The 65,228-nt window shown below is 52.3% G+C and overlaps 3 protein-coding genes across 3 annotated transcripts in view; 2 read left to right on the top strand and 1 right to left on the bottom strand.

Annotated features, from left to right (window-relative positions):
- The first annotated feature begins 4,942 nt into the window (after positions 1–4,942).
- Positions 4,943–33,446, top strand: MAN2B2 (mannosidase alpha class 2B member 2). Its single transcript, XM_057704656.1, has 20 exons — positions 4,943–4,949; positions 5,567–5,730; positions 6,969–7,115; positions 9,290–9,395; positions 12,782–12,954; positions 14,659–14,747; positions 15,381–15,558; positions 16,849–17,047; positions 17,940–18,127; positions 19,450–19,588; positions 20,786–20,919; positions 22,570–22,844; positions 23,541–23,732; positions 24,254–24,506; positions 25,664–25,774; positions 25,851–26,043; positions 28,556–28,693; positions 30,188–30,300; positions 31,854–31,974; positions 33,304–33,446. The coding sequence occupies exons 1-20, from the start codon at positions 4,943–4,945 to the stop codon at positions 33,444–33,446; spliced, it is 3,063 nt and encodes a 1,020-aa protein (XP_057560639.1).
- Positions 33,447–53,951: 20,505 nt separating this feature from the next.
- Positions 53,952–61,779, bottom strand: CLRN2 (clarin 2). Its single transcript, XM_057704379.1, has 3 exons — positions 61,527–61,779; positions 56,432–56,611; positions 53,952–54,217 (listed from the first exon to the last, which is right to left on the bottom strand). Exons 1-3 carry the CDS (start codon positions 61,777–61,779, stop codon positions 53,952–53,954), a joined length of 699 nt encoding a protein of 232 aa, XP_057560362.1.
- Positions 61,780–64,724: 2,945 nt separating this feature from the next.
- Positions 64,725–65,228, top strand: part of QDPR (quinoid dihydropteridine reductase) — an 18,256-nt gene continuing 17,752 nt past the window's right edge. Inside the window, exon 1 of the mRNA XM_057706411.1 lies at positions 64,725–64,867. Coding sequence (XP_057562394.1) covers positions 64,769–64,867 — 99 coding nt within the window. The 5' untranslated portion in view covers positions 64,725–64,768. The remainder of the gene's footprint in view (positions 64,868–65,228) is intronic.

The raw sequence follows: 65,228 nt of genomic DNA, 5'->3' as shown, positions 1-65,228 counted from the left end.
ATTTGAATTATAGGATGCGCAGCTGGGGTTGCAGAGGATTGCTTGACATGTGGAAAATCCACATATCTGGTGCCAGAAGCGAAGCAAAGTGTTGTGAGTGTGAGTAGTAGTGCAAGGGGAAAGGAGAAACACAGTGGTGAGTTCTTCTTTATGGTTTAGTGTGATATAATCATATTCTATATAATGAAGCATCCAGTAATTAGTAAATGACTTAATAAAACTGAAAACTAGGCAAAAGCTGCACTTTAGGCAACTAGCAAATTATACCACTGATGTAACCTTTTATTTTCTTGATCAGTTCTTTAGTTTTAAAACAATTAAAAAAGAATACATTTTAAAGGTACCATTCAGATTAAATATTTAGTGTACATGCTAAAATTTGCACTTACCAAACACAAATATTTCACTTTTTTTTTCTATGTTTTAAAGTATAAACATAAATAAAAAGTCCCTTTGGCTGTGTACAATGACATTTACAGGTTTAGGGGATTAGGACTTGGACATCTTTGGGGCTGGTGTTCAGCCCACTTTACATATATTCTCAACAGTAATTGTAGCAATTGTATTTTGAGGAAGAAGTACTTTGTTACTGATAATGTGTAGAATTGCCTATGTCTGGTGATAACAAAAAGCCAACAGACTTAATTGGTTGTATTGTAGTTTTTAAATTCCCTACAGACATAGCACTTTATTTTATGCCTCTCAATGCCCTGCCCTGGGTCCACCACTACCACCCCCCACCGCCACCCACCCCTGGTGCCCCAAGGAGAGTCTATAACATTTTCCTTTTTTCTCCATCCAAAGTAGCAAATTTCAAAACTACCGTTTTGCAAACCAGTTTTGCCCATCTTGGGCAGCCCCAGGGCTTCATCAACATAAAACCAGGCAGTTTCAGCCAGGTAAACGATGCGGGGACTTGTTTTTCCCCAGGTTGGAAACTGGAGAACAGTTTGTCCTGGACCAAGTGAGGCTAGGCAGGGCGGGCCGTGTGGGCGTTAAGACTGGAGCTCCGTGTCCTATGGCTTGGGTCTCAAACCTGCAGAAGAGCGGGAAAAGGGATTTTTCGTGTGTGTGTCTCTTGATGCCCTCCGTGGGGGGTGATACGGAGGGCCCAGTGGGAAAGGGCTGGGACCCCAAACAGCCTTTAATGAGTCCCAGAGAGAGCACAGCCCCTGGACACCACGCGTCCACTGCGGAGAGGACTGCGGCTGTGGTCCTGGGAGAGTGTACCGTGTGCTGGCCTCGAGTGAGGTTTCCTGTGCCGCCTCTGGATGTCACAGAAGCTGGGAAATGTTGTCTCTGGTGGTGGAGCCCCTTCTCAGCTGAAACTAGTTTATGCCATGGAGGGGGAAGAATGGATTTTGGTAGAGAGCTAACCATCTCTGCCACTACCAAAGCATTCCCATCTTGTTTAAGCCAGTTGGTGTTAGGCCTGTGGAGTCTGGGTTGTGTCAAAAAAGCTGTTAGAGGTAAGGTGTGGATTTGCACCTGTTTTTTTTTTTTCACTTTGACATTTATATTTTTCACGTATTTGTACTTTTTTAACATTTTAAATGTTTTCTGTGACAATAACATTATATGTATAAATGTATTATATATGTCATGTATATTATATGTTTATATAGGGAATATATATTACATATATTACATACATATTATGTTACATCATATATATTTGCATATTTACAGTGGTATGTAGTTTTAAAAGACACGCACATATAACCATCAAGTAGGTCAGGAAATGAAGTCATGCCAACAGTCCCAGAAAATCTGGGGTGTCGCTTCTTAATCCAGCCCTCCCACTCCACATTAGAGGTAACCCTTCTTGTGATTTTTGGTTAGCTATTTCTTCGCTTTTCTTTATTGTTTTATCAGCTATAAATGCCATCATAGTATGGTATAGTTTTTTCCCCCTGTTTTTGAACTTTATGTAAGTGGAATCATAATTATTTCTTTGTATCTTGTTTCTTTTACTCAGAGTTTTACTCAGGTGAGTGTGAGACTCACCTGTGTTGATGTGGGTAGATAGAGCTCACTCATTTTGAGAGTTTTCTGGCAGTGGTTCTCAAACTGGAGCGTGCGTCAGAATAACCTGCAAACTTGTTAAAACACATATTGCTGGGACTTCCCTGGTGGTGCAGTGGTTAAGAACCCACCTGCCAATGCAGGAGACAGGGTTTCCATCCCTGCTCTGGGAAGATCCCACATGCCACAGAGCAACGAAGCCCGTGCACAAAAACTATTGAGCCTGAGCTCTAGAGCCCGTGAGCCACAACTATTGAGCCCACATTCCGCAACTACTGAAGCCCGCGCGCCTAGAGCCTGCGCTCCGCAAGAAGAGAAGCCACTGCAATGAGAAGCCCGCGCACCATATTTCTGGTGACCTTGGGCGGTACTGACCCTCTCTGGGCCTCAGTTTCCCCTTCTCCATAAACGGGTGGCAAGCATGCATCCCTACAGGTCAGCAGCTCCACGCCCAGGTGGGTGGCCACCCACAGAGGCTGCCCGCAAGGCCTCCTGCTGCCCCTCTGTCTTTAAAATGAGCTACTCAGTCAATAATGTCATGTGTAAAGTATTATGTCCATGTTTGCCCAGGAGTTTTGTTCATTTCTTTGTGTATTTCCTTCCTCCTTCCAAAAAGGAGTCTTAGACGGCCTGGGTAATAATTTATAGTTGACTGCTCCTGAAACTTAAGGACATCAGCCTTTCCCTCTTTTTCTCTGCCCTTGTTCCTTCCTTCATTCAACAAATATTCCCGTCCACTGTGTCTGTGGACACATTCTCACCCCTGCCACCCAGCCCGTCCATAGCAGAGGCAGAACTGGAGCCGAGGCTGACCCTCCCCCATGGTGCCGACCAGGAAATGCACTCCCACTGGAATCCATCAGGAAGAAGGAAGCTGCAGCTTCCAGAGGTGTGCAGGGATCACTCCGGGCACCTACCTGAACAGTGTGGAGCCGTGTGGCTGCGAGGCACCACGAAGACCCTGATTTGGGGTGTGGATAGGGCCCCTGGGGGCCCCAGCAGCACCAGCGGCATGAAGAGAGGCAGCCAGCTGAGTGGCTCCATCCCAGCGGCCAGCAGGCAGGGGCTGGAGGACTGCAGTCTGCCGACAGGGCCAGGCCTCCTGCGAGCTCACTGGGTCACCACCCCTTGGGGGAGGGACTGGGAAGGAAAAAGGAGGGGTGATGCCCACATAGATGCTGTCACCTGAGCAGGGCAGGCTGGTGGCACTTGCTCACTCCCCGTCAGACCTCCACCCCCATCTGCCGTGTCCTGGCAATCCCTGTCCACCTTCAGGCCAAATTCCAAATACCACCTCCTCGGGGAAGCCTACAGGATTTCACGGCTGCCAGGAATGCCACTTCTCACTCCAGTGCTCATGTTCCTCCTTTGTGCCTCTCCGTGGTTTTCCTCCTGGGCTTCCCAGCCCATCCCCACCTGCAACTCTCTGAAATGGCTCCTTGACAGAGAGGCTGCCCTGAAAAACTCAACACTCACTGCTGGGTTGCCACCATCAGGAAGCCTGCCCTGATAATCTCTCCCTCCCGTGAAATCCCCAGTCTGGGCCTTGCGGTAGGGATTGGTCTCTCCCTTTCAAGGAGGAAAGCTGGCTTTCACAAATTGTCCCTGACATACCCGAGGTCGCACAGCTAGTGGAGGAGCAAGACTGCCTGCAACTTTCACAATGAGATCTGGGTCACCGAGAGTGACCTGGGCAAGATGTGCAACCGCTCTGGGTCTCAGCAGCCCATCTGTAAAATGGGGTGGCCACAGAGGAGCCGGGGGTCACTGAGAGAATGCACATGAGGTGACGACCTCAGGGTCCTCTCCCTGGAGGATGGCTGGTCACAGTGGTGCCGCCTGGAGGGGCCACAGTGCTGCCTGGAGTTGTCTCTCTGCCCCCTGACCCAGGAGCTGGGCATCTGGGGTGTGGGCAGTTCTGCCTGAGATCCAAAAGCCTGACTGCACTTTCTATCGTGTCCAGAGCTGCGACTCACTCTCCCACCAGCAGCCACATCACGGGACCTTCAAGCAGCCTGTAGAGGGAGGCCACGTAGAGAGCAGCTGGGGTGTCCTGTCCACAGCCTGCACTAATCGCCAGCCACATGCAGGCACCTGGCCTCTCCTTTCTGCATCTTATTACTTCCAGGACCCCCAAGGAGCACCTCCTGTAATGGCACGGCTCCCACCAGCCCCAGCCTACAGGGGCAGCCCGGTTCTGAGCTTGTTGGGGATGCCGGTGCTTGATTTCTGGAGGGACCCCTGGGCCTCCTGACCTCACCTACCACCTTCTCTCCAGCCCCTTCCTCCTTCTCTGCATCTTCACTCCCTTCCTCCTCCATCTGCCATGGTAGGGCTGGCGTCTCTTCTTCACTCAGTGTGGACCAACACTGTCCAACTTCAGAGCATCTCTGCAGTCTGTTAGTCTGTCTCCTGCTGTTACATCCTTTGTGACTGGCGTTTAGTCCACCTGAGCTGCTGTAGCAGGGCACCAGGGAGGGGGCTTAAGCAGCAGACATGTATTTTCCCATAGTTCTGGAGGCTGCAAGGCGCCAGGGAGGGTCCAGGGGTCGGGGCAGCTTCTGTGACAGCCTCAGGGGCTCACTGTCCTCCACTAGGGGGATGTCATTTCACATCCTGGGCAGCTTACAGCACAGGAGCAGTCTTTCTAGAACAGGCTCTGTCACGCCCAGCCTGAGAGGCTACTTGAGGGTCTGTGTTCCGTGACCTTGGTTCCTGGCAGCAGATTGTAGTCAAGCAAAAGGGCCAGGGCCACATGTGTTTTGGCCGCTCCAGTGAGAGGCACCTTGACTCCACATGGAATCTGAGCACCGTGAGGAGAACACAGGGTGCTGGTGGCGCCACTGCAGCAATGCCACCTTGTTCCCAATGTCACAAGTGGGCACCCGGCCTGTGACCTCTTCTTGATCCAGGCATGATGGCACGTGAGAGTGTGAAGCATGGCCTGTTCTGGGTGTTCTAGGGAAAGAAGAGCCTGACCCCACTTTGTGGTGTGTGGGAGTGTGTAAGATGGACACACTGGCACCATTTCCAGTCAATCCTTGTGACATCTGTGTTCCCTGTCCTCTAGGGCAAGTGACCGGCCTGGGGGCTCAGGCTTGTCTTGATGGGCAGACTTCCTGGAGCTTCACCCAGTGCCAGTGACCTCCCCACAGCAACGTGGACCCCCGCGTCCTCTTGCTTCCATCCTTCCTCAGTCCCCAGTGTCTGTCCTCCGGGAACCTGACCCTCAGCTCAGTGGGAAACACTGGGAGAGACTCAATGGAGGGGCTTGGGCATTGGGTGAGGAGAGCCAAGCCTAGAAGGAGGGAATCTGGCAGACCCCACGGGGAGATGGCATTTGGAATTTGACTTAAATTTGGAAAGGGAGGGTAAGTGCTGGGAGGTGTGGGCGGAGTGCTGAAAGGCAGCCAGCCAGTGCCAGCAGCATCACCTCAGCCCAGGCCTCCCACTCCCTTCCCAGTCCCTCCCCCAAGGGGCGGAGAGCTGGTGCTGGCTAGGGTGGCCCCTCCTCCACTGGAAGTCCCTGAAGTTGCCAGAGCCAGCCCGTTCCTGCAGGCCTCTGGGATGGGGCCTCTGCACTGGCTGCCCCTGCTCACGCAGCTGCTGTTACTGTGGCTTCTGGGAGCCCTGCCTGAGGTCCCCATCAGGGTCTTCGTGGTGCCCCACAGCCACATGGACGTGGGCTGGCTCCACACAGTCCAGGTAGGTGCCTGGAGCCGCTCCCCACCCCACCCCTGACTGCAGCATCCTCTGCATCCCGGATCCCACGGGGTCGGCCAGGAGCATCTGGAGTCAGCCAGGATGGAAGTCCTGATCTGCTAGGGGCTGGCTGAGTGGCCACCTTGGCCTGGTCACTTCCTTCGCTTCTTGAAGATTTGTAGAAGGAAGGAAGGAAGGAAGGAATGAACCAACAGGGGCAGAAAGCAAAGGAGAGGAAGTTTCTGATTTCCTTAGCTTTCTGGGGCAGGTGACTGCATGGTGTTACCTAGGCCTCCTCGATGTCAGTTTTGGAAGGAGGAAGGAAATACATGAATAAATGGACAAAATCCTTCGGGATGTTGGTTATAATACTTTACATGCGATGTTAATAACCGAGTAGCTCATTGTAAAGACAGAGGGGCAGCAGGAGGCCTTGACGCAGCCTCTGCGGGTGGCCACCCACCTGGCTGTGGAGCTGCTGACCTGTGGGGATGCGTGCCTGCCACCCCAGTTTACAGAAGGGGAAACTGAGGCCCAGAGAGGGTGGGTGCTGCCCAAGGTCACCAGAAACAGCTGCCTTGCCTGCTGACTCCCTGCCTAGAGCTCTTTGCATTCCTTTAACGAGCATCTCTTGGCCCCACGGTGTGCCAGCCTGACTCAGGTGGGAAGCCACCATGGCTCCATCTCTGGGGGCTCCCAGCCTGGGGGGAGGCAGGTACATCCGCAGGGGTGACCCAGGGGTCGGCTCCTCTCCGCTTCAGCTCTCAACACCCGCTTCCCCATCCTTTCATCCCAAGCAGGCCCTTCAGGGTCCCTGGACCTCACCCCCTGGGGCCCCTGGGCTTGAGTGTGCTGTCCCCCCGTGGCAGCCTCAGGGCTGCCAGCATGCCCTCTGGGAAGCTGTCCCCAACCCTGGGCTGGGCTGGCCTGTCCCTCTGTCTCACAGAGTGCCCCGTCTGCGTCCTCATGTTTCTCCTCAGGAGGCCACGTTTTGTCAAAGGGGGTCCACCCGTGTCCTCTCTCAGTGCAGCACTCACCGTGCGTCTGGCACAGACTGGGCCCCGGGGCTCCCTTGTCGGAAGAGGAGGGGGGAGAAGAGGGCAGGGTCCGGGGCAGGTTTGGTGTAAGTGCCAGTGGCTCCCAGATCCTGTGTCTCCTTGTCTTTTCTTCCTTGTACCCTGGGACCAAGCCCTGCGCGATCCCCCGTGGGGCTGGAGTGATGGTGGCACCCCTGTCCCTAGGAGAGCATGCGGGCTTATGTCACCAATGTCTACACCTCGGTGGTGGAGGAGCTGACCCGTGAGAAGAGGCGCACGTTCATCGCCGTGGAGCAGGAGTTTTTCCGGCTGTGGTGGGATGGCATTGCCTCGGACAAGCAGAAACGCCAGGTGAAGATGCCCCCCACGGTGGTCCTCGCAGGGGAGCCAGGACAGGAGTGATCTGGGTGTCCTGGTGATGACCCTTCAGGAAACACCTGGGGCAGGGCTCTTTGTGGCCAGGGCTGGCCTGCTTAGCCCAGGAGGCCCAAACCTGGCTGGGCTGTCCCCAGGGCATGGTTAGATCAGGGATGCGGTCAGGCCCATGCCCAGGAGACAGGTTTGTGTTAATCCTGCCTTTCTGGCTGTTCACGCACAACTGCAGCTCTGGCACCCAGCCGGGCTCTCAGCTGGTGTGAGTGGGGTCACCTCCGACACTGGGCACCCCGGGTGGCCCTGGGCCCACACACTCTCCCTTCATTTCTGCGTCTGCCTGGACCCCGTAGGCATGGGAGCTGGTGACCCAGCCGGGGGTGCAACCCTCCCTGTGGTTTCAAGGCTGGGGGCAGATTAGCTTCACACATCACAGGGAGGCAGAGGCCCCGCTCCACGGAGGGGCAGCCTGGGACTACGTCCTGCTCCCACCGCCCCATGTGCTCACAGGTGGCGACGGGACTCTGTCAGCTGCCCGTCCCACACCTGTAAGCGGGCGTGACCTCTCTCCTCAGACAGGCCGCGCCCAGAAAGTGCATATGATGTAAGCACCTAGGAGGCCTCTCTGTACCTTGGTCCCCTGCAGGCATCGCCTCCTTCAGAACAGTCACTGACCATGAAGCGCGCAGGCCCAGCGACCTGCTCAAGGTCGCAAAGCTCAGAAGGTGAAGCAGGACTTCCACCAGGTGCCCCCGGAAGGGGGTGTGACCCTGCAGGCTGTGGAGCCGCGAGGATCAGCCTCCCATCTGATGGGCTCTGCCACGTGCCAGGCACTGGGCTAGGACTTTGTACACATTACTTCATTGACTGCTCCCAACAGCCAGTAAGGTGGAGATATTTACCCCACTGTGCAGAGCTGGTCCAGGTTCAGAGAGGGCAGGCCGCTGCCTCATGGGCACACAGCTTATACTCGACAGTTGGGATTCTGGGTCAGCCTTCCGACCATAAGTGGGACTCTCCAAGGTCGCCAGTGGTTGGACCTCACTTTTTACACAGACACCCCCAAACCCAATTGTCTGTCTCTTACCCTGCATGAGAGCTGTGGCCTGGCTCTAACCTGGGCTGACAACTCAGTAGCACCGGCCTGGAAGCGAGGGTTTCTCCCTGCTTAGTTCTGGCTGACTTTCCAGTGTGTGGACAGTGCCCAGTATGCAGCAGGTGCTCATTCAAAACAATACACAGCAGGCGTCATTCACAATTCCCCGAGTGAGTGAACCACAATTCCTGCGCCTTCAGAAGTCAAATCCAAACCACAGTCTGTACAGGGCAGGTGCCCTCACTGCCATGGCCCTCAATGCATGTATCTACGATACGTGTCGTCCAGTCACGTGACAAATGCAAACTGAAGAACTCTCTACAAAATTACTAGCCTGTAATCTTCAAAATGTTAACCCCATGGGAGGAAAAGAGAGGCTCAGGAAGGGTTGTGAATTAAAGGATTACAAACAGAAATGACAGTAAATGCAAGTCAAGATCCTAGACTGAATCCTGTACAAGAAAGACGACATTCCTGGAACAAGTGGCAAAATTTGAGTACCGTGCGTGAATTCAGTAGTAGCGTTCTTCATGTTAAATGTCCTGATTTTGATAATTATATAAAACTTGTAATGATCTGTTCTTGTCAAACACACGCTGAGGTATTAGGATAAAGACAAGACATTGCTAACTTGTATGTTCAAGTGGTTTAGAATAAACACACTACGTATACAAAGAGATGGTGGAGAATTAACCAGTATTAAACACCAAAAATGTGTTAGCGTTTTTTAAAGAGATACCCTGTGAAAGGATTTATGGGAGCTCTTTGTACAATTCTTGCACATTTCCCAAAAGTGTGAGATTTTTTCAAAAGCAAAACTTGTAAATGTATATACTTATATATACGCCTGATGAAGCAGCAGCTGTGGGCCAGGTGCTGTTCTAGGCGCTGGACGCTGTGCTGACCAGGCCAGACCGTGTCCTGCTTTTGCAGAGTCAATGAGGGTGAGGGGTTTGAAGGAAGGACCGTGAGATGCTGTAGGCATGTGCCCAGCAAACACCACCAGCTCAGCTCGGGGGTTGTAACCTGGCTTTTTCTCTCTGCCCACAATGCCAAGGTCCGCCAGCTGCTGGCTGAAGGACGCCTGGAGTTTGTCCTCGGAGGTCAGGTCATGCACGACGAGGCTGTGACCCACGTTGATGACCAGATCCTGCAGCTCACAGGTTCGATTACCCTTCCCCAGACCCAGGGTCCCTTGGGCCTCCTGCTGGGCTAGGACTGGGTGTCTGAGCCTCGGTCCTGGGCTCCATCGTCTCCTCTCAGCAGGAGACTGTGACCAGGAAAATCTGTGATTGGTTGGTGATTTTTTCACGGCTCTGCCCTTGAGTTCGTGGCTTAAGAGTGTGGATTCGTGTCCAGATGGCCAGGCTGTGTCCTGGCTCCGCTCATTCCTGATCCACTGACCCCGGGCAAGCGATTCAACGTTATGAAGCCTGAGTTTCCTCCTCCATGAAAGTGTTTGATGATGAGGTGAATCCTACCTCAAAGGGCTGTTATCTAGAGTAAATTGGGTTAATGCAAATAGAGCACATTTAGTTCCATGTGTGCGTCCCTAGCAAATGCTCAGTAAAGTCAGATGCCATCCTGCTCATCACCTCAACCAGCAACTGCTCCACCAACACCACCACCTCCAGTGCCAATATGAGCACCATCACAGGCGCCACTACAACCATCACCATCGCCATCTTCATCAGCTCCAACACCACCACCTCCAACACCACCATGTCCAACACCAACTCCGTTTCCACCACTAACACCTTTACCACCACCTACTCCATCCCATACATCCTCCACCGTCACCACATGCTCCACCACTGCCACCACTGCCACCACCATCACCGTCTTCATCACCTTCAACAGCACCACCTCTTTTGACACCAGAGCAAACTCCACCACCACCACTTCAAGCATTATCTTCACATCATCATACTAACAGCACCCCTACTACCATCTAAACCATATCACCTCCACCATCACAACCACCACCACCAAGAACAACAACAACACTTACCCCACTATCATCACCACCTCTGGCACCATCATCACTACCTCCACCACCACAAGGACCACAAGAAACACCACCAATATCACCTCTACCATTACCTCCTACAGCCCAACCACCTCTGACACCATCACTGCCGCTGCCACTACTTCAAGAATGAACTTTAGTAACACACAAACAACAGCACCTAAAAGAAAGCCTCCATCACCACCACCACCACCACCACCAACTCCAATGCCAACTCTACCACCGCCCGAACCACCAACATCAATGCCAACACCATCACTGGCAGCTTAAAAACTTCACCACCACCTGTACCAACGTCATCACCACCACCATCACCTCCACCACCACTATCCCCTCCATCACCACACACACGGGCACGAAGGGCACATTCCTCTCCACTTAACAAGCTTTGTCACAGTCAGCACTTCACACAACCCTAAAGGCAGGGTGGGGAAGGCCATCATGGTCTCAGGCTCCTCTTGCAGAAGAGACACTAAGACTGAGGCTGAAAGAAGAGAAGGCGTCAGCGGATGAGTCAGGACTGGCTGCAGCGTGAGACTGAAGCTCTGGCTTGTCGTCACTCCCCTAAAGAGTGGCCCCAGTTCCGCCCTGTGTAGAAAACCAAGATGGCATTGGATTTTTTTCTGGGGAAATTCTTTACACTGTCTCTTCTTTTACCTCCTTAATCTGTGGTTCCTTCCTTCGGAGATGCTACTGCCTTATTTCTAGATGTAAATGGGAAAGTGGTGGGGATTTTTAAGTTTTATTACGTAAACTCCAGTGTCTCCAAAATGCAGCTGCAGGCATCACCTGCTGGGAGCCACCTCCTCCTGCCTCCGGCTACTGTTGGCCCGTTCCAATGACAGTGCTGCTGGTGCTTTCGGGCACAAGGTTTCCTGTCATTCCTACCCAAACAGCTCATCTTCTACTCAGCTGAGTCTCACGGGCCAGGAACCTGCACTGGGGTCAGAGTATCTTATCACCGTGACCTACAGGTCGCCTCTGGCAGTGACCAGCATCTCACTCTTCTCTGGGCCCCAGGGTTCAGCCTAGGGTCTGGCCAGACAAGGGCTTGTGGGCACAGAGGGAGGGGATCTCCTCGAGGGTGCCCACCGTGACACAGCTGTCACCTCCGGGCTCAACCCACCATGCCCACTGCCCAGACCACCCCAGAGCTGACCCTGCAGCCCTGACCTAGAGCACAGCAGCTAGGGTCCCAACCAGAGCAGGTTCCCATCACTCTGGGCCAGGAAGTGCAGCGGTTCCCTGTGGCGTGCTTCCTCCCCGGGCAGTTCTCTGACACCGCATTTCTGAGACCAGCCAAGCTCCCGGGACGCACAGAAGATAAAGATTGATTTCCTCTCACAACAACCTCCTGTTCTAAATAAAAGATGTACCCTTATTTCCGTCAGTCCCAGGGCAGTGCTGGAGATGGGTAGGCTTACAAAACCCCACTCACAGACACTGAATTTGAGGCTCAAGGGCTGCCGAGACTTACCCGAGTGACGGTGCCAGCAGGTGAGGGTCGCAGATGTGACCTGAGCCTGGCCCAGTCAGGCAGGTACCTCTTAGCTCAGACCCTCTCCCTGGTGGCTGAACCAGGTGCTTTCCCATCTACTCTCTCCTGGTGGCCCAGATCAGCCTGGTGGCAGGTGGTGTTCTTCAAGCCCCATGTTCCAGACGAGGAAACTGAGGCTCAGAGAGCTACATGGATTTGCGTGCAGCCAGTAGCAGAGCTGGACTCCAACCAAGTCTGTCCTGCTCCTGCTCTGCCTCTAACGTGTGGCCCCAAGTGTGGGGAGGTGTGTGTAACAGGGAGGAGGGGTGTACACCAGACGCTCAGGGGCCCCTTTTCAAACCACTCATCCCTAGGGTCCCAGACAACTGCCTGTGAGTCGTGTCCGTGGCGGGCGGTACTTCTCAGGCGTGTCGGGTGCGAGGTGCTCGGCCAGACCTCACTCTCCTGGATCCCTTTCCTCCTGCTGACCTTTGATGAGCCCCTGCTGAGAGTCAGGCCCTGGACAGGAAGGAAGAGGCAAGGAGGTCACCATGGCCACCTCTCTCCTGACTAGATCTTGTTCTTGGGTCTGCTCACAGCTCTGTCCAGAACGCTGGAATCTTCTGGTCCCAGCCAGTGTCCCAGCCTGGGGAGTGGGTCAGTGAAAGGCAGTGTGACTTCACACCAGTTATGTGATGTCTCTGAATCTTAGTTCTGTCCCCTTAAAATGCAGAGCAGAGCCGCCAGCTGATGACATTTGGGGGACATCGTTGGGGACCTTTACTCAATGGCTTATTAAGTCTGGGATTCTCTGCGGCTGTCGCCCTGATGTCTAGCTCAGTGTGGTCACTTGTGTATCATGAATGCATGAGTGAATGGCTGACTACTCTGGGATGGAGCCCTCTGTGCTGGCATCTGTTGCAGCAGGACCCTGCTTGACCTGGTAGACATCCCTCCAGGCCTGGAGAAGGACAGGGGGCCCTGAGGGAGTGAGGGAGGGACGGGCCACCGTTCACTCACTGAGGAGGCTTATCTCTTCGCAGAAGGACATGGGTTTCTCTACGAGACATTTGGGGTCCGGCCGCAGTTCTCCTGGCAGGTCGACCCGTTTGGCGCATCCTCCACGACCCCCACTCTATTTGCCCTGGCGGGCTTCAACGCCCACGTCACCTCCCGGATTGACTACGACCAGAAGGAGGCCATGCAGAGGGACCAGGTGGGTGCTGAGCCGCATCCGCTGCGGCTGGCTCGCCTCTGCTTCTCCCGCTCCACTCCCCCCGCATCTGAGAGCCCCTGTTCTCCAGAGCATTCGGGATGCTCTCGGCCACACAGGCCATTGGGCGGACCAGGCCCATCCTTGGCTCTGCGGTGCCCTCCAGCACGAGCGGCCCCCTCTTCCTGCATGTCCAGCTGCTGGCTGAGCTGCAGGCCCGTCTCGCATGCCTGCTGCTCTGGGTCCCCTCCCCCTGGCAGCAGGGCTCGGCTTGGACCCCTTTCTTCTTTGAGTCTCTGAGGGGCCTAGAGCATCCCCCACTCAGTAAACCGTGCTCGACGCAGGGAGGAGGCGGCTGGGGGTTCAGGGTGGCTGGGTGAGAATGACTCTTCCCGTGTGTGGGCAGCTGGTAAGGAGCGACTGTAACACTAAACACCCAGAGCAGACGCGGCCTGTGCCACCTGCGAAATGCCAGGCCTGCTGGGACCCGCTGCCCTCTGCGTTTCCTTTCATCCTCCCAGCAGCCCTATGGTGTGGCTGTTCGCTTCCTGGGGCTGCCTTAAGAGGGGACGAAACCTGGAAACTTCCAACAACAGAAAAGGGTTGCTCACAGGGCTGGAGGCCGCAGCTCCGAGGTCATTCCTGCACAGGCCTCGCGCCGTCTCAGGGCGTCAGGGAAGGCTCGGCTCCAGGCCTCTCTCCGCTTTGCTGGCCTCAGGCCTCCTTGGCTTGGAGATGGCCGACCTCTCCCTGTGCTTCACAGCATCTCCCTCTGTGCATGTCTGGGTCCAGTTACCCTTTTTATGTGGACCCTTGTCATATGGGGTCACGGCCCAACATCATGACCTCAGTTTTACTCAGTTACCTCTGCGGTGACCTCATTTCCACATAAGGTCATATGAGGTACTAGGATTAGGAATTCACTATATGCTTTGGGGGACACCACTGAACCCGTAACAGATAGGTAGTGCTAAGATTATCCCATCTTACCCGTGGGGAACACACACCCACGCAGGTACGGCTTCTGTGTGGCATCACCCGGGGATAAAGTGCTGCACAGCAGGGGTAGCGTGGCCAGCAGGAGTCATCAGAGGGCATTTGTGCTCTCGGTGGGCACGAGACGTAGCTGTTTAATGAGCCCCCACCGATAACCACACCGAACCCTGCGCACACGTGCTATGGCAGCTCGATTCTCCTGCAGATACATCTGTGAGCTGGTGTGGCTCCCGGATTTCAGGGCAGAGACCGAATCACAGAGGAGTCGGTGGACTGAGTGTGGAGCAGGAGCTGGTGCTCACAGAAGCAGGGTTTTATCCCTGTTGTGTAGCCCTGAGCACGTTCCACCCATCAGAACTTGAAAAATGGATGTACCCTTAGTAAGAGGTGATGAGCTCCCTGTGTCAGGGGCCATTCAAGCAGAGTTAGAGAGAGTATGGCTGGCCGATCCTGGCCCAGAGTCCTGCCCTGTGGAGAGGTGGGGTGAGAGGGTGGGCAGGCACCTGCTGGAGGGCAAATTCCTCAGCCCCTGTGGCTTTGGGATGTCAGGAGGAATCTTGAGGGGAGGCAGCAGAGGGACAACTTGATTATGAACCACTGAGAGAGGAGCAGGGTGCAGGCCGCCATGAGACTCGGGGGGAGGGGTGTGGAGGGGGAGCCCAGCAGGCATGTTGCCCCTGGGCCCTCACTCTGTTCCCTCCGGGTTTTCAGCAGCTGCAGTTCGTGTGGCGAGGGTCCAGGTCCCTGTTGGCGCAGCAGGAAATCTTCACACACGTCCTGGACCAGTACGGCTACTGCTCGTGAGCACTGGCCTTGGGCCAAGCCCCGTTCCATGCACTGTCCCTGTATCACCTCCGCCACGACCCTCACACCCACGCCTGAAGGAGACACACTGAGCGCCCATTTTACAGAAAGAACAACTGAGGCCTAGACACCCAGCCAAGGTCCTGCAGTAGCAGCTGTGGGGCAGCAGCATTGGGCTCAGCCGGCAGCCCCAAGGCCCCCACATCATGGGAACAGCCCCTCCGTGGGCTGTCTGGTTGGACGGCCCTGGGTTCAGTCCCCATCTGCCTCATTGTACCTGTGAGTCTCGGGGCAGGGGTGAGCCCCTCTTTGAACAGGGGACATTGGCAGCAGGATGAAGGGGCAGTTGGGAGGAGAGCCCGGGTAGGGATTCACCAGCAGGTTCTGTGCGCCCTGAAGGGTGATGTGCCTTAGGGCCCACAGGGCAGAGTCGTGGCACCTTCTGTTCACAAAGCTATCCTCTGCTCACCACTGCCCTGCACATTACATTGATGGGAGACAGAGGCCCAGAGCAGGGTCGACAGGCCCAGATGCTCTTTGACTTTGCTGAGCCCTGCCTGCCCGCCTGGACCACCTGCTGCCTCCCTTCCCAAGGTGAGGTCCTCCAAACACTCCTCTCTCTCTCACAGTAAAGGGTTTTCTTGGGATGGAGAACCCATCTTCCCAGACCCACCCAGCGATGGGGTGTATCCCGTGATGGATGTACCTGTCACGGAGGAAACCATCTCAGACTACATCTCTCTCCTACTCAACAATGTATTCGATCGGTTCACCTGGTTCCGGACACCATACATCCTCTGGCCCTGGGTAAGTTGGGGTCCCAGGACCTCGTTCCTCAATGCTGCTCAGGGATTGCTGGGATGGGTCTGGCCCCGGCACCTAGGACCAGACGGGACTGGTGTCCGGCTATGACCAGGTGTGTCTCCATGCAGGCAGTGAGCCAGGCAGCCATCCCAGCCCGGGCTCCGTCCACCTTCCCTGCACATCCTAAGCCCTCACTCACTCTGCCAGCTCCTTCCCCCACCCTGGGTCACCACCAGAATCTTATGCCTGAAGCGCAGCCCCTCACCCAAGTAGGCCTCCAGTGTCTGCCCAGCTCTCCCCTCCTTTTCCCTTCCCACTGCTGGGAGCAGAGGCCTAGGCCTGAATCCCAAATTCCTACCCAGGGGCCGTGAGACTTGGAACACTTCGAGCCTCAGTTTCCTCGTCTGTCAATGGGGATGATGACGGCACCCGCTCCACAGGCTCTGTCTGAGGTCAAGTGGGAAAGGCGTCCCCAGGGGACAGTGCCCGACACTGAGTCGTCACTGTGGACCCCGCTAAACTTTGTGGAGCACCGACTGTGTGCCGGGCACTGTTCTATGGGTTATATTGTCTCACCCATTCACTCTGCCCCGTTGGGCCTAGAGGCAGGCACATGGCAGCCCATCTGCAGACAAGGGAACTGTGAGCCAGAGAGGTTAAGGAACCTTCCTGAGGCCACACAGCTCCTTAGCAGGGCAGCCAGGCAAGTGGAATTTGTGTTCATACTCCATCAGATAAGCTGACAGCCTGTGTCTTAGCTCTTGACTGTCTATTTGATGGTGATCTTAAGGACCATAAATGTGAGTCATGGCTGTATTATTACTGTTCATAATTATCATATTTTTGTAATTAATGGTATTGATAACCATTGATACTGATGGGCTTTAAGAAATGTCCAGGGAGTGAAATAAGTGAGACAGAGACAGAAAAATACTGTATGATCTCACTTATTTATGGCATCTGTACAACCAAACTCATAGAAAATCATCAGATTTATGACTGCCAGAGGTTGGGGTGGGGCAGGGGGAAATGGGAAGGTTGTCAAAAGGTATGAATGTCCAGTTATAAGATAAACAAGTACTGTGAAAATAATGTCCAATGTGAAAAAAAAAAAACAGAGAAAAAATACTCATGGGATACAGGGGATAGAACTTATGAGCCACTTCGAGGGCTTCAGTGCCCACCGCAGCGTGTGGGAGGGTGGTCATTGGGGCTTGAAGAGGAACTCACACTGCTTAGACTGGGACCTGCTCCCAGAAGCGCAGGGCATGGCTCCCATTCCCTGGGTTGCAGGGATGTGACAGGCAGTTCTTCAATGCCTCGGTGCAATTTGCCAACATGGACCGTCTAATGGACTACGTCAACAAGCTCACACCCGAGCTTGGCCTCTCGATGGAGTATGCCACGCTGAGCGACTACTTCCGAGCCGTGTACTCTCTCCAGATCTCCTGGCAGGTCCGAGACCACAGGGACTTCCTGCCCTATTCCTCAGGTATGAGCCTCTGGGGGTCAGGGATGGTGATTTGGTCCCAGGGAGGTGTCACCAAAGCCCTGACATCTGCTTTCTGTGTCGGCTCAGCTCTGTGCTGGGGACCCCCGAGGGCAACTGGAAGAGCGGGCCCTGCCCCACCTGCCCGTCCCACCCGGACCTCCTAGGATTGGGGTGCAGCTTAGGTGGGCTCAGTGTTGTGCAGCTCCCTCTCTACCCTTTCCTTCCCTTCCAAAGCGGGGCTAGGATGATGCCCACCTGCAGCATTGGTTCTGGTTAGGACACTGCCCTGACTCACGATTGACCTGAGTTGTTCTTGCCCCTTGGAGACTTAGGTCACAACCTCGATGTCAAGGGTCAGGACATAGGCTGCTGGTTTCCCTCAGCCCCCACTGCCCCTCCCATCCATCCTTGCTGGGCTGCCAGAGGGACCTCGCTGAGATGCAAGCTTGTTCAGGATCCCCTTTGCCCTCAGAGTCACACAGAGGGGGCTCCCAGCACTCCAGGCCCTTCTCCTCTGGATCCTGCCCTCTGTGCCCTCATCCCACTCCCTCCTCCACTGAGGTCCTCCAGGATCTTTGCTCACAGGCCATCCCAGGGTCCCGATTACACATTGGGATTTTCGTTCCCATCACAGTCCCTCAGTACCAGAGCATCTCCAGTCCTGCCCCAGGCCAGCATGCCCCTCTCATCTGCCCGGAACCTACAGAGTTCCTGGACAGATGCTGGCCTGGATGGGACAGGAGTCCTGAGATCCCTGCCCACCCCAGGCTGCCTCCCTACATAACCCAGGAAGATGCACCTCTGGCCTCAACTTCCTCAGCCCTATCCAGACTGGGGCTTAGAGGGCTCCATGGGCAGGACCTCACACCCGCTCCTGGTCTTTTTCTCCTAGAAATGTTTCAGTCCTGGACTGGATTTTACACATCCCGGAGTGGGCTTAAGGGGCTGGCGAGGCAGGCCAGTGCTCTGTTGTATGCCGGCGAGTCCATGTTCACACGCTACATGTTGGCTCCCCACCGGTTCCTGGACGAGGCCTGGGCCCTGCAGCAGCTCCAGCAGCTCCGCTGGGCAGTCTCCGAGGTAATGCACTACCTCTCAGGGACAGGAACAGGATTGGAACCTCCTGGGTGTGTGCTTCCCCCTCCCCAGTCCAGAAAATCCTCCCAGTCCCTGGTCACTATAGGTCCACTCTCCAGATGAGAACACTGAGGTCACCTTGGGGCACAAGACCCATGCATGATGAAGCTGGGTCAAGCCTAGGACCACAGTCTGCCAGCATCCAGCTGCTGGTTTCAGTAAGCTTCAGAGCCAGATTCACCCAGAGGGTAAAGGGCAAAGTAGAACAGCAATGATGTCCAACAGTCCTGCCTGGATTCAAATCACAGCTGAGCTGTGTGGCCTCAGGCTAGTGACGTTCCCTCTCTGAGCCCTAATTCCCACCCTGGACAACGAGAATGACATGAACACCCAGGAGGACGATGGGCCATTGAATGTGATAATACACACAACCTGCTGGGCTCTGTAGCTGCCAGAAAGGAAGCTGTTCATAAATGTCCATCTGGGACTTCCCTGGTGGTGCAGTGGTAAAGAATCTGTCCTGCAATGCAGGAGATGAAGGATCGATCCCTGGTGGGGGAACTAAGATCCCACATGCCATGGGGCAACTAAGCCCACTTGCCTCAACTAGAGAGAGGCTCACAAGCCCCAACAAAGACCCCACGCTCTACAAGGAAAGATCCCGCATGCCGCAAAGAAGACTTGGTGCAGCCAAAAATTTAAAAAATAGTAAATGCATAAATGTCCATCTCCATTTGTCCCCCACTGTACAGATGGAAAAACTGAGACCCTGGAAGTCCTATAACTTGTCCCGTCACCTAGTCAGAAATGGGCCAAGCCAGGCAGGACATTCGTAGTTACCTGAAGCGAATTGTTGGCATGACTAGTCATTGTGTGTGGGGTGAACGGGTTAACTTTAGCATCACCAGAGTAGGGGGGAATGTGGCTTCACCCCATGGAGACTGTTTCCCTTCTGTGAAGTGGAGGTCATCCTGCTCCTACGTGGTGCAGACAAGTGTCAAGGTCATATACAGAGCATGCCTGGAGCAGCTTAGCAGCACTTAAGGGATGACTCACCACAGAGGTGAAGCTGGGGAAGGTCCCTTCTAGAAGTCTGTTGTCTGTCCAAGGCCAGGGACTCCCATATCTGTTTTCTCAATTGGGCAAGTTTATCAGCCTCTCTGACCTCAGTTTCCTCTTCTGGAAAGTGGGAGGAACCCCCACCTCCTCCACTAGCACCTGGTGAGAGGGAATGAGAGCCAGTGCCCAGTAGGTGCCAGGAGAGTAGGTGCGGAGCAGAGGCAGCTCCTGACCCCACTCTTGTCCTGATCCGGCGGGCACCACAGGTCCAGCACCACGACGGCATCACGGGGACTCACACACCCAAGGTGAGTGACATGCTGGTGGAGCACCTGAGCGCCGGGATGCAGGGGGTGCGCGAGCTGATGGCCTCCATCATCCAGGACAGGTCCCCAGCCCACGCGGGTAAGCGAGGCCCTTGCAGTGGTCCCTGAGGTCCGGCAGGGTCTCGGTCCTTACTGGGAAGAGAGCCTGCGGGACCAGGGAGTGGCCTGGCCAACCAGGCTTCAGACTTGGAGTCCCCATTCAGGTGTGGTCCTGACCCTCACACGAGCTTGGGCAGGCACCTTCACGTCTCCCTGTTTCCTGTCTCTGATAGATGAAGGGCTGGTGTGACAATGAGAGGGAGTAATAAGGGCTAACAGGGTTTGGAATATGCTAAGCACACTGCTTGCACAATTTTGGTGTGATGCCTCACACCTGTCTGTAAGCGGGAACGGCTACTGTCCTCACTTCATAGCTGAGGACACACACAGAAACACAGAGGTCGTGCACCTGCCCAGGTCACACAGCTATGGTTGGGACCCTTAGCCCTGCACTGCCCAGCCTTGCAGAGACGATGCCGGTGTGCTGGGGACCTGGCTCCCAGCACTCCCTCCTGAGCGCAGCGTGGGGGCACTTCATGTCAGGGCTGCCACTTGACCGGCCTCTTTGACTATGATGGTTTCACATGCTGAGGGTGACTGCTCATCCCATTTGCCTGGAACTGACAGGCTTCACCCCTGAAAATCCTGGGCAAACAAAGACAAGTTCACATCCCTGTAGGTGCACGAGGCCCGCCGCACCTTCCCCAGGGTCCACACTCCGCCTGCTCCCTGTCGCTGTCACTCCCCACTCTGGCCTGGCTGCTCGCCTGAGCTACTCTTCCCTGCCATCTCTGTCTGTGTCCAATGCCATCCTATCCTCAGGCTCTGGAAGGACCCTGGGGACAAGAGGTGCAGCAGACAGCACGCCTGCCCAAGGGGATGGAGGCTGGGAGGGAAAGACAGTCTCAGAATGAGAGCGAGAACTGGGGTCTGATTCAGTGCCAGGTGGGCCAGTCCGTTCCCTCGAGCTCACAAGGGCGGCTCCCGGAGCAACGGGTGGATGGAGACACCAGAAAGGCACCCAGCCATAGAGCTGCGCAGGCAAAGCTGGGGGCTGGAACGTGCGTGAGGTGCTCAGGGATCCAGAGTCTTCTATGAGCCCACGCGTCTGCCTGTCCCGCCCCGCTGGACTCTGCAGGGCCGGTCTCACCTGCCTCAGGTTCCCCCGTTCCGAGGGGCACCCAGGTGTGTGGAGTGTGTCAGGTGGCGGCAAGCAAAGCCTGTCTTCTGTGCACAGGCCCAGAGCCTGGGGGGCACTTTGCCGTGGTCTACAACCCCCTGGCCTGGACGGTCACCACCATCATCACCCTGACCGTGAACTTCTCCGAGGTCAGCGTCACAGATGAGTCAGGCCACCCCGTGCCTGCGCAGGTAAGGCCGGAAAATCCTGCCTCAGGTGCCCCTGCTGTTGCTGTCCCTGCTCTGGACTGCCCCCAGCCCCAGAAGTGGGAGCTTATAAAAGTGAACCTGTGACAACCCCACCGTCACTATGAGGACACTGCCGTGGGGGTGAGTGTCCATCAGGGTCCGTGGGAACCACCCAAGAGGCTGGCCATAGACTTGAGGCATCTGACTTGGCCAAAAGTCCCTTCTTCTGCACCCTCTCTGGAAAGCCTCACGGTGGTCTGGGCTGCGTGGGAGGCATCCTCCCCTCCTTTGGGAATATATGTATATATTCCTATGAAAGTATCCATGTTGCGTGGGGATGCCATCAGGAGTCTTAAATGTGCATCGTTATGGAGGTGCTGTGTTAAGGGCTGGGCCCAAGCTGCCTCTCTCTGCAACACTCACATCCAGTGTGATGTGTGGTTCCCTCCTTGTCTCTTTCCACAACCTGGGGCTGGACGTGATTCCAGAGGGCCCCTGACCTGTCACCCAGGTGATCCTTGCCTGGGGAGGTGGGGGAGGTGCTGCCACCATTCAGTCTTTGGGCAGGCATTCTCCAATGCACACTCTAGGCCTGGCCCTAAGCTGAGCGCTGGTCCCCGGACGCTGGAGTCACCATGGGGTTCAGGGAGCAGAGAGAGAAGTGGATGGTTAAGGTGTGGAGTGCAGACCTGGGTGCCAGGGCAGCAGCCCTTCGCTGAGGCTGAGGAGGAAGGGTTTTCTGACATGGTCGGGGAGGGGAGGGTGTTGGTTTCAGCAGAGCCAACACACAACATCCCCCTCCCCACCCATAGACAATACCCACTAAGAGTAAATGCACTTACGTATTCTCGAACACCTACTATGTGTCAGGGTTCCTCTAGGTGCTGGGGAAACTTTAATAACCAAGCAGATAAACGTCCCTGCACAGAAGGGGGCTCATATTCTAGCAGGGGGATCCAGGCAGGAACAAGCGTAGAAGAAAGTGTAGAATGTGATAGATGGTAACTGTGGTGGAGGAAAATCTTCAGGACAGTTTGGGGGGTGTAGGGTGGGGACCAGGTGTCTGCTTTAGTTCAGAGGAAGGGCAGGTGGGAGGGTGTGAGGGGCAACATGAGTTTGTTAATAGTCCCCCCTTATCTGCCTCCCAGGGGCTCAGAGATGGCACCTGCTCCCAGAGAGTGAGGGGCTCCCCTGCACGGACACAGTGTCCTCATCCAATACTCCCTTCCCTAAATCAGATGCCATGGAGATGGGGAAAGGCCTGGAGGGACTACCTGAAACCCCTCCACGGGGACATTGGAGGACAGAGAGAAGGGAGCTCCCTCCAGAAAGGAGGCCCTCCAAGTAGAGGGAAGAGAGTGAGCAAAGGCTCAGAGGCAGGAAACAGCAGAGGCTGCTGCGATGGAGGGCAGTTGGATTTGCAGCCACAAAGGAGGAGGGAAGAAGGAGGGAGAAGAGGCTGGGCCTGGACCCTGTGAGTAGGGAGGATGCAGGGAGGGGAACCCAGCTCAGCCCAATGATGGATGTCCCTGCTGCCTCAGCAGGTAGTGAGCACTCCATCCAGCAGGTGTGTAAGCCTGGGGTTACTAAGGAGACTGTGGTGTATTCCAACACTGACATCCATCATTTCACCCCAACCTGCTGGCCTTGCAGGTCCAGAACTCAAAGGAGTCGCCGTCTGCATATGACTTGCATGTCCTGACCACAATCCCAGGACTAAGCTATAAGCACTACATCATCAAGCCCATCAGGAGGGCCCAGGAGGACACTCAGCAGCCTGTGGCCAGTGTGGCCAGCACCAGTCAGTTTGGCCGCAGACTCAGGAGACATGCTGGGAGAGTACGCAGGCACCTGGTGTCTGTTAAGAATGACTGCTACACCGTCTTCCTGGATAAGGAATCCAACCTGATGCACAGTATCTGGGAGAGGTAGGGTGCAGCTATTGCTGGCTCTGAGGTGGAGGCATGCCCTGGGACCTGGGCATGTAACACCCCACCTGGGTTTCCATTTCTTCACCTGCATGGCGAGGATGTGATGGTGGTGAAGTCCCTTGCAGTCAGGCCAGCTTTATTTCTAGTTGTGTGGGTCTAGGCCAGGCCACAGAAGCAGTCACGACCGACAGGATCCAGGATGAGTGATCAACAGAAAGTGTGGGGGAGTAGCAGAAATGAGGTGCAGCCCCAGCATATTCTGAGCCTTCCTTATCAGGCTAGGAAAGGTGGAGTCTGCTCACCAGCTTTGGGCTCCATCATAGCTCAGGCCCCACACACCTTTCACCTCCCCCAAGGCCCTGGCAACTGGAATCTACTTTCTGTTTCTCTGGATTTGCCCTTATGGACACTTCATGCAATGGAATCACATCATATGGTCCTGTGTAGACTGGCTTCTTTCACTTCTTGTCATGTTTCCAAGTTTCATCCATGTGGCAGCATGGATGAGAACCTCTTTCCTCTTCAGGGTGAAACAATATTCCATTGCCCAGATATGCCCCTTAGGTCCTGCAGAGGTCACTTTCATTCACTCTCGGTTGCAGGCTGGTGTCTGCACAGAGGCTTTGCAGCCAGGTTCCTACCCTGAACCTTGTCCATGATAATAACGCTGTTTTCTTTCTCCTGCCTCTGCAGGCAGAGTAAGCGAACCTCACATGTGACCCAGGAGTTCATGGAGTATGATGTGAATGGAGATGTGTATCATGGCTCCATTTCAGATAATTATGTGTTTACACCCAATGGTAATGCAAAGCCAGCGTGGGAGGCTGTGGGAATGGAGATCGTGGAGGGGCAGCTCCTGACCGAGATCCGGCAGTACTTCTACAGGTGAGGTCGGCCCCCCTCGTTGTGCGCAGTGCTCAGCAGGTGCTCGCCGGCAGGTGAAAGGGGAAATGAGGGTCCATCTCTGGTCCAGGCACCCAGCTCCGAGACCTGCGCTTGGCACACGGTTCTTCCTCAGTGAAAGGTCAATGAAGACATGAGTAGCTCCAGGCTCCGCAGCCCTCACTGTGCTTGCCTGCGCTGTGTCACCTTGGTGGATCTAAGTCCAGAGGGGGGAGCAGGAGCCCCCGGTGGCAATGACATACACAGGAGAGCAGTTCTTGTGGTGTCATTAGCAGCACAGACCTCAGCAACCCAGGCCGGGCCGGGTGCTTGGTGCCTACAGGGAAGTGGGCGCCTCCTGTTACAGCGCCCAAGAAGGCTCCCTGCCCACCAGGCCCTGCCTGCAGGAAGGAGGGAGGGAGGAAACCAGGAAGGAGAGGTAGGAAGGAAGGAGAGGAGAAGGGAGGGGCGTCCAGAGCCCCCCCCCCCCAACACCTGAATCACCTCTTCTGCTTCTCCTCCAGGAAGGCGGATGACAGGGCTCCCACACACGCCATCTTCTCCCGGCTGGCGCGCGGGCCGCAGGGCCCTGCCGGGGAGCTGCTCTGCCACCGTGTAGAGCAGGAGTACCAGGTGGGCCCCTTGGCACTGAACCGCGAGGCCATCCTGAGGACCAGCACCAACCTGAACACTGGGCAGGTCCTCTACTCGGACAACAACGGCTACCAGATGCAGCGCAGGCCCTACAGGCATGACGTGCTGAACACCATCTCTCGGGTACGCCCGGTGGTGCCCCCTGGGCACAGTGGCTGCAGAGACACCCCATGGCCGTTCTCCAGAAGGCGGGAGAGACCCCATAAGCCCCAGTGGTCGGCAGCAGAGGCCTGCAGGGGACTCTCTCCGAGTCCCCACTGCCCTGTGTGTGCCGTTAGGGGCTCAGGCCCAGGCTGCTTCAGACCTGGTGTCAGAGCTCTGGTGCCACCGCGTGTGAGGAAGGTCCCTGAGGTCTCCTGTGTGCACCTCGTGTGCTCCTCTGTCCCATGACTGACCATCTGGGGGCGGCTCTGAGGAGGAAGCAGCGGATGCCTGTCTAGGCCCGAGCGGGTGTGACCCTCCGAGGCTGCTCTCAGCTGAGCCACGGCCTGGTTGCCTGGGACACGGTGAGCGAGGCTGAATTCTGAAGTCAGCCCGGCTCCGAGATGCTTCCCCTCCAGCAGCAGCACCCGGGCAGGTCCTCTGTCTCCCGTGGGCCTCAGCGCTCTCCTGGGAAAGGGAGGAAGCTCCCCCAGAGCTGTGCGGTCAGTCGGCTGGGTTGACCCTGGAGCCGCGCCAGGCTGGGCACCTCCTAAGCCTCAGTCGGTGTCAGTTCTTTCTCCTTCCAAGGGGGCCCTGTGTGGGGGTGGGGCCCCTCCCTGCTCGGCCTTCCTTGGGAGTCTGTTCCCGTTTCTCCCTGCTGGCGGGTCCTCAGCCCCGTGGCCGGGGCTCCAGAGAGTCCAGGCCCCTCAGCCCGGGACATGTTGCCACAGCAGAGTGAAGGGCGTGAGCTGAGTGACCGCTTTCCAGCCCAGACACGGCCCTTTCCTCTTGACGAGCACGGGCTGGGAGCTAGCGCAGGCCGTACTGGCACACACGCCTTCATTCCCTCCCCGCAGCAGGTGTGCAGGGGGGCACTGGGGGCGGTTTTACTGATGGAGAAACTGGGGCATCGGTGCCTGAGTTCCCCGGCTCATACGATCAGGGAGCAGTGGAGCTGAACTTGAATCCCAGTGCGTCCGTCTCAAAAGCCAGAGCCCCTCACCATCACTAGCAGAGCTGCCCTGAGCTGCCGTGGTGCCTGTGCAGGAGGCTGGCTGGGGCCAGAGGGGGATTCCAGACCAGGTGGCCTGCCTGGCCCATGGCCCCGCCCACCAGCCTGACGCTGTGTCTGTCCGCAGAATTACTACCCCATGGTTCAGTCGGCCTTCATCCAGGGCAGGCGAAGCAGGCTCGTGCTGCTGTCCGAGCAGGCGCACGGCGTCTCCAGCCAAGGGAACGGGCAGGTGGAGGTAGGAGGAGCCCCTCTGGCCACCCGCGGGCACGCCAGGGGCCAGGCGCGGCCGGTCAGGCAACGCTCCCCTGCAGGTCATGCTGCACCGGCGGCTGTCGGCCAACCTCACCTGGGACCCGGATGACAACCTCACACTGAACGACCCATCGGTTGTCCACCCCGTACTGTGGCTCCTGCTGGGACCCCGGGCACTCACCACGGGCCTGCGCCAGAGGAGTGGGCTGGCGCTGCAGCACAGGCCGCTAGTGCTGCTAAGAGAGCTGAGCGGTAAGAGGGCGCCCTGCCAGTGCACCTGTCACCACGGCCCCAGACCTGTCCAGGGCAGGAAGGGACCTCAGGGACCTCAGATCCAAGCCCCTCATTTTAAATATGGGCATACTGAGGTGCAAAGGGGTTCAGTGACTCATTCAAGGTCGTAGTGCTAGTAAGTGCAGGGCTGGGACTCACCCCCATCCCTCCATACACCTTTACCCTGCGTCTCCCCCGTTTTCTCCTCTGAGGTGCCTTTGTCTCTCTTAATGTGATACATGTCACCATGTTACTCCAGGTCCAGAGGCTCAGCATTTAAAAGACTGGTTTTATTTAAATTAAGGATGCGGTCACCAGGTGAGGGTCCTTCTAAGTATATGGTCTGATCGGCAAAGCTATCCATTGTCTCCAGTGAGATGTCTGTAGGTTTATAGTCCTACAGTTCTGTATTTTTACTGCAACGGCGAATGTGAAATACATTAAACAATGATTGCACTTAAAGATGGTACAAGGAGCAGCCTTAAAGAATAAAAGACCTGGACACAACTTGGTATTTTTCTGACAACAGGCATGCCTCATTTTATGTGCTTCCCTTTATCGCATCTTGAAGATATCGCCTTTGTTAGAAACCAAATCTGTGTGGCAACCCTGCGTGGAGCAAGTCACTCCGCACCACTCTTCCAGGAGCGTCTGCTCAGGTCACATCTCTGGGTCGCATTTGACTGGTTCCCACAATATTTCGGATGTTTTCATCATGATTGTGGGTGTGATGGAGATCCGGGATTAGTGATCTTTGATGTTGTTATTGCAAATGATTGCAACTCACTGAAGGCTCACGTGATGGTTAACATTTTTTTGCAGTAAACTCTTTTTTAATTAAGGTATATAATTCTTGATATAATGCTACTGCACACTTCTTAGGCAAAAATACTGTATAAACTTACTTTTATACCCACCGGGAAGCAAAAAATTCTTAACTGGCTTTCTTGCAATGTTTGCTTTACTGGAACTGAACCCACAATATTTCCAAGGTTTGCCTGTAATCTATAAACAGTTTTCTGTTTCTACTCACTCGCAGACGTTTTCATGAGGGTGTACTTTTAAGGTTCTCCCTGTTTGAGTTTTAGAGCCAGACCTTCCCAGGGCATTAGCAAGCAGGTGGGCTGTAGCTGGCTCATTCACTGAGCATTTATGGAGTGCCTGCTGTAAGCTGCAAGTTGCACATGCATTAGACCCAGCCCTAACCCTGAAGGATTCCTCAGGGGCGGTCCATTGGGTTCAGGGTAGAGAGGGAGCTGTGCTGAGGAGGGGGCCTGATGCCTTGTAGGTTTGGTGGAATTTGAGACCCTGGGCCAGATGGGGTTAACAGATCAACTTCGAGGGATATGAGTGGATGTCCTCTTGTTTGGAAGTAAAGAAACGGAAGGGGCAGCTGGGCCTGGGGAGGCCCCTGAAATGGAAGAAGGAGCTGGACAAGAGGCCTGGCCAGGTGGGAGGCAGGGCATCTCTGGGCCTCTCGGGAGCAGGCGTTCATGTCCATCTCTCCCAGGACTGCCAAGAGCTACCTGCCCGGCCACCTCCAGGTCCAGGTGCAGAGTCCCAGGACAGGGGACGTGATGGCCAGCAGGGTCGGAGTCTGCTGCTGGGTCAGTCAGTGGTTCCTTCCAGGCCGCTGGGAGCCTCTCCCACAGAGGCGCTGCTGCCACAGTGAGAAAGCTCCGGGGCTGTGGTCAGCTCCAGCCACGGGTCCCACCCTGGGCTCTTCTGCTTGCACGTGAAACAAACCAAAGCTGATCTAACTGAGCCACAGGGAGACTTTATTCTGAGGCCGACACACTCGAGGGAAGGGCTGGGGTGTAATTGTGCCTCGTGCTGGCCCCTTCATGGGGCTGTCCGTCTCCCCTCTTCTGTCACCTGAGCTTCTCTCTGTTTGCAGACCTTCCTTCTCCTCCACCTGGCACGTGGCTGTGAACAGCTCTAGGGCCGCATGTCTCCCTCACCCAAAAGGAACTGAGACTCAGACTCAGATCTCAAGAGCAGAGATTCCAGGGAAAGAGGCTGATTGGTCCTGATTGTGTCCCATGACCAAGGCTGAGCAATCACTGTGGCCTGGGGTACGGGGAGGAGGTGGCGGCTCCAGCTGGAGCCCAGAGATGAACAGAGATTTTCCTGGAAGGAGGAGGGCTGAGATCCCTCTGAGCAGAGACAGCGATAGATGACCAGCACGGGGAGCTGGCCTCCCAGACCTTGAATGGATAACAGGGATCTGAGTGAATTTCTTGTGCGGTCTGGGAGGAGCAGAATCCCCTCTCTGGACCTCCTCTCCCCATCTGTAGTTGGAAATGGCTGGAAGGGATTCAAGGCTGTTTGGGGCATTTGCACCGGCAGATGCTTCAGGCTGCCTGCAGTGTGGGCTACAGGCGGGAGGGGTGGGATCGCGGGTGAAATGTGGGGCTCAGTGGGGTGAGCTCCGAGTGCTGGGAGGAGAGTTTGGCCCAAAGCCTCTCCTTGTCGTCCATCTGCCTTGCAGAGACAGCCCAGAGTGGCCCAGGACCCTGGCAGCAGGAGGCTGTGACACTGCCCCCAAGTCTTCACCTGCAGACCCTCAGCATCCCCGGCTGGACGTACAGCTCGAACCACACAGCGCACCAGCGGCGTCTCCAGAAAGGTGAGGCGGGTGTGCAGGCGTCCAGAGTCACTCCTCCACCGCACGTCAGCCAGGTCCCAGAGCCCGTCACCAGACAAAGGGGCTCTCCTCGGCGTCGTCCAGGCTCCGTGAGGTCACTTGGTTCCCTTATCTGCTAAATGAGGAGACTGAGGTCCACAGAGAAGCAGGTCACTCTGCAGCCAGGGACGAGGTGGGCCTGGATGCCATCCAGACAACAGTGCAAGTGTACAGAGGGAAGCGCCCAGCAGGGCATCAGGGAGGGCCTCCTGGTGGAGGAAACAACTGCCAGCATCCAACCAGTCACGTTGCCAAAGCCCCTGCTGCACCTCGTCTGCCCCTTTGCCCTCTAAGCATCTCTAGGAAGGGTTGACTGTGCCCCAGCCACCCTCCGTTCCCGGAGACCCACCCAGGGCTGGCACTCTCCAATGGAAGGGTCGGCGGAATTGGGAGAAAGAGGAAACGGACGAGGCAGAGGCCAAAGATCATCTTTGTCCAGTAACGTGGGGGTTGGAGACGTTGGCCCGATTCTGCATCCACGGGGATTCCTAAGGCTGACGCCCAGCGTCTCCACCCCCACCTGTCACAGAAGACGAGGTGGGGGGGGCCACCTCCCCTGCAGTGGCGGAGCCTTCCCCACCCACGTGCCTGAGGCCAAGCCCACGGAGATCACGTGTCCAGGAGGCAGCTTGAAGCAAAGAGAGAGCGGGGCCGGGCTGGGCAAGTGCCTCCTCCTATAGGGACGTGGGTAAGGGACAGAGTCGGGGGGCCACAGGGGATGGCGTGGGGTCCCCTGCTTCCTCAGACGCGTGACCCTCAAGTATCACCACCAGCAGCATCGTTTCAGCACTAGGAGTGGGGAGAAGAGATACTTTTTTTGAGAGAAGAGGTTTTGTAGACCCCTCGAGCTGCAGTGAGAAAGAGCCCATGATCGCCCTGTCGTAAGCCAGCACAAGGTCACGTCCCCCTGCACTGTGTGGGGGTCAACAGGGAGGCCCTTCTCATAGGGTCACAGCGGTGGAGGCTGTGTTACAACACGTCTCCTCCGTCTTGGAGGCAGGAAAAAGCTTCTGTGAGACATGAACCAAAGCCTTTGCTCATGGTGGGTTGGCCTCACAGTTACGAGGCCACGCCGTGCTGCACAGGGGCCAAGGCAGAGAGAATAATCCAGAGAATGGGAGCTTGCAGGACAGGCCCAAGGATGCCCACAACTGTGAATGAGGACGAACACTTTCCAGGCATCGGCCCCTGTGTGGCTGGTGGAGGCGTTAACGTTGGCTGGACCTGGTAGGAATCCTCCCTCCTCCGACCCGTGCACAGCAGCTGTGTGGCCTTGGGCAAGAGCCTGTCACTCTCTGAGCCTTGTTTTGCTTCTCTGTGAAGTGGGGGCTGTGTTAGCTGCCTCCAAGGAAGGTTGAGGTTGTGAAATGGAGGTGAGTGTGTAAAGTTTCAGGCACAGACGGGAGTCCTCACTGCCACCTCCCTTCTGTCCCTAAGGCCATCAAGGAGAGGCCAAGGCAGACCTCCGCCGTGTCCTGCTGCGGCTCCACCACCTGTATGAGGTGGGCCAGGATCCTGTCCTGTCTCAGCCTGTGACGGTGAACCTGCAGGTAACCTGCCCGCGCCCCACGTCCCGCTCCCAGATCACTGAATCAGGCCCCTCCGGTGGATGCACACGAGGGCGGCAGACTCCCAAGCGTGGCAATTCTGACGCAGAGGCCACCTTGGCAAAGAGACACTTCAGGGCAGTTTTGAAAAAGAAAGATTTTGATCTGGGGGGCCCGAGGGTGCCTCTCTGTTGTCTTCCAGATTTTTCAGTTATTGCAACATGCATGTATTTTGTTTGTTTCTCATTTATTCTTCGGATAGGTCTTTTTTTACAATGCACATGTTATGTGGGTAAGATGAGAAAGCAAAACAGATTTTGACAGACTTCCTAGTGGGTGATCACAGTCACACAGTCCAGGCACCTCTGCCTGGAGTCCTGGGCCTCCGGGGCTCTGGGCATCAGCCTCCCCACCTGTGAATGGGGCCGTGAGCATCTGTCCACAGGGATGCTGAGAGGCCCTGGGGTGAGGAGGTGCACACAGGTGTCTGGCACCCTGGGGGTGATGGACGTCCGGGGTGATGGACGTCCGTGCCCCCAGACCCCGACCTCTGTCCTCCCTCCCCTCCTGGCCCCAGCATCGCCCTCTGACCCCACTTGCAGGTGAGGTTTCGGCTGCTCAGCCTGACCACATCCTTCCCCAGGTGATATGTGGAGTCGCCTCCTTTCTCCCCCGCGTGCTCTCCTGTGGGGCTCTGAGCTCCTTCCTCATCTCCTGCTCACAGTCAGTTCCTGGAAATCTCTCTGCTGTGGCTTTGGGCTCGTGGAATCTGGGAGAATCCCAATAACCCAACCCGGAGGCTTCCCTGTGGTGCCTTCCCGATGCCTCCCTTTCACAGCTCTTACCACCATGGAGGTGGGGGTGGGGTGGTCTCCTTTGCCACTGGCTCCCACTGCGCTGTCGTCAGAGACTCTGTCACCTTCATCTTCCCGCTGGCCTTCCTCAGTGCACTGGCTTTATTTCTTCCCCCTTGTCACTTCTTGGTCACCAGCTGGCACTGGCCTCGGGAGCAGATGTAAAGGCAGAAGGGGGGATGGTAGCAGCACACAGAGCCTCGCCCTCCACACCTTCCCCTTCCACCCGCGCAGGGAAGCCCCTGCAGAACAACCCCCAGCCGTCCAGCCAGCAGACTGTCCTTTGCTCACCAGGGCCGGAATGGTTCACCTGCCTCCCCTCTCTGCTCTGGAGGCGGGGTCAGTGCTCATCGGGGAAAGGGAATGGATGACATGATGGACTTCCTCCCGGGGCCTCGCAGGGCTCCACCTGAGCAGCACTGGGAGGAGGGGACTCGATGCCGGGGGCAGCCCCAAGTGCCTGCCGCCCCCTGGGCATGCTCCTCCAGCCGGGCGCCTGGGGAGGCATGCTCCTCCCAGGCCTCAGTGCCCGCATCTGTAAAGTGGGGCTGCCCATCATGTCCAGGGGGATGTGCTCGGACAGTGACGTGTGGGAGGATGTTGTGCCCTGGGCCGAGGGGTTGCTGCCCCAGCTGCTGTTTTGTTCTCTGCTCGGATCGGGGCCTCGGGTGGCTCACCCCTCCCTGTGCTCCGGTCCCGCAGGCCGTGCTGCGGGGCTTGGGATCCGTGGCGTCCGTGGAGGAGCGCTCGCTCACAGGGACCTGGGACGTGAGAGAGCTCCACCGCTGGAGCTGGAGGACGCAGGAGTCTCACCACGTCAGAGGTTTGGGCGCCCCTGGTCCAGGCCCTGCCCAGGATTCCCAGCCTGACCCTCAGCCAGCCTGGGGAGCTGGACAGACCTGGCCCAGACCCCAGCTCTGCCCCCTAAGGCCTGTGTGACCTCGAACTGGCCGCCCTCCTTCTCTGAGTCTCAGTCTCCCTGAATGTACCACAGCATGTCATGGCTTCAGGTCAGTCTCGACCTGCCAGGGCTCCACACAGGTTATGTGTGCACGTGTGTGTGTGTGTCCACGTGTGCGTCCAAGACCACACAGCCTGCCCATGCCTTGGAAGAGCCCCGATCGTGCAAGCACATGCCCAGGGTTCCGAGCCGTGCCACGCTGTGCACTCCACTGCGCTCCCCGCAGTCGGCGCCGGTGAACCGCAGGCTGCTTCCTGCCTCCCAGGCATTACCAGGGCTCTTCCCTCCGCCTGGAGTGCCCTTGGCCCTTCATCTGGGCCAGCTCCTTGTCAAGCTCCCTCAGGTTCAGTTCTGGGTCAGGTACCTCCTCTGCTCTCCCTTCCTTGTCAGTTTGCTCTGCACATTTATCTCCTCTTTGTCTACTGCACACAGCATAGTCTGGCCACATAGGTAGACACGTTGTCAATGTATGAGAAACTGATGGGTGGAAGGATGATTAGTTAGAAAAAAGGATGGAAGGAAGGAAGGAAAATACGTGGATGCAGGACAGGTGCATGATTGGATGATGGATGGATGATGGCTGGCTGGCTGGATGGATGGGTGAATGGATGGGTGGATGGATGAGTGGATGGATACATGATAGATGGAGTGATGGATGGACGGAGGAAAAGATGAAAGGAAAGAGGTTAGATGGTTGATTGATGGATGGAAGTTGGATGGATAGATAAAAATGGATGCATGGAGGATTGGATTGAGTGATGGATGAATGGATGGATGGAAGAGTGAGTAGACGAATAGATGGGCAGGTTTCACCCCAAGGATGAAGCCAGAACTCCAGGGTGTGACTTCCTGGGAGCCCAGTGACATAAAGCGCATGGCTTTTAATGGCCTCAGTGAGAAAGCTCTTAGGCACTGAGTGTCACGTCCTATGGCAATAGGGGTCCAAGTGAGGCAGGACCACCTCTATATGCCTTCACTCTGGCTGTGCCCTCAGGGGAGGCCATACAAGAAAGAGGCCCACAGGCGGTGGAGTCCTGTCAAAAGGGGGCAGCTGAGGGCGGTTATCACAATGGGAGCTGCAAGAATGTAGCGGGGGGGGGGGGGGGGGGCGTTGCGAGTGCTGGGAGGAGCTGACCTGGGGAAGCAGGTGACTCCAAGGGGCTGTGCTGACAGACCACCTCTGCTCCCCAGGCAAGTCCAGTCGTCCCTCGCCACCCCCACGAGCCCCCAGCGTCTCCATCCACCAACAGGAGGCCCCAACGTCAGCATCCACCACCATCACCATCCACCCGAAGGAAATCCGGACGTTCTTCATTCACTTTGAAGAGCAGTGAGCTCTTTGCAGATTCTGTGGCCCAGGACACAGAAAAGCAGCCTGGAGGGATGAGGGGGAACGGCTGGCAGTCTGGTAGGCCAACGGGAGGAAATGGATGGATGTGGGGTGTTCTGGTTTCTGAAATAAAAATTGCATTAAGAACCTGTTTCTTCCCCTGCCCACTAGAACCTGCCCTCCCTCTCCTCTCCTCTCCACTCATGGATGGTAGCTTCTCACACACTCACACGTCCTCCCTCACTTGCGAAAGTCAAAGACAGGAAGTTATCCCAGAGACAGAGGGAATACCCCCAGTGATACCGAAATGCATCTGTCTGCAGGCTGTACTGGGTCTCAACCAAGTTCTCCAGTGTCAACAGTGGCCCTACTGTGTGCTGGGCACCTCACAGATCATTCTAGGGTGGTGAAAGGCTTGCATGGGCGTGGCTATGCCTATTGTACAGGGCAGGGAGCGGCAGGGCTGACTAGGAGCATGAGCCCTAGATGGGAGTCCTGCCCCAGGGGCACACCTGTCCAGCAGGAAGGCCTGCAGCTCGGGTCGCCATGAGATGAAAGGAAAGCACACAGCAGGTGAAACGGGGGACACTTATTAATGACAAGAAAAATGTAACTTCCACTCCCACTTGTGCCCAAAGGATTAAAATATTCCTCCACCAGGAGCGATTCCATGCATGTTTCCAGCAGCACCATTCACAGTGGTCAAGAGTGGACACCACTCAAGTGTCCATGCAAGATACCCAGGTATGGCAACCTTGCCATGTGTACACAGTAGAATATCACTCAGCCAGAAAAGCAACAAAGAATCCTCCTAACATCATACATAGTGAAGCAAGGCAGACACTAAAGACACACACTGTGTGATCACATTTAGATGAATACCCAAAATTGGTAAAATTTTCTAGTACATTAGAAGCCTTCTAGGACTCGTGTCACATTTCATCAGGATCTCATCCTCCCCACAGTGTAAGCCAACCACTATACTGAATTTCATATCAGTGGTTCACTGGCTTTTCTTTTCTTTTTTTAAATACATATTTATTGGCATAGAATTGCTTTACAATGTTGTGTTAGGTTCTGCTGCACAACAAAGTGAATCAGCTGTATTTATACATATATTCCCATAGCCGCTCCCTCTTGAACCTCCCTCCCACCCGCCCCATCCCACCCCTCTAGGTTGTCACAAAGCACCAAGCTGATCTCCCTGTGCTGTGCAGCAGCTTCCCACTAGCTACCTATTTTACAACTGGTGGTGTATGTATGTCGATGCTACTCTGTCACCTCATCCCAGCCTCCCCTTCCCCCACTGTGTCCTCAGTTCTGTTCTGTACGTCTGCGTCTTTATTCCTGCCCTGTCACTAGGTTCATCAGTACCATTTTCTAGATTCCGTAGGTAGGCGTTAGCATACGGTATTTGTTTTTCTCTTTCTGACTTACTTCACTCTGTATGACACACTCTAGGTCCATCCACCTCACTACAAATAACTCATTTTCCTTTTCTTAAAATATGCAGTTAAAAATTTTTTTTGTCTGTGTTGTGTCTGTTGCTGCCCTCGGGCTCTCTCTAGTTGCAGGGAGTGGGGGCAACTCTTTGTTGTGGTGCACAGGTTTCTCATTGTGGTTGCTTCTCTAGTTGTGGAGCCCGGGCTCTAGGTGCGGGTAGCTTTAGTAATTGTAGCACCCAGGTTTAGTAGTTGCAGCACGTGGGCTCAGTAATTGTGGTGCTGGGCTCTAGGGTGTGCGGGCTTCAATAATTGTGGTGCGCGGCCTCAGTTGTTGTGGCTTGCAGGCTCTAGGGTGCAGGCTCAGTAGTTGCAGTGCACAGGCTTAGTTGCTCCACAGCATGTAGGATCTTCCTGGGACAGGGATTGAACCCGTGTCCTCTGCATTGGCAGGCAGGTTCTTAACCCGTGTAGCAGCAGGGAAGTCCTCACTGGCTTTTCTTTATTGCCAGAGTTTCTACACAAGTTTAATAATGATATTATAACAATTCAATAACTAGAATTTGTGGAGGTTATACCTGACCTAGAGAGAGATCAGTCAACAAGCAGTACCTGTATTAGTTTCCTGTGACTGCTATAACAACGTGCCACAAACCGAGTGGCTTAAGCCATAGAAAAGGCCAAAATCCAACTGTCTGTAGGGCTGCTGTCTTCTGAGTCTGTGAGGGAGACTCTGTGCCAGGCCTCTGCCCCAGCTTCTGGAGATGTGCTGGTAATCTTTGCCTCTCATTGGGTTGTAGACGCATCACTTGGTCTGTGCCTTCACATTCACATGGCCTTCTCTCTGGGTACCTATATGTCTCCAAATTTCCACTCTTTATGATGGCACCGGTCACACTGGATTAGGGGCTCACTCTCATGACCTCAATTAAGGAGTTAAATTTGCAAAGACCCTATTTCCAAAGAAGGTCGCTTGGGGCTGGAACTTCAACATTCGAATCTGGGGCAGGACACAACTGAACCCATCACAGTACAGAAAGTCAGGGACAAGTTTACGGTTTATAATAGCTTATTGGGTAGTGTATTTAGTGTTAATCAAGCACTCGCTTCTGCCAGTACTTGGAAAGAGTAGGAGGAAACCCACAAACTCCTCACCTTTGTGGAGCTCAGGCAGCAGGGGCGGGAAGGTCATCCATGACAGGCATAGGTGGAGGGAAAGCTCCTTGTGCCTGTTACTTTTAAACCCAAAAGAAGTGTAAATGACAGACTGCATGTGAGACCAGATCATCAACGAAAATAGCAAAGACGTGATTTGTGCAGCACTAAAGCCTGAACTCAGGGGATATTTGGCCAAGTAGACAATTGCTTCCAGAGACCTGACCTAATCGCACTTTACTATCTCACTATGAGAAGATTATGGGTGTTATTCTTGTCCATCATTGAGTGTTTCCAGCACCATTACAACATATATTGTTTGGATTAACACTGCCCCTTCCCATTTTGCTCCGAAAAGCTCAAGTCACCAGGGTTATGCGGCTGCTTCAGTCGGCTTCACCTTCTGTGTCCGTTGAACATGGCAGGTCAGCTCTCCGAGCACCAATACTGAGCAGGAACGTGCCAAGCCTTCCTAAGGACAAGTTTCTAAACTCCCGTGCCCTGTGCATCTTGTTGTAGGACACCTGTAAACTCCTGGGCCTTCCCCAAGTTCCAAAGAGCAAATTTAATTGGGGAAGTGAAAATATGAAGAAGGAGAGGAAAGCTGTCAGGCAAGAAAAACTAGTAATAGTTTAGTCATTGAGCAAAGTCAGGGACCTTTAGTTCCTCCTCAAGCACTACAGATAGTATCCTGAGCCATGTCCCTAAGCTGTTTTTACAGAAACCAGACTCCCACCAGATGAACACTGCCGACTACCAGAATGTAGACTGTAGACCGTTTGGAAACAGATTGTTGATGATTGAGGTTCCTGATACATCACTCCATTGCTAAGTTGAGGTCCTTTCAACATTTTGGCGACCCAGATGGAACTCCCATCCCAAGTGGCATCTTGCTCAAGACACATTGACTCCTGGCCAGTGGCAGCTCTCAGATCCTGTGCAGCAGCACATGACCATCTTTGTCTCAGGGACAAGATCGAGCCCTTGATTCTGATGGGATTGCTGGCCAGGCTGCTTTTGATTCTGTGGTGAAAAAAAACAATGTTCTGTTCCTCAGCTGTAAGACATCTCTGGTAAGTGGCATAACTGCACATGGGATGTCACAAGGGTCTTCTATCCTACTGGATTTTCCCTGATTAGGACTTTTCATTCTCGGGGTGGTGGGAAACCATAGGACATGGCCATCTGGGTTTGAGGGAAGTACCACTTTAACTGGGTTTTCCCCTTTGGATTGAGCAATCCCTTGGCCATCCAGCACCACCTGAGTACTAATTGGGAGACTCCCTGTTGGACCAAGGCTCATCAGTACTCCAACCTGGAACAGCATGTAGGAAATCTTCATGCTCTTGCAAGGGAACTCTGACCCTGAGAGATCACAGAGCCCTAGATTGCCTGGTTCTGTCTGTGTGTCTGTTTCTGGTAATACTGGCTGAGTGAAAGGAAAATGGACTTTTTCACTGTGTCTGAATAGTTTTTGCCCAATCTGAATAACTATGAAATCTTGTATGTAAACGAAAAGGAGACCAACCACCAAGAGACATGAAGGACCCAGGGCAGGCATAAAGGGAGAAATATTTTCATCATAAATGCTTCCTCCTGTCAGATTTGCAAACAAAAGAGGAAAATTATGGAGATAATTTTCATGGTTTGAGATATGGGGAAGTCATTTTGGATTATCCAGGATTTAAGTCAAATTTTACGCTAACAAAAAGAGTGGATTTAAGGCATATTAAACATGTATTATACATCCGCTTTAACCATTAAATAAAAGAACACATTTAAAAAAATCAAAATGGAGTAACTGTGGTTAAGGCATCCAAAATGGAGTTGGGTGTCCATTATGGATGTGGTTTCAGACATGATCCTGTATTACCAAGAACTTGAATTTTCTGAACCATACCACATACAAGGATACAACCACCCATTCTCAAAACAACATCTTCTACAGCTGCCAACTTCAGTCTTATGGTCTCAAGGTCTCCTCTTGTAAACTTTCACTACTTAATGAATAGTAGTGAAAAAAGAGACATCTCAAGCCACATCCTCCCAGTAGAAAGCACTATATTTTTTAGCCAGAATAATACTGGACACAAAATTGCTTAAAATTCTATTTTTTTGCCTAAAAAATAGAATTTTGCTGCAGCTGGTGGATTTCCAGTTCCCTGACCAGGAATCAAGCCCATGCCCCTGCAGTGGAAGCATGGAGTCCTAACCACTGGGCTGCCATGGAATTCCCTACAAGGGTGCTTTTTGATCTTTATCCTCATTGTAATATGTTTACTAATTTTGAAGTGTTTTTCCAGGTCCTATGACAAACAATCAAAGAGAGAGGTAATGTTTTCAGGACGTAAATATTGGTACAAAGCCTGAGACTTTTTTTTTTACCTAAAAGTCAATGGCTTTCTCTCTTTTAATCCTGAAAAATTGACTTCCCCTCTTTCAGCAGGAAGCAGCCAGAGGAGCCGCCAACCCTGTTCCTCTCAGGATTGAGGAATATCAAAAGGGGGGCCTTGAAACAAAACAAGAAGCTGCCAAGCCTTCCCAGAGGCTTGTGTGCCCCCAACCTCTTGTTTGCAGAAAACTTTTACCCTCCTAAGACTTCCCCAGGTTCCAAAGAGCAAGTTTAATCTGAGAGGGTAGAAAATGCAGAAACAAAGGAAAACAGTCAAGGAGGACGAAATGATAGTTCAGCCATAAAACAAAAGCAAGGGCCATAGGTCCTCCTCAAATACTGCAAATAATATCTTGAGCCATATCTTTAAGCTGATTTTACAGAAACCAGACTCCCAGCTTCTGACCACCAGCAGTTTTGATGCTTGAAATTCCAAAAACATCAACCACAGAACTGTGAATAAGCTAATCACACACTTTTCAACCCTCCCTCCTAACCTTGCCTTTAAAACTCTTCCCTGAAACCTGGGGGAGTGAGGGTCTTTTCAGCATGAGCTGCCTATTTTCCTTACTTAGTGTTCTGAATGTAATGCTGTACTTTCCGTCACCACAACCCCGTGTCAGTAGCTTGACTTTTCTATTCATCAGGTGAGCAGACCCAAGTTGAGCAGTAACAAGACGTCTCAGTGCAGGTATCTCTACCCCAGAGGGCAGACATGGTGGGAGAAGTGCTGGGAGTTTACACAACCTGAATAGTTTGCCAAATGCAGAGCAAGCCAAATGCAGAGAAGCCTACATTTGAAGCAGAGATAGGGTTTATTCATGAGGCAGCTAAGGGAGGAAGCAGAAGCAAACCTCCAATCCACCTCCTGCAGGTACAGGCTCAGGGTATTTATGGGATAAAGAGGCAGGATGGTCTGATGAGCAGGGAGCATGGGGAATGGTGATTAGAAATAAGAAAAAGGTGAGGTATTCATCATTCTGGGCAGGCGCAGCTGAGCTTACAGGTGCTTCATCTTCAGAAACAGTCAGGGTTAGCATTAGCATGCTCTCAAGGTGGAGTTTTTTTCCCTCTGACATCAAATGGTCATCAAGTGGACACCTTCACATGCCCAGGTAGGGGGTGGATGGTCTTAAATAGTCTTAATTGGCTGGAGCATGCACTGGACATAGCTGACCCTAAGTTCCTGAAAAACAGCTTGGGCAAACATCTTACTCTTTAGTCTAAGTAGCACTTGGAGGACTTGCAAGTCTTCTGTAGTAACAATTAAAGTGAGCTTGACAGTGAGGGTAGGTGATGAGTGTCATGCATCTCACTCATGATCACCCTCCTTTCAGTAGCAGGGAAATCTGGAATAGATCCCCAAATCTGATGTTCCCATGGTGGGAAAAATGTGAGCTGTTTCTCTTCTCTCTGCTTCGGTGTTCTCTATGTAAAGTGTGGTCATGGTGACCCATTCCCTGGGCCCTTGCAAAGAATCAATTGAATAAGGGATGCGGAAATGTCCTTTTTCAACTCTGGCAAAATGTATATGACATAGAACATATCATTTTAATCCTTTTAAGTGAACAATTCAGTGGTATTTCATACATCCAGAATGTGTACAAGCATCTCCTGTACCCATTTCCGGCAAATTTTATGTTCCCAAACGGAAGCTCTGTACCCATTAAACGGCAGCCTCCATGCTCAGGGACCAGAGCTGGTGATCACAGTTGCTGGACAGCAGGCCTGCTTCAGTCTGATAGCAGGATAATGAGCTCCCATGTGTGGGCACTCGACCACTTCTCCCTGCCTCACTTTCCTTCTCAGGCCCACCTCCCGCCCTCCTCCTGTGGGACCCACCTGGATGTCTCCCTTTCCTGTTCTGCCTCAGAAGGACCAGCCTTGTGAAAAGGGGATGACCCCCGCCTCCAGGATTGCTGTGAGGATGCCATGAGGCCAGGATATGACCGGGAGCATCCGCAGTCAGCAATTAACAAAGTCCCCTAGGCAGCCCCTCCCGATGACGCTATCTGTGCCTCTTCTGAGGCATCTACACTCCTCTGCTGCCTATGGGCAGAGGGGATAGTTGTGACTGCTTCGAGTGACCAACATCCAGCCTCCTCTGCTTGGGAAATCCTCCACTTTATGAAGCTGAGCTCTCCTCCCACTATACAAATGAAGTAGAAGATGCTGGTCATCTCTTACCCAGTGCTGCTGTGGTGCAGGCATGTGACTTGGGTCAGCCTGTGCTGTGTACCTGCCTCTGACACTGAGAATCCAGTGAGGTAGGAACCAGGGCTGGTGCCGGGGAGGTGGGGTCAGTGCGGGACCCCAGAGGTGGAGGCCGCCATGGTAATCACTGTGGATTTCCACGATCCCTTCTTTTTCCAACCTCAGAGATGCAAAGATCAAGGACCAACGTGCGGGAAGCTAAAGTTGGACGTTTACTGGACCCAAATACATGTGTCTTTTAAAGGAACAGCTAACATGGCTGCAGCCAGGAAGACTCAGGGAACCTCAAGGAGCTCCCATTGGTGTCTTCATTTCAGCACCAAGGACAGCAGCTGCCTCTGGCCACTGCGCCCTCTAGTGGCCCTCATGAGAAAGAGCAGGGCAAGAGTGGGGCTCACAAGTGGTCAGCTCCTCCTGGAAAAGGGCGGGCTGGCTTAGGAAGGGGGAGGAGGAGAGATGGGAGGAGGGGAGGACAAAGGTCCCCACCATAGGACGGTCACTCCACACGTTCCCACCACTCACTTCACCTGAGAACTGGGCGGGGGTGCCAGACCTCGGATTATGAAAGCACTTGTTCACAGTCAGCCATGGCATCACCCAGGTTCAACAATTATCAGGGTTTTGCTGCACTGGCTCCATCCCTCCCTACTTCCTCTTGCTCATTTTCCAAACAGACATGATCAGGGACCAAGAGGGACTGCAGTGTGAGCAGGAGACAGGATAGAGCAGGAGCCTGTGGGGATGTGAGGCTGGAGGGGACCATGTGGGTGCAGAGGTGTCCGGGCTGATTGAGGCTCTGAGAACCAGCCTGAAGCCCACAGGGAGCCCGTCCCCTGCACCAACCGCTTGCCTCACTTGCTGGCGGTGCAGAACAGTCTGCCTGGGACACAGCACACCCAGGAGAACAGGGAAGGACACAGATTCCCAAGTTCTGCCACTGAGAGCAGTGTGGCCTCAGGCAGCTACTTAACTTCTCTGAGCCTCAGTCTCCTTACCTGTAATAGGGAGGTGATGGTGTTTACTGGCCTGCTGTGGTGAGGACCTAAGGGGTGGAAACACACAGGCACAGGTGTGTTTGTTACAGTGACAGAGGCCACTCCCCTCTGGGTCATGTCCAAGCACCCCCTGTACTTTGGGTCACCCACCTCACTAGGCACCTGGAAGACAGGAAGGAAGGGGAAGCAGAAACGAAGGCTGGACACCTAACATGTGCCTGGCAGGCATCTCCATCCACCTCTGCCCCACCTGCAGCCAGGGAAGTCCACCCCATCCTACAGAGAAACACTGGGGCCATGAGTGACTTGCCTCCGGCCATGGGGCCAGTCAGGGTGAAGCCAGGACTGAGGCCGGGGTGGGGGGCCCGGTCACTTGCTGCTCTTGTTCCAGCTGGGAAGACACCCGTCAGTGGCTCTGGCTGCACAGAGGCCCCTGGCCCAGGGGACCCTGAGCAGAAAGGCCACACCTGTGATTATCGGCCTCTTGGCTGCTGGGGGCACGTCCCCTGGACACTGCTTTGGGCCCCTCTGGGGCTGACACTTCCTTGGGACGGTCACGTGCCAGCAAAAGCTTCTCCCAACAGGCGCAGCCGTGGGGTGGACCCTGCCCCCACCGTGCTGGCTTCTGCAGGGCCTGGACACAAGCTGGGCGGGGACCTGCTTGTGCTCACTCAACTCATTAGGCAGCACGTTAGGTCACGCAGAGAGGTGGGCTCCCCCGCCGGCTCTCAGGATGCGACACTGCAGCTCAGAGAGGTGGCGGGTGTGCCCAGGTTTCCACAGCCGGCAGATCCATGCCTGTTATATGGGGCCAGTCCTTACCAGGAGAGCAGAGCCTCTGGAGTCACCTGGGCATCTATGAACCCAGCAGAGGCAGACCTGCCCTGTGTCGACACCTGGACCACGGGTGGGCTCGCCACACCCTCTGATAGGGGGGTGGACCAGGCGGCCTGGAAGACTGGAGGTGTGTGTGTGTGGGGGGGTGAGCACAGGATGCGAGCCGTCAGGGTGACACCAGGAGAAGCAGAGCCCAGGTTCCCTCAAGTCCTGGGATGACTTTGGGTAATGGAGGTCAGAGGCCCCACTGAGTGCACATAGGCTTCAGGAGTCTGCCTGGACAGGAGGGGGCAGGTGTGGCTGGGCAAAGGCCCAGGTCTGCATGTAGGGCTCTCGGTCAGGATGAAAGCTAAACAGGTGCTGGACATAGGGCTCCTGGGGGCTGTTGTCCCTCCTGATGACTCTGGAGGCTGGGGGGTCAGGCCTGGGGTCTGCTCTTCCCTCCTGCCTCTCCCTCCTCCTCCACTTTCTCCCCTCCTTCTCTCTCCCAGCCTCTACCTCCCTGCACAGTTGGGGTGCGGGGTTGAGGCTCAGAGCAGGGAGAACACTCTCAGGATGCAGGGTGTGGACACCGGGCAGCCGCCTCCTCTGGGCCCAGTTACTGAACAGGGTTTGCCTTCTTTTCATGAAGCCCATGTTTCACGGGAGAAACTGAGGCTGGGAGACAGGAAGGATCACAGACTCTGGACTGTTGGACTCCACCCTGAGACCCTTCTCTGTCTCATTCTCGGACCACGCTCTGCTGGTGTAGGGATGACTGCTGTCCCCAGCACCCGGGGGAAAGCCCTGGAAATCAATTCCAAGGAGGAAAACAGAGATGCCCTCAGGCATGATCGTGACAGACGGGTGGGGGATTGACCCTCTCCTGATTTCAGCCTCCTGACCCAAATATGGGCATGATATGCCCCCTCGGGAGGCTAATGTTCCTGAAGTGCAGGGGTGGATGGGCTTGAATCCCCTGCCCCTCCTCCAGCCCCAGGAAAGGAGGGGAGGGGAGATGGCCAGGGTGGGTGGACAGCTTGGGCTTTGAAAGGAGAGGAAGGGGAGCGCGGAGACAGAGAGAGCCTGCAAGCTCCCGGCCTCTCCCAGCTCTCCTTCCACACCATGGCCCAGGACTAGGCATTTCCCCAGCACCATGTCCCCTCACCCCTCCTCCAGGAAGCCCTCCTGGGTCCTCCAGCCTCCCCCAAACCAACACACAGCTTCTCATGGGGGTAGTGCCCACCATGGCCAAGACCAGTCTCCCCACAAGGGCATCCTGGGGACAGCGCATCTCCTGTTCCCTCCCCTCCCAGCACAGGGCCTGGGACAGAGTCAGGGTTCACTGGTTGTTTACTGATAAAAGCTTGAAAACAGCCCTAAGGCAGCCTTACAGCCTGGGTGGGGAGGACCTGCTCTGTGTGAGCAGAGGGCTCTCTGGGGTCAGGCTCTGGGCGGCCACTTCACATCCCCAACAGCTTGATATCCCAGCCACCCTAGGGGCACACCTACACATCCCCACTGTACAGGTCAGAGGTCCGGGGCTAGGGGTCAGGCTGCCGGGAGGTGTGTGTTGCCCTGCTCCAGGTAAGTGAGCTGCTCACACAGCAGGTGGAGGTGGAGGTGGGATGAGTTGCTGAGCTGAGCTTCATATGCTGCACCTTGGGCATCACCCGCATCGTCCAGGGTAGCAGGGGACGGCATGTCCACAACAGTCACATCCATGTGTTCTTCCCACACAGACGCTGAAGAGCTCCTGCTTTGTCCCAGCTGCTGATACAGCAGAGAACAACATGGAGCCTCGTGACGCCGGTCCAGTGGGTGAGGAAGGTGTGACCCAAACACACAGATTAATGTCGAATTGTATTCATCCGTAAATGCTATGGAGGAGGGGCTGGGGTCCATGGAAGACGTCTCAGAGTGGGGAATGCATGAAGGAGGAATAGCAACCTGCCTGACCAAAAAGGAGGAAGATGCTTCCTGGTAGAGAGCGCAGCATGTGCAAAGGGCCTGAGGCGGCAAAGGGCCTGACCTGTAGGGAGGATTTGGTCATGCAGTGGTGGTGCTGGGAGGAAGTGGCTCCTTCCAGGTGGAGACACAGAGGCCAGAACACAGCAGAGGAAGAGGGTCGTGAGGATGGTGGGCAGTGGTCCTTCCAGCAGCTTCTGGATAAAATGGAGCAGAAGATGCTGAGGGAGGGGAGGCCAGAAAGGCAGGTGGACAAGTCCTGAAGGGCCTGAGATGCAGGCTGAGGGCCAGTCTCCCGGAGGGCAGACACTGGGAGCTGTGGAAGGTTGGAAGTGAGAGGACACCAGGGTCCATGCTGCTGTGGGGAGGTCCTTGGCACTGGGTGAAGCCCCAGGCAGTCTGCCCATCAAGGCAAGCCTGAGCCCCCAGGCCAGTCACTTGCCCTAGAGGACAGAGAACACAGCTGTCACAAGGATTAACTGGAAATGGTGCCAGTGTGTCCATCTTACACACTCCCACACACCACAAAGTCGGGATGAGCTGTTCTTTCTCTAGAACACCCGGAACGCGTCATGCTTCACACTGTCATGTATAGATGTGGCCTGAAAGAAGAAGAGGTCACAGGCCAAGCGCCCACCTGTGACACCGGGAGCAAGGTGGCATTGCTGCAGTAGAGCTGCCAGCTCCCTGCGTTCTTCTCACGGTGCTTGGATTCAATGTGGAGGTCAAGGCGCCTCTCACTGGTGAGGCCTAAACACAAGGCATACACACAACTGTGCACATACTATGTGTCTACAAAGGAACTTTGTTTATACATGCATATACACAACCGAGTATAACAGGCAAGTGCCTGGGCCCCCACTCGGGGACACCTGGACACGCTCCTTGGAGGACAGCACCCCTCCCTGGCTGGACCCCAGGCGGGTACCCGTGCTGCATCTTGGGGGGGCCCGGCCACCCCTCACGCTCAAATAGAAAGAGGAACAAAGAGAGATGGGGAGAGGAGGGGCAGAATGTGATAAAGCAAATGTGGTGAAATGCCAACGTTTGGGGGATCTAGGTAAATGACATATAGGCATGCTTTGCATTACTGTTGCAAATTTCTAAAATTACGTCAAAATAAGGTTTTAAAAATTGCCATGGGAATTAAATGTGATAGGACGACTAAAGCAGGTAAAGTATCGTACTTAACATAGTACCTGGCACGTAGGAAATCCTTTCTGCACAGTAGCTAACGTTTTAAATTTATCTTCCTAAATACAACCTTCCAAACTTTCCAGTCCATCTGTCCACTGTCCACAGAGCACACCCCGTCATGTTCCCTGCCTTGCTTTCTTGCGTTTCTGACTTTGACTGGCATGTACCCTGTGGTCCTCCTGGTCAGCACAAAACAATTTTAGCTGAGCCCTAGGAAATTCTTTTTTGAAGAAATTGTCTATAACTACCTATGGCTACTATCTATACCCCCCTCTCCCTTTCCCGAATTCCTAGAGACGAACTGCAGATCAAGAAAGCACCAGCTCATTTTACTGTCATCTATGATTTTCTCTTTGTAGAAAGAAACGAGTTCACAGATGTACAGAACAAACATATGGACACCAAGAGGGGAAAGTTGGGGGGGGGTGTGTGGGATGAACTGGGAGATTGGAATTGCCATACACACATTACTAATAAGAAAAAAATATCAAATTATGCACTTTAAATATATGCAGTTTATTGTATGTCAATTGTATCTCATTAAAAGTTCTTAACTAGAAAAAAAAAACAAGTTATGTTGTCCAACAAATTCTTTTCCTGAGAGGAGTTGCTTGACTAGATATATAGAAAATGCAAATTGCAGAACAATATGTATACAAATAATCCATTGTGTAAGAAAAAATAAAGTAGATGTATATTTAGAAAAGAGTATAGGAAAATGTGCAAAGAAACTTTAGAAATGGTTACCTTTTGTGAGTGGGATTGAGGGGGGAAAGGAAAACCTTTCAAAATTTTTATTTGTGCATCTTTAATTTTTTTGTGGTAATTGAAAAATTATTTCCAAACGCTTTAGAAACAGTTCTTGGTGCTTGAGATACATCATGAGCCAAAAACTTAGCAGGGTCCTTGTTCTCACGCAGATAACATTCCCGTGGGAGAAGAGAGGTGATAAGCAATAAACATAAACACATAGCAACTATGCAGCATGTTAAGTGAAAGTAAAAAGGAAATGCAGAGGGCTTCCCTGGTGGCGCAGTGGTTGAGAATCCGCCTGCCAATGCAGGGGACACGGGTTCGATCCCTGCTCCAGGAAGATCCCACATGCCGCAGAGCAACGAAGCCCGTGTGCCACAATGATTGAGCCTGCGCTCTAGAGCCCGTGAGCCACAACTATTGAGCCCAAGTGCTGCAACTACTGAAGGCCACACGCCTAGAGCCCGTGCTCCACAAGAGAAGCCACAGCAAAGAGGAGCCCGCGCACCACAACGAAGAGTAGGCCCCACTCACCACAACTAAAAAGAAAGCCTGCGCACAGCAAAAAAGACCCAATACCGCCAATAAAATAAAAAAAAAAAAAAAAAGGAAATGTAGAGATGAGTAGGGAGAATCAGAAATGCTGGGAAGATGCAAGACAGGTTTCAGTAGTACACTGGGGGGTCATTTAGGAGATGACATTGAAGGCGAGACTTAAGGTCATAATGTGACCTCGAAATGTTCTGAGAAGTCACTTCCCAAAATTTATAGGAAAGCAATTCCTAAAATTGTGACAGATGGTAAATTACTTACTTGGTGAGGAAGCATTTTTGCTCTGACAAGATTTAGAATTAAGTACAGAAATATTTGAAAGAATCAAAATTGAGAGATTGATATTTGGGGGCTTAAAATCTGTGCATATTTTTTATTTTAGGCATTGGTGATGATTAAGAGAAGTTGGTCTGCTAGAGAAACAGGTCAGTCTTGCAATATCAATTGATTTGGAATCATACCATGTTTATATACAGTGTTGGAAATTCACCTAAAACAGGCACAGGGACCTCTTTGGGTGGCTGTGTCCTCTCCAGCAGGGTGTCCTGAAATCGCTTTTCACTTTTTTGATTCCCTGTGTCTTGCCTAGCCTCCTTCTACCCATCTATGATTTCCAAAGATACACCCAGGATAATATATAACTGTTTGAAATTCACGTAGGTGATATAGGTGAACACTCCACTCTCGGCAAGAATTTTCTAAACTGGGTGCCTATCTATTAGCAATGATTAATAATAACAATATTTTGTCCATTTATTTTATATAAAACATTATATTTTCAGGAATATTGTTAGAACAAGAAACACTGAATTTGAGAAGCACTGTTGTGGTAGGTGGAAAAATGTCCCCCAAAAGATGTCCTGGGACTTCCCTGGTGGCACAGTGGTTAAGAATCTGCCTGCCAATGCAGGGCACACAAGTTTGAGCCCTGGTCCAGGAAGATCCCATGTGCCGCAGAGCAGCTGGGCCCATGTGCCACAGCTACTGAGCCTGTGTGCTGCAACTACTGAAGCCTGTGTGCCTAGAGTCTGTGTGCTCTGTAACAAGAGAAGCCGCCACACTGAGAAGCCTGCACACCAAAATGAAGAGTAGCTTCTGCTCGCCGCAACTAGAGAAAGCCTGCATGCAGCAATGAAGACCCAATGCAGCCAAATAAATAAATAAATAAATAAAAATAAAATGTAAAAAAAAAAAATGCCCTGGATTATCTGGGAGGGCCCCATGGAATCACAGGATCCTTATGAGAGGGAGACAGGAGGGAGAGAGTGATGGGAATCACCACTGTGTGACTGAAGCAGCGGGTGGAGTGATGAGACCTCTGGGAAAGAGCCAGCAGCCCAGGAATGCCAGCAGCCTCTAGAAGCTGGAAAAGCAAGGAAGCAAATTCTCCCTTAGAGCCTCCAGGAGGAACAAAGCCTTGCCGACAGATTTATTTACCCCAGTGACACATCTTGGACTTCAACCTCCAAAACTCTTAAGGTGATAAATTCTTGTTTTTAACCACCGAGTCTGTGGGAATTTGCTACAGTAAGAAGAAGAAACTAATACAACTAGGATTATGTTGCAGACTTTCGTTAAAGCACCCATTAGCTCTGCTCCTTTATCAACTACTGCAAAGTGCCCTTATGATTTAGAAAATGAATTTTGTTTTGAATGGAAGAGCTAGTATTTTTTATTACATGCTTTTGGAAGTATAAAGAGTTGTTTAATTAAATTTTCATAGTGTTTCATATTTTTCTCGAAGGAGAAAGAGGTATATTGTAATATGTCTACATTGATTTGATATGGAAGGGTTCTTGCTATCCCAAAGTTTTTGATTATTTGTATATTTTATTGGTATATTCTTATTAGTGAAAATGTGATACGGACTGAGCGTTTGTATCCCTCCCCCTCAAATTTAACCCCCAATGTGATGGTTTTAAGAGATAAGGCCAGGACTTCTCTGGTGGTGCAGTGGTTAAGAATCCGCCTGCCAATGCAGGGGACACAGGTTTGAGCCCTGGTCCCGGAAGATCCCACATGCCATGGAGCAACTAAGCCCATGCACCACAACTACTGAGCCTGCACTCTAGAGCCCCCGAGCCACAACTATTGAGCCCATGTGCCACAACTACTGAAGTCCACGTGCCTAGAACTCATGCTCCACAACAAAAGAAGCCACTGCAATGAGAAGGCCATGCACCTCAACGAAGAGCAACCCCCACTCGCTTCAAGTAGAGAAAGCCTGCCCACAGTGACAAAGACCCAACGCAGTCAATAAATAAATAAATAAATAAATAAATAAATAAATAAATAAGTAAATAAAATTTAAAAAAGAGAGGTGAGGCCTACAAGAGGTTAGGTCACGAGATCAGGGTGGCGTCCTCATGGATGGGACTAGTGCCCTTATAAAAGAGATGTGGGAGCTCGCTCTAGCTCTCCGCTCTGTGCCTTGTGAGGAGACCATGAGAAGGCGGCCGCCTGCACGCCAGGAAGTGGGTCCCCAGCAGACACGGGGTCTGCTGGCACTTCGATTACAGACCTCTAGCATCCAGAACGGTGAGAAATAAATCCCTGCTGTTTAAGCCACCCAGTCCCTGGCGATGTGTTAGAGCAGCCAGAACGGGCTGAGACATCACGTATTACTCAGATTTCACAGAGTGAACGTGGAGTGGGACGTCATTTCGTGGATAACTAACTACTTCTCTGAATCACAGTTACGTTTCCTTGGCTTTGATGCCCAGGGCTAGTGTTGGTGATACTCTGTCCATGCAGGCATAAGATAGTTCGTTTTCAGGGACATATGGAAATCCGTCACTATCACACCCTGATAACCACTGTCATAAAATACTACTAGGATGAACAGTTTGATTTTACCTGGACTGGGATGAGGCACTGTGAGCCCATCAGACACCTTGGTGAACAGGAGGAGAAGCCACCATCTCTGGGTAGAAGCATCTGGAGGGCTCAGACCATGACAATCCAGGGGAGGATGGGCTAGATTTGAGCAGTTATCCATCCCTTGGGTGAGAGGAAACCTGCACAGCCACCTGCAGGAGCCCTGGGAAGGAGCATCGGAAGTCTTGCAAGAAGTGCAGCCCTCTCGTGGGAAAACGGGGTCCTTGACATGACATAGATGGGCGCTGAACCCTTTCCCCACTGCTTATTAGTAAGGTGGCAGGAGCAAGTTACTCATGTTCTCTGAACCTAAAACTGCCCATCTGTAAGATACAGACAGTAATATAGATCTTGAACAATTATGTTCAAAATGAGGGAGAAAGTATGTCAAGCACCTGACTCACACCACTGGCGGTCACTACCATGCAGTGTAAGTTTTTCAATTAAAAAATGAGGAAATGGAAACCTCGAAAGCGCCAGGCCTCCCCTAAGGCAGGTTAACAGGTTTCCCATGTTTGACCGGCAGCCACTGCTGAGCCTCCCTGAAGCATTACGTGAGTTTGGTGAGGCGGGAAGCGAGTTTGGTGAATTTTTTCTGGGTGTGGGAAAAATACAGCCATGTCAATGGACTCTGAGTCTCAGGTTTTACTTTCTACCAATTATGTGCTTACAGCTCTTTCTGGTGGTCTTGAAAAACAAAGACTTAATTTTCGTGTGTGTATGTATTCTTTTTCTTTCTTTTACTTCCTATTTGTTAAAATTTTCAAACATGAAGAAAAATAGAATAATATACTGAATACCCATCATCTACATTTAACAACTGTTAATATTTTGCAGACACTTAATTTTTTGAATAAAGTTTATTTACACTAGGTCATCTTAGCAGCAGGGAACCTCTCAAGCGTGCAATTTTGGGGGAATTAAAAGCCTATGAATCACCTTAGTTATTTTGTGGGAGTGAATGGAGAGGTGTCTCCAGGACCCCTGGGCAGGATGCTGTGTTGACAGCAGGTGAGGCTCCCGGGCTGGTGAAGCACGTGGGCTGCCCTGCAGCAGAGCTTGGGTGTAGGTCAGAGGACAGGTGAGCTGGAGGGAGGACTTGGTGGTCACTCGGGGGTCTGCAGCTGGTAGGATCCAAGATGAGGACAAGTCTTCCAGGCAGTGACCAGACTCTGACCGGTTGAAAGAATATTTCATAAATTATTCCACCCTCAGGCTACCCGGGGAAGGCTGGCAGGGCAAGCAGCAGCCGGGAGACAGAAGCCCAAGGAGCCCAGCCAGTGCATCCCCCACCCGGAACCACCAGGGTACCAGGTGCGCTCCCCAGCGATCAGGAGTGTGTGTGTGCCTGCTTCCCTCTCCCATAACCCGGGGACCTTCAGGAGAGAGGCAGGGGCGGAGAGCTTATCTGAGGAGCCAGCCGTTTTATCCCAGAGGGCCAGCATTATCCCTAAGTATAAACGATCAGATCAGGTTAAACTGAATTAGGCATTTATTACTATTTTTTTCTTTACTCATAAAATGACCAGATTAACTATAGTCAAAAACAAAGGAGCTACACTTTCTCTTTACCTTTGAGTATCACGCGAGTATATTGTGACCCAGATAAGTATTCGCCCTCCTTCCCTCCTCCCTTCCCCCCGCAACAAAGCTCACTAAATTCCATATGGGAATCTCTTCTACTGTATCCCTGAGAGATGACTTTCAGACCGAACGTGAAGGTCGCTACCCACTGGATCAGGGTTTGACATTTTTAAGGTGTCATGGACACGTCTAAAACCTTTTGTAAACCTATAGACTGTCACTGGGAAAATACACACTCATACAAAAGCCTGCACTTTGACACCATGGACCATACGCACCTTGATCAAGGTTACCACCTTGATAAGGTAATTCTACTATCAGAAGCAAAACCAAATTCACTCCGCCGCCACCTGATGGTCTGCACAGAGGAAGCCCGAGGCTGGACTAATGTTTTTAGTAGCTCACCTGCTGTCTCAGTATGAATGCCTTCCTCCCCCTGCAGCTGCTTGGAGAATGAAACCTCTGCAGGGCAGGAATTTTTGTCTATTTGTTCACTGCTTTACTTGCAGGAGTTTCAACACTTGTTGAGTGAATGAATAAATGTACCAAGACCCTCAGATGTTTATCGTATAAACTGTTGCCAGAGTCTTGTGTTTATGTTATGGATTTTAAACAAAAACTGTCAGTAGGATTTTATGTTAAACTTGATAGAACATTGACCTTTCCACTTGTTTTCAAGACAGCACTGCAGTCTGTCGCTATCTTTTGGACCCATCTCTTATCACGTTAACTGTCCCTTCCAGCCGTGTGCCATCTGCATATTTGATGAGTGACATCAGTCTGCTAAGTATGACTGCAGCTGTGTCTGGGGTGGGGACAGAGGGCTGGAAGGGCAGAAGAACACAGCAGGGAACCACAAGCGATTAGAACAGAGTCCATGGAAATGTTCTGAAGCTCAGTGATAAGCAAAGCAGAGCGAGTCCAAATCAGGTATCATTTTAGATGACGCTAATTTGGGGGGATTAGATAATTTTACTTGGCATGAAGACAGGAGAGCTGGGAAAGGATTCACCCCAGCTGGCATGGTGGGAAAATAAATTGAGTTGTGTACTTGCGCGAGTGAGGATTCTCCAATGAAATAAAAGCAATAGGATGTGTGTGTGTGTCTGTGTGTATGAGAGAGAGATTTATTATAAGGAATTGGCTCACGTGACTGTGGAGACTGGCAAATCCAAAATCTGCAGGGTAGGCTGCCAAGGAAGAGTTGCAGTTTGGGTCCAGTGGAAGTTTGCTGGCAGAATTCCCTCTTCCTTGGGGGAGGTCAGTCTTTTTCTTAAGACCTCCAACTGATTGGATGAGACCCTCCCCTATTATGGAGGGCAATCAGCTTTACTGAAAATCTACTGATTAACGCCATCCAAGAAAATACCTTCACAAAAACATCTAGAATAGCATTTGACCAATACCTGGGGACCACGGCCTAACCAAGTTGACACATAAAATTAACCATCACAGCACCACTCAGGAAAACCTAACACAGAACATCTAGGTTTGTCCAACAGCTGCATTAGAGCAATATTCTAGCCTCACTGGGTTTTCACATATTCCAAGCCCCTTCATAATTTCATACCCCGTGCCTCCTCCTTATTACGGACTCATCCTGGAATGCCCTTCTCCAACCTTGCTTCCTTCGCCACTGGAAAAAGCCTCCTCATCTTTCAAAGTTCAGATCAAGTGTCACCTCTGGGACACTTTCTTTAATACTGCATCCCATCCTGAAGCGTTAATTCCTTCTTGGGTCCTTTCTCCCTGTGCTGTTATAACAGCGATCACACTGCCTTGCAATTGCTCGTACACCAAACATCAAATTAGCAAAGTGGTTAAAAACATAAACTCTGGCTCCAGACTTCCCTCCATTTAATTCCTGACCTCAGCAAGTTATCCAACCTCTTTGTGCCTTAATTTCTTCATCTATGAAAGGGGACTAAAGTAGAACTATACCAACAAATTTGTAGTGATGACTTAATGACTTACTATATGTAAAGCTTTTAGAACTGCATGTAGAAACCACTCCAAAGAATGGTATTTTCATTCTTAGTGTTATTTTTGCTCTCTGATTCCTGTGTTGTGTGGAAAGACTATATGTTCCTGGAGGCCAGGGACATTATAATATTCCTCTTTGCATCCCTCCTAAATACTGTGTGGGATACACCAAGGGTCTATAGACATCTCTTGGAGGGTATAGTACCTTATATGTGTAGGGTGCTCTACAGTATACAAAGGCTGGCAACATTAGTGCTCATTTAAACCTCATTACAACCTTGTGAGGTCATTAATATCCCCATTTTACAGATGAAGAAACTGAGAAGTAAGTATTAAGTAAATTGTCCAGTGTCACACACAGCTAGCAAGTGGCAGAGTCTCTAACTCCAAGGTCAGTGAGAAAGAAGCGCAGGGGTGTCAGAAATTCCGAAAGTTTTCTTTTCTGGCCCAGGTAGAAAAGAACCCTTCCCCCTTCTACATCCTTCTTCTTACTGCCAAGAACACAGACACTTCGGACTGTGAAACCTGGAAAAACAAAAAGGAGGTTTCCGTTCACACTAGGAACTGACTTTAGGAGGTTATTAGTACAAGATATCCTCGGCCGTGACCGTGGCCTCTTCTATCTTGGCCTTAATCTCCGGGAGGGGAATCTGACTGATGGCCACCACAACCAGGTTAGTGGCGTGGGCGGAGGCACTGGCCACGCAGATCCAGAACGACTCTTCGTACTCCTCCTCCACCACCACAAAGCGGAAGAGTTTCTCCTGGAAGTTGGCGATTCGTTCTGTCAGGTCCTGAAATTTTACCGCGGCCATGAAGCTGGCGATGGCCAAGGCCACGACACCACCTGAAACCCGAAAGGACACCTTTACGCACAGTTCTTTTTGTTGCAATTCAACCACTAGATGTGAGGGGGCTTCTCTGTGGCACAGGCAACAAACTTGGGGCAACACAGATTTTAATTTGCTTTTAAAAGCAGCAGATAATCCACTGTGTGAGGGGCAGAGGTGTGGGAATAAGCTTCCTATCAGACCGACTTTGAACCTCGACCGCTCTACTTTCCCCTTACCCATTGTGGGGCGGAGGAGGGGGGTGTGTGCACATAAGCTCGATCTCTAACTATTTCAGCCTGTGTGTGTGGACCCCAAGGCTTACGACGGAAGATACAAGAGCGTCTTACTGGGCAGATTGGGGGATCAATGGAGGGCTAGACTGTTCTCTCCTCTGTACTTATCCTCTTTCCAAGCTTAATGATAAGAGAAGATAAGAGAAGGAGGAAGGGAAAGGAGAGAGGTTTGGAAAACTGGAAGGATTCCAAACTTCAAGTCCTCCCCTACCTGTTGCTTTAGACTTTGACCTTCTCGGTTCCCTCTGTTTCCCGCTCTCTCTCTCTCTCCCCATCTCTCTCTCTTTCTTCTCTTTCTCTCTACTTTTCTCCTGCCCTGATTTTAATTAATATTTAAAATACACATTTATTATGTTCTTTGTTTAGATTATTACCTCTTGATTGAAGGAAATTTGGACACTAGAGAAAATTGTAAAGATGAAAAGACAAATTTGTTTTTTTCCTAAAAGCCAAATATAGGATATTTCTTTACATTTCTTAGGATATTTCTTTACATTTCTCTCTCTTTAACAAAATTAGTATTATGGTACTCTTACTGTTTTACACTTGACTTTTTCCCCCTACTTGAATATCTTTCCATGTTGTTAAATATTCTGTGACAGCACCACTTTAAACTGGTGGGTGATGTTTTATCCTAGTGACACATCTAATTAAGTTTAATTGAGTGTGACCTAATTTATGGATATCTAGATTGCTTCTAATTGATATTATAAACTGCTGCAGGAAACACCTTTTAATGTACATTTTTGTGCTCTTTTCCTGTTATTTCCTTAGCATAAATTACTGTTTGGAACTGTTTAATCAAAGGATATTCATATTTCTATGCCTTTTGAGAGTAAAGTTTTGTTAAATTGCCTTTTTTAAAATACTCTTGTCAATAGAGCTGAGAGTACTGTCTGTCTGAGGAAGGAAATTGAGAGAGGTAAGCATTTATTTAAAAAGCAGGATTGAGCACTTTCTACATGCCAGCCACTGTGAGGATACAGGCAGAGATAAACAAGTCTAGATGGGAGTAAGCCATGTTTATAAGAAATTCTACGGGATGGCCACAGTCTGCAAACATAGGCAAATACTTAATAATTGATGTATTGACATTACATTCTAACGCATGATAAAAACAACATTACTTGTTTTAATATTTTATGGTCACCCTGTATAAGGTAAAGGTAGTGAGGATTATTGTCATCAGGATATCTTGACCATTTGACCTGGGTTTTCTGAGATCCTTCTTGGGATTTCGTTACTTTCATTACAGGTGATTTTTTCAATGCTGAACTAAATGTGAATTAATTTCTGTATATCAGATACTCTCCCAAATCAACACACACACACACACACTCACACATATATTTTGTCTTGGTTTTTGTCTTGGAAAATAGGTCACAGTGGCTATAGATGACACCATGGGTTAATGAAGAGACAAAAGGCTTAGCCTCAATTATACCCAGGTTGGAATCCAGCCTCTGCTACTCATCGCTGTGTGACTTTGGGTGCATCTTTTAACTTCTCTGAGCTTCAGGTTCTTCACCTGTAAATATGGGTCTAATAACACTGCCTCATAGAGAGGCAGTTTTACATGAAACACGGCATGTATGCCCCCCAGGTCCCTTCTCTTCTGTCCTTTTTGAGATTCCACCACCTCCTCACCCATCTCACAGCCCCTCCTCTTCACTCCCAGCTCTCTGTCTCCTCTCATCCCGACCTCTGTCTGCTGCTCTAAGTCCTCAGCCACTCGTGCACGCTGATACATCTGTTCTTTATGGTGACAGAGATCCTGCAACTTCTACTAAAAAGGCCATTCATGCCACCAGGGAGGTAACAGACCCAGGGAAGTGAAGGCTGAGGTGAAGCATTTTCATCCCTTCACACCTTCTGCCCACCTACTCGGAACTCAGCCTCCTGGTGGCGTGGACAGGAATCTCCCCTCATCCTTACCTGCGAGGACGTTCCACAGACAGATGCCCCCGGGGCCGTTGACTGCCCGGTACGGAACCTGGATCATGTTGAGAACGGCAAAGCCCATGCTGACCAGAGCCAGGGCCAAGGCCAGGAAGAGGAGCAAGAGACTCGTCACGTGGAGGCCTGCGCTGAGCTCCTTCACCAGGTGTGGGAAGACTGGGGAGAGAAGACACAGCCCGGGTGTCAGCCTCGGAACGTGGCTCAAGTTCACACGCCCGGGCTTGCTTACCACGCGGGCTTTAGCGGAGCGGGGCGAGGGCAAGGCAGCAAGCGCTGGGTTTTCAAAGAGCAGGAGACTTCCCGAGATGAATTCACGGCCCTCAGTTTCCCCACTTATCAGCTGGCCAACAATCCTCTCTTCCCTGGGGTGAACGCAGAATCAGAATGTGCCCCAGCTGGGCACTTAAGTTGCATCAACCTCGCAGCTCTGGGATCTGGTGTGAGCTGGTCCACACAAGCCCCAGATGGTGTCTCTTTAGCAAAAGACGCCGGCAAGAGAGTCTGTCGAAGAAGGCCGATCATAAAGCATTCATCTGGGTCAGAGAGTAGCCTTCATTAAGTCAGAGGGGTGGAAGAGGAGGAAGCGGTGTATCTTGAAGAGCGTAGAAGGGCGTAGCAAAGTGAAGCCTGGATCTGGCATCCAAAGTTCTGGGTTCACATCCCAGCTTTGCTGATTTGCCACAATTACAAAATAGGATTGTCTAAACCCTACCTCACCTATCCACCTTACAACATTGATTTCTCTGATCCCCAACTGCCTCACTAGTAAGACGGGCATGAATAAAATCTCTCCTCTAGCGCAGAAAGGGTTGAAGTAAATGAACCCAGAGGTGACAGCTTGAGACAGGAATGTGTCACTGCTCCGTGCTCATTTACTGCCTTTCTCTTTCCCAGATGGAAAGCTTGTAGAGGGCAGACACGCCTCTGTTTCGTTCATCCCTGTTTTCCTAAGAGTGCCAGGCCCGTAAATACTCTGCAGTGCAGCTGAATATGTGAACACAGCCGCACTGGTGTTTGCTTCTCTCTTTCCCCAGCCGCTCAAACTGCTAGATGGATTTGTTTTTATTTCAGAAAGTCTGGGTATCAAAAAGGATCTTAATCATGATTGTGCTGTATAGTTCTTTGCTTTTCTCCATGACGGGTGTGGAAATTGACTCTCTTGGGTGAGTCTAGGGGAAACTCCCGTGAAGGTAAGACTTGAGACTGTTAGTTCATGAGACCCAATCAAACCTTCCTACTCCAGTTCACAAAGCACTTTCACACCCCCCATCTCTGCTGATTTGCGCATGGGTCCTGGGAGCAGGGATTTTTTTCTTTCTTTCTTTCTATGGATCAACCGTAAGTGACAGTAGCAGGTAAACCCTGATTCCGACGTGGGGGTGGGGGCTTTGATACACCCTATAGCTGCCTTTCACAGGTGGGTGGTGCTGGCTCTCGGAGCTGTACATCTGAAGGTAGACTCACTTCTGAGGCTAGAGCACACGATAACAGACCCGCTGTCCCTGGGCAGCATCGGTGTAAAACCAAGCCCAGGAAGAACCCGGCCCCACTCCCAGTGAGAGTTTTCAAGAAGAATCACACCCCTGGCACGGTGGATGGATGTCTACACCCTCCTCTGGGACACCTCCCAGGGCCGCCAGAAAGAACACTTTCTTGATTCTCCTGCTTGGAACTAATATTAAAATGTCCTTGGTGATTCTTACCCAGTTCTGATGCTTCAGAGAGCAGACCACGTTAGATGAACCCAGGGGACTGTCTCCCACGGGCATCCCTCTGAGAAGGAAGAGGAAGGAGGGAAAGGAACACGTGCTGAGTACCTCCACTGGGCAAACAGGAAGTGCTCGTTTGCTTAGCTTATGGGTTTGTGCTGGAGGTAGTTTACTTTTCTGTGCTGGGACAGCAGGGATTTAATTAGCACCATGTGGAAGGTCCAGATCTTATCCTGCCCTCCTCCTCTGCAAAGCCTGTCTCTGCTTCAGCTGCTTCTCCAGAAACAGTGCTTGTGCTCGGTGACTTCCCTAATTATCCAAGGCCCACCATCTGCCACCCCACACCCTCTGTTATGGGTTGCATTCTGTACCCTGCTTCAAAAAAATGTGTTGAAGCCCTAACTGCCAGCATCTCAGGATATGACCTTATTGGGAAATAGGGTCTTTACAGAAGTAATCAAGTTTACATGAGGTCATTAGGGTGAGCCCTATTCCAGTAAGACTAGCGTCCTTTTAAGAAGGGGAAATTTGGACACAGAGACAGACAGGCGCCGAGGGAAGACCACGTGAAGAGACTTAGGGAGAATGCCAAGTGTAGCGTGGAGTCATGCTGCCACGAGCCAAGGGATGTCTGGGGCCACCAGAAGCTGGAAGAGGCAAGGAAGGCTCCTTCTCCTAGAGGTTTCAGAGGGAGCACGGCCCTGTGGAGGGTAAATTTCTGTTGCTTAAGCCAGCCAGTTTGTGGCACTTTGTTACAGCAGCCCTCGGGAACTAACACACCCTCCCAAATGACCCCCCCCCCCATCATTTCTGACAGGGGCCATGCATCCTGCGTCCTCCCACCCTGGAGAATTCACACTCATCCAGCACCTCCCCAACACCCTTTGCTGAATTCCAGGAGGACAGTAAAGATGATGAGGGTGACACTCCGCCTTGGGAAAGTAGCCTGTCACAGCTTCCCGAAGCAACAACACATCGTGGAAGAGGGGAGCTCTGGGGTCAGGCTGACCTGGGTTGGGGCCTGGCTCTGGCACTCATGGCTCTGTGACCCTGAGCAAGTTGCTTAACCTCTCTGAGCCTCATTCTTCTCCCATCTGGCAGGTTTGTGGAAGATTCCTACAGCATAGGTCACATGTCTGGCATCTTGCACATGGACATTCAGTACAAACGAGTTTAAAAGTACTTTATTGTTATTCATTCAACCAGTGTTTTTGAATGTGAGCCAGGCACTGTTCTAGGGGCTTGGGATCATCAGTGAACAAGATCCTTGCCCTCATGGTGCTACACACAAAGGGGTGGAGACAGATAATAAATAATAAATGTAACATAAATAAATTATCTAGAATATAAGAAGGAGGTGATGGTGCTAACGTGATATATCATGCTATATAATTACATAATTATATGGCTATTTTTATCATGTTCCCTGAGCATGGTCTTTCTTTTTAAAGTCTCTGGAATGCTGTTGCTATCGAATCTACTGCTCTCTTGTTCAAGCTTTGGAGCGTCCTTCATGAGGTTTGTTAATTTCAATGCCCTGCAATGTACACACTACCATACATAAAATAATCAGCAAGGACCTACCGTATAGCACAGGGAACTTTACTCAATATTCTGTAATAACCTATATGAGAAAAGAATCTGAAAAAGAGTGGCTATATGTATATGTATAACTGAATCACTTTGCTGTACACCTGAAACTAGCACAACATTGGAAATCAGCTATACTTCAATATAAAATCAAAATGAAAAAACCCAATTACCTTCAACTATTTAAAAACCTGTGGCATTTCCCCCTTAATTTCTATTTTTTTGATGTGGTTCTGAAACAACCTCAAACTTCAGAAAAATTGCAAGAATGGTACAAAGAAATTGTTACTTTTCCTTCTGAACCATTTGAGGGTAAATTGCCCCTTCAACCCTGAGCACTCCAGGGTCAGTTTCCTCAAAAAGGACACTGTCTTTCACAACCACAGTACAGCTATGAAAATCATTAGGTTAACACCAGCATATGATGGCTGTTTAATCCTGACACCCCATTCAAGTTCCACCAATTCTCCCAGGGCCGTCCTTTATAGCAAACAGACACAGCTCAGAACCAAGTACTGCATACCACTGTCATCATCCCCTTTTAGCACATCCTATTTCTTCATTTTATTTTTTTGTTTATTTCTTTAAGTGTGTTTTCAGCTTTTTTATGTTATGTTTTTAACAGAGCTACTTTTTTCAATATCCTTGGTCCAACTTAATTTCTGGGTAAATATAAATATTCCCAGAGATATTTTTTTCTAGTTAAACATAACAAATATCTATATCCTTCATGTATATACATGATGCCAATTTGTATTCTTACATGGTCAATGGTTCCAGCTTTCTGTCTTTATACGTTTAATAAGATACCCTGGCCAAGATTTTAAAAACAAGTGTGAAATATAGAAATCAAATAATGAAATTCCTCATCCCCCTGCATTTGCATTATGTTGACTAATTATGATTTTGTAGGATACTGTTCTCATCAGCGATTTAACAGTAGGATTCTAAAGACCTGCAGAATGGGGCCTTTTTTGTTTTGGTTTTTCCTTCACAGAAGATCCTTCATAAACTGAGCTTGGATTCCTGCTCTATTTACATGCAGAGCAGCTCTGCCGGTGAAGGTGAAGGTGACGGTGACACCGGATGCCCCCCACGTCAGTACCTGCTCACAATCCTGGACAGCAGCTGTGCCTGAGGTCTCCCCGCCAGGAAACATCCGGGTTGGGCTTTGAACCCAGATAGCCTGATTCCAGAGCCCAGACGCAGAGCCCTTTTGCCTTTCTGAGGACACTGAAGCTTTTATATAAACAGAAGTGGTAGGTTCGTTTCAGCAGGTCGTCTACACCCGCGGGCCAGACCGGCTGAGCATACCCAAGTGGCCGGGCCTGGGTCTAAAGTGTGGCTGTTTGCCGGCTGGGTGGCCTCAGGCAAGTTATGTAACCTCGCCAAGTCTCTGCAAAATGTAGTCCTCTGCAAAATGGGAACGTTAATAATTCCTTGTTTATAAATTTGTTAAAAGGCTTAAAAGAGAGAAGCCGCGTAAAGCACTTAGGATGTCTGACACATGTAAGAACTCAATATTTTAATAGTGATTATCATAGAGGTAAACTACAAAGATCTACAAATCCCTATTTCTTATGTTTCTATAAGCCTCCACAGAAAAAAAGGTCTCTTCTTCGTGCTGAACAAGCGTAAGTCCCTATCTTACTGTGGACTTTGTCACTATGCCTTGGAAGCAGCACTTGAATTATGAATTTAGACACAAGCACCCTTACAAATATTTAAAAATAAGTGTTCTAAAGCAGCTTTCCTGCACCCAGTATACTCACCTGTGAACTGGGACTGACGGCCCCCGAGCCCGCATTGCCGCACCTTGCAACCGCGGAAGAGTCCATAGTAAATGTCCCCAATGAACTTGACCAGCTCTGGACCCGTGGCGTTGACGAGATCCACTCCAGTCTGACAAAGGATTTTCCCACTCAGCCAGTGGGGCACTGCCAGGGCAACGATGATCAGGACGAAGGAGGAGAAGCTGAGTAAGGATGCCAGCCCATACCACGCCTTTTTGAACCATCGAGGCATCCTGGTGGGTGCAGGTCATGCCCCAGGTGTCTGAGCAACAGCGGCGGTCCTTGACATCTTCCAGACACTTGGCACTCCACTGCTCCAAGGTCAGCTCTTCCAAACGCACTGTTTCAAGATTTCAGGTCCATCTCCTCGTCCTCCCTCAGCGCCTGCCTCCACAGCCCATGTTTACTACAACCACATCGGAAGTCTCTACAGAGATGTCTTCACCTGACTGGAGTGTAGAGGAGTGTGTTACCGAAGAAAGTAACCCTATATCTCCCACTAGACTAAGGTTTCAGCAGCGGGTTTAATCGTTCCCTGTTTCAAGTATCTGAATAACCCTGGTGTGGACCTCTTAATGATGAGGAAGTTATTAGCAGGAAAAACCAGGTAGATCTGACTATAAAGAGACACTAACCAGTCTCAAAAAACGCGTAGGGCAGAAGGAAAACAAAAATGGAATGATGAGCGGTTGAGCATTGTCAACAGTGCACAGTATCAAATGTTGATCTCTTTGACACATGCCCCCGGCATTTCTTTCTCTAAAATGTCACTCCTGTCAGAATCCCTAGAAGTGTTACTAATATCATGAAATGACCACTGTTCTCAAGCCTTTTAATTGAAATGTGTAAACAAGGCTTTATGATTCTTAAATTCATCACTGCGTGAATCTGCTGTCGGTAAAATCGCAGCGCGAGTCTGAGTCAGTTTGTGACCGCTGGGGAAGCCTGGACCCCAACACTTAACAGCCTCCCGTTATCCCCCCTCCCCCATCTGTTGCATCCTCTGAAATGAGGCAGGAAAGTGTTTTCCTAACGTGTTAGCAAATAATAATCTCCCGTCACCCGGCTGGGGTCTTTGTCTCTTCTAAGAGTGAAGACCTGTCTTTTTTCTTTTATTTTATGGGCAGGAGGAATGAACTATTCCCTAATTTCTATCTTATACTGTGGCTTTAAAATGTTGACTTTTAGTCTGTTGCTGAATGTCAAGTTCATGTCATGTGAGACGGACAACAGTCACTGTCAGTAGCTTTGGGGGCAAAGGGGCAGACGTGGCACAGGGAAATTCTTTATTTGGTCACAGAGCTCTGGAGGGGGTTGCATTTTATTTTCTCTCTGGATGAAAAACTCGCCATTTCTGTACTGTGACAGAACAAGCAGCATTGTGCCATGCAAAAGCTGTATAGGTAGTTTGGTGTATTTTTTATAGTTCTGGCGTTTCTGTTTGTTGCAGCTTTTTTCCCTTTGGGAAGGTCTGGGGGAATGGACCCTTTCACCCCACCCTTAAGTTAGTTTGGTGCTGTGTTTATAGTGCGGGGGGGGTTTGGTCATCCTGAGACCCCAAGGGTGGGGCGGGGGGGGGTTTGGTAGACAGTGCTTCCCCTAGCTAGGGTAGACCCCTAGCTTTCTCTCAGATGCCTGGGTGCCCGGGTGGGTTGGCCGTGAAGGCTGCAGAGACCACTCTCTTTATATAAAGAAGCCACTGGCTGGACTCTGCAAGGCTCCGGTGCCCTAAGGAAACCTGAGGCTGTCTTCCAGCGGGACGGGAGCACACGCATCGGCTGAGTAAATGTCTTGGCGCTGCCCTGCCCTTGGTTTTCCGGAGTTTGCATTCACAGGATGGGGTGTTAACCAACAGGAATTCTGGGAACCTCACCTGGAGAGCACAGAGGGGCAGAGGCACATGGGATGGAAATACTGTAGTTTTCTGCCCTCTAATGGGGGCTCACTTCTGGCATCTCTCCACAATGAAAATAAAGAAGAGTGTCTGCAAAGCCCGCACAGCTCGTACCATATGCTCGCTCCCCCTGGTGGTGCTGAGGAGGAAAGTTAGAAACTTACACTCAGCTAAAAACAACTCCATGCTTGTTTCGCTTTTGTGAACTGCTTGCTGTGCAGAGAAAAACAGAAAAACAGGATGACCTAACAAATCAATGTAACGTTAAGATGTTTTGCTAAAAAAATGGAATGTCCTGCACCTGCTCTTGTAAGTTTCTGTTTGGAAACTTCCATGCTCTGTAAACATGTGCACTATAAAAGTAGAGCTCACCCTGAGTCCAGGGCCCAGCACTTTGGAGCCTTAGCTCGTCTGGTGCCACCGGCTTAATAAACCTGAGTTCTCCAACCCTCCAAGTGCGGTGCTTGGTTTCTCGATGGACCGATTTCTGCAACAGTGCAGCCACCCTCTGTGCTAGGCGGGGGACGTGCTCTTCCAGACAATTCTCTCCTGAAAAAGCCGGAGGGCAGGGCTGGGGCTGCAGATCACGTCTTCGCAATACAACAGCTGTCTTCCTCACAAAGACCTCGACATACCAAATGTTTTTCTGGCAATGAACCACAAAAAATATATAAAAGGCTTCGAAGAGTGCCTGGCACATAAATAAGCAACCCATAATGTTAGCTATTCTTATTGCCACGTTAAGTACGCTTTGAGAAGGCAGGCCTTGTGCGTCCTGTCTCTGCCCCCAAATGATGGACCTATGTCAACGTTTGGTGTTTTAGGGGTTAAGCAGTTATTTTTAGAAAAATTCTGCGGGAATCAGCGGATCTTCAACAAGCCCCTGCTCCTCCAGGCTGAATGGAGGTGTGGTTAGGCAGAACTCAGAGGCTGGGGTTCAAATTCCTACGCTTCCGGGCAAGTGCCTGAGAGTCTCCGGCTTCAGGTTCCTAACCTGTCCTGGGCTTCTCGTGCAAAGTAAAGTGAATTGGCACTTGGACATCCGTTCTCGCCATGCGCGCCTTACAGAGGGCACGAAACCAAGCGTGTTTCTTGGGGCCGGGGGCGGGGCGGCGGCCGGGGGCGGGGCGGCGGCCGGGGGCGGGGCGGCGGCCGGGGGCGGGGCGGCGGCCGGGGGCGGGGCGGCGGCCGGGGGCGGGGCGGCGGCCGGGGGCGGGGCGGCGGCCGGGGGCGGGGCGGCGGCCGGGGGCGGGGCGGCGGCCGGGGGCGGGGCGGCGCGTGCGTGCTCGGGCGGCCCAGGCCGTGGAAGCAGAGCGGGAGGCGCGGGATGGCGGCGGCCGCGGGCGAGGCGCGCCGGGTGCTGGTGTACGGCGGCAGGGGCGCGCTGGGCTGCCGCTGCGTGCAGGCCTTCCGCGCCCGCAGCTGGGTAAACTCGCGGGCTGCGGGCGGGCACCGCGGGCACCGGGGCGCAGAGGGGCCTTCCGGGGCGGCGCTGGCGGGCGGTGTGGCAGGAAGCGGGGGGCCCCGGAGCACCCCCAGAAATGGGTGCGTGCACGTGCGGGCGCAGGCCTCCGCGTCCGTTGTGTCCCCGAGCGCGCGCCCCGGGCCCGAGGTGCGGGGCCTTTGCTCTGCGGGGGTGGGGGTGGGGTGGGGGTGGGGGGGTGTCGCTGCTCCCGCCGCCTCTGCCAGGCCCGGAGAGTCGGGCGTGACTCGAGACAGGACAGAGCCGGGGGAAGAGACAGTGAGAGGGAAGGATCTGGAAACACACTGCCCGACTGGGGTTACTG

Source organism: Hippopotamus amphibius, chromosome 13, assembly GCF_030028045.1.
Source record: "Hippopotamus amphibius kiboko isolate mHipAmp2 chromosome 13, mHipAmp2.hap2, whole genome shotgun sequence".
In the NCBI taxonomy this organism is placed as follows: Eukaryota; Metazoa; Chordata; class Mammalia; order Artiodactyla; family Hippopotamidae; genus Hippopotamus; species Hippopotamus amphibius.
This window is presented reverse-complemented; position numbering and strand designations above follow the sequence as displayed.

Coding starts and splice junctions, on each gene's coding strand:
- MAN2B2 (XM_057704656.1), top strand. Junction 5,731..6,968: donor GCTGGCTCCACACAGTCCAG/GTAGGTGCCTGG, acceptor CCCTGTCCCTAG/GAGAGCATGCGGGCTTATGT. Junction 17,048..17,939: donor CTTCCTGCCCTATTCCTCAG/GTATGAGCCTCT, acceptor TTTTTCTCCTAG/AAATGTTTCAGTCCTGGACT.
- CLRN2 (XM_057704379.1), bottom strand. CDS start 61,779: ATGCCTCGATGGTTCAAAAAGGCGTGGTATGGGCTGGCATCCTTACTC. Junction 56,612..61,526: donor CCGTCAGTCCCAGTTCACAG/GTGAGTATACTG, acceptor TTCTCTCCCCAG/TCTTCCCACACCTGGTGAAG. Junction 54,218..56,431: donor TCTGTGGAACGTCCTCGCAG/GTAAGGATGAGG, acceptor TTCGGGTTTCAG/GTGGTGTCGTGGCCTTGGCC.